The 72089-nt window shown below is 35.7% G+C and overlaps 1 protein-coding gene across 1 annotated transcript; it reads left to right on the plus strand.

Moving 5' to 3' along the window:
• Positions 1–30953: 30953 nt before the first annotated feature.
• On the plus strand, positions 30954–39381 carry LOC135079125 (odorant receptor 2a-like). Its single transcript, XM_063973720.1, has 6 exons — positions 30954–31407; positions 31883–32186; positions 38135–38231; positions 38790–38900; positions 39032–39205; positions 39328–39381. The coding sequence occupies exons 1-6, from the start codon at positions 30954–30956 to the stop codon at positions 39379–39381; spliced, it is 1194 nt and encodes a 397-aa protein (XP_063829790.1).
• The last annotated feature ends 32708 nt before the right edge of the window (positions 39382–72089 follow it).

Consider the following 72089-nt stretch of genomic DNA (forward strand, 5'->3'; position numbering starts at 1 on the left):
CAAGTAAAGTAATTTAATTTTCGCTATTCAATCACACACTCACGATAGCAACCGAAATCGGCCGAATTGATCTGCCCCCTAGACAAGTGGCAAAATCTGACATTCTATTCGGACGGATTCGATTTTAGAAAAGTGTGACTAGTCTAGTCTACTAATAGACTAACTGATCGCGTTCGAAGCACCTGTGCGGCGCTAAACTCGTCACGACATGCAACGAGACAATGGGCCAACTAACTATCCGGCCGCCGGATATCCGGCTATCCGGCCTAGCAGCTGGCCGGATATCCGGTATCCGGTATCCGGCCAAACAACTATCCGTTTCATCTCTACCTTATAGTTTCGATATGTCTGTCTGTCTGTCTGTCCGAGGTTTTGCTTGGAAACTATTGGCATAGTATACAGGGTGTCCCGTAATGTAACGTCAAGCCGGAACTGTTATGCTGGTTATCAGAAAAATATAAAAAAAAATCTATGTTGCATTTTGTCAAAATAATAGGCATTTAAAAAAAAACAAAAAATTCTACTCCCGGTGACAGTCTTTTTACTCGTGTTGCCACAAATCTTCACTTTTTCCAAAATTTTTTTTGTTATGTAGCCCTGAATAATCCTTCTCTAAATTGTTATCAAAATTACAAAACTAGCTGCACCAACTTGGATGAAAAAAATACATTATTCCCAAAAAAAATATCAAAATAAAAATTTTGCCTAGTTTAAACTGACTGTACTGAAAAAAAATTGTACTACGCGAGTGTGGCAAGTGACGTCATAATTTGGCGCATTTAGTAAGGATTCCAAAATGGTATAACACTTTGTAAAATCTTGCTGTAATTGTCGACAATTTTTGTTTATTGGAAATAATCCCGTTTTTAACTTTATCTACCTTGGTTAAAAATATTATTCTAATGTGCCCAAAATTCAAGTTTCTGGCTTAAGTGAGGTGGAGAAGCCATTTTAAAAGGTATGAGCGGGACGGAGAGGGCCATCTTACCAAGCAGGGATGTTATGGATATCCGTAACCGTAACCGAAACTATCGTATATCCGAAATAAAAAAATATCCATAACCGTAACCGAAACTGATTCAAAAGTTACGGATAGTTTCGGATAAAGGCGGAGTCTAAGGGTACAATTCCAAACTGCAAAACTCTATGAAATCTGCAGTATACACGCCGCAGCTGCAATGCCGCGCTGCCGATTTCATAGTTTTGCAGTTTGCGGTCTGCGGCCCGTCTTGGAATTGTACCTTAAATCTTAATATTTGTTACCAACTTGTCTGGCATTCGCTGGCACCATCTAATATGCCAGCCTGTTTTACCTTTAACATACATAGGTGTCGTCTTAGTTGGTACATAAAGTAGCTATGTGGGTCACGCTCACGCAGCATCTTGCTATTTGTATTATACCTACATTTTTAAAATTCTAATAATTCCGTAACCGAAATTATCCGAAACTTTCGGATAATCTGAAATGATTTCATATCCGTGACCGTAACCGAAACCGGTATAACATTATTCTAATATCCGTAACCGTATCCATAATCGAAACTTCATATCCTTATTATCCCTGTTACCAAGTACAAGTGCAGAGCAGTAGTAAAGGCGCGCGCGCACGGGAGACTTTTGTCACAGTCAACTACTAATTACTGTCATGGTGACAAAAGTTTCTGTGACTGACTGTACGGTAGTCAGTCACAGAAACTTGAATTTTGGGCACATTAGAATAATAATTTTTAACCAAGGTAGATAAAGTTAAAAACGGGACTATTTCCAAAAAACCAAAAATTGTCGACAATTACAGCAAAAATTTACCAAGTGTTATACCATTTAAATGCGCCTTAATCCTTACTAAATGCGCCAAATTATGACGTCACACTCGCGTAGTACATTTTTTTTCAGTACAGTCAGTTTAAACTAGGCAAAATTTTTATTTTGAATTTTTTTGGGAATAATGTATTTTTTTCATCCAAGCTGGAGCAGCTGGTTTTGTAATTTTGATAACAATTTAGAGAAGCATTATTCAGGGTTACATAACAAAAAAAAAATTTGGAAAAAGTGAAGATTTGTGGCAACACGAGTAAAAGGACCGTCACCTGGAGTAGAATTTTCAGCTTTTTTTTAAATGCCTATTATTTTGAAAATATGCCACATAGATTTTTTTTTATATTTTTCTGATAACCAGCACAACTTGCCTCAACACCCAGTTCCGGCTTGACGTTACATTACGGGACACCCTGTATATTAATCACGCCGACAAAACGGTAGAATAAAATTTAGAAAAAAAAAAATTATTGTTGCTCCCCTACATGTAAAGTGGGGATGATTTTTTTTTCATCTTCTACACCATCGTGTGGGGTATCGTTGGATAGCTCTTTTAAAATGGCTTAGGGGTTACTAAGACTATTTTTCGATTTAAAAGGATGATTTATGTACGTAATAGTTACAATGCTTACTATGCCATAATTTCAGCCTAAACTTGAAGCATCTACATAATGTGTGTATGAAACTAATCTCAGTTTTGTTTGTCAGACATTATGACAGAGCTAATTAGCTTTATCAGCAGTAATTAATTTACGAAGAAATATCAGCTGTTTATTTTATTACAGAATTACGATATTATCGCGGATAATATTGGAAAATAAAACATGGATAAACTGCATCGAGTTCCTGGTTCAAGTTGGGATTATGCAAAATAGTTTCCAATGTAAATTGAGCGTCTGCTAACCTTGGGCATGCTGCTTTACGAGCCTGGGCTATGTTAACTACCTATGTATTTTTAAACGGTATTTTAACTAGCAAACAAGTATGAATACCTACTGCTGTTGCACTTTTATTCAAAAATAGCTGAGCTATTTTATTTAAAAACTCAATTTTGGATTGCTTGTAGTAGGTATACAATAGTACAACTACTATGGTGAACTCAATATCTGTGAAGTTAACTCTAATCGGTTTTATTAAAAACCCAGTGCCAAAGTCAAAAGAGGCAACATTTAGATACAAAAAGTTAGGACGAGAAAGCCTTCTGATTCTTTTTCAGACACGCTACGTAACAATTCAAAATCAAAAAGCAAAAAGTATCTTAACAACCTAAAGGCTGGGTTGCACCATCTTTTTTGTCTTTAACAAACGTCAAAAATCTGTCAAACTCCATGCAAAAAACATCGGATAGCGTTACAGTTACCGTTAAAGTTAGATGGTGCAACTAAGCCAAAACAAAACGCAATAAACTTAGAAGTGTTGAGGCTGAGGTAACCCAATGTCAGTGGGCGGGCAGCATCATTACTCTTTGTCGAAGTTCGCTCGCCAGCCGCAGGCTCAATCTCCGGCGCTGAAGACTTAGATTACCTAGGCTCCGAAGCTGTTTAACATCTAATAAAGACTTTTTACCGCAGTCACGTATTTAATTAAACTGATGACGCAACTTTGTATAAATGGGCTTTAATACTTGTGTTTCGTGCCAATATACTTTTCTTAAAAGGTTTTGATTTTGTTACATTAGGTTACAGCTATTGCTCCTTCTTTCTTCCCTCCTTACTTTCAACTGCATCTTCGTTATTATAGTCAATTTGTTTCTGGCTAATTAGAGAGAGTCATGCTCTTGCAGTAGAGTCTAAATGACTTGATGATGATTATGATTACCACAAAAGGCGTTGCAGTCATACATACGTAGAACGCGCGTTAGTACACCGTGTATTATTTTTTATGCACTTTCACATAATTTCATTTCCATTCTAATCGAGTTTGACATCTGTATAATACTGGGTGGCGCAAAAGTACTGGCACTAAAGAAAATACTTTTTTTTTTTTATATGACATTTTCTATCATTTTTTTGTTGAAAATTGTGTAGTGAACAAATGTAAAATACACTGAAAATAAACATGGACCGTTTTACTCCCCAAGAACGTGGAATAATTGTGTCAATGTTCTTACGGACGCTTTTCCAGGCCGAGTTATCTCTCGTTTTGGCGATTTGCCTTGGCCTGCAAGATCACCCGATCTGACCAGTCCAGACTTCTTTCTTTGGGGTTTTTTGAAATCTCGGGTGTATGTGAACAAGCCACAGACTCTCGCAGCTCTAAAAGAAAACATTCGTCAAGAAATAACGAACATATCGCAGGAAGTGTTACGGCAAGTTATGCAAAATGTCATAAATAGGGCTCAAATGTGTATCAACTCTGGAGGTCACCATTTAAAAGACATCATCTTTAAATCCTAATGGTACGAAATTTAATGGCACAAATATACATATAAAGGACTCTTTCTCAGAGATAAAATAAACACATGTGTTGCTCTGTAAAATAAAAGATTTATTTAATATTAATACATTTCCCATTGAAATAAACTAAATTCCTTATTCATTGGCTATAACACAAACCTGTAAAATAAAAGAAACGACATTTAAAGTTTATTAATATCTCTTAAAATATCTTCATAATTTCCACAATGACTTTTCACTATGACATTTTTTGACAGACATTTTAAGTCATAGACAAATCATAGACCTTAAAGTAAAAAGTATTTACTTTACATCTCCCCCCTTTGAAAAAGAAATTTACAGAAGTAAATTTTCTTTAATATCAGTTCTCTTTAATGTTCTGTCTCTTCACTTTCTGTCTCTTCTTCTCCTTGTATTGTGGATACTGGTACAAGTTTTGTAAGGAGAAGGAGTTCCGCAGGGGTCCATTCTGGGTCCATTCTTGTTTCTTATATACATTAATGATCTACCATATTTTGTTAAGGACTCTTGCGAAATCGTGTTATTTGCTGATGACACGTCTTTGATTTTTAATATCGACAGAAGTAAAAATAACTTTGACGATGTAAATAATGCACTAACAAGAGTTTTAAGTTGGTTCACTACAAATAATTTACAACTCAATGCAAAGAAAACAAAATGTATAAAATTCTCTTTGCCTAACGTAAAAACAGTTAGTACTCAAATAGAACTTAATAATAATGCAATCGATCTGGTAGACTCTACTGTATTTCTGGGAATTACCCTGGATTCAAAACTCCAGTGGGGCCCCCATATAGAAACTCTGGCGGGAAAGCTCAGCTCAGCGGCTTTTGCAATAAAAAGGATACGGTCATTAACCGATGTTTCAACAGCTCGCTTAGTCTACTTTAGCTACTTTCATAGCCTAATGTCATATGGAATCATGCTATGGGGCAAAGCTGCAGATTTTGAAACAATATTTATTTTGCAAAAACGTGCGATAAGATACTTGTATAAAATGAAAGCAAGAGCATCCCTTAGAGAATTGTTTAAAGAAATTGGCATTCTCACGGCCGCTTCACAATACATCTTAAACTGTATTCTATTTATTCAAAAAAATATTACTGAATTCAAAAAGAAAAGTGATATTCACCAAATTAACACTAGAAATAAAAATAAATTGGCTATACCCGCTTTTAGACTTAATAAAGTGTTTGCCTCTTTTATGGGACAAGGTATCCATTTTTATAACAAAGTCCCTGATAAATATAAAGAGCTACCGTATAATAAATTTAAAGATATAGTTAAAGATCACATGCTTAAAAAAGCCTATTATACAACTCGAGATTTTCTTAATGATAAGTCATCCTGGGAGTAGGATTATGGTCCTCTCATGCTCGCACTAAAAATAATTAAAATGAAAAGTAATGTATAAACTCATAATAATTTCTCAAATGTTATAGTGTCATGCTTCTCAATCTGGACTGTTACTTAGCTTTATTATTAGTTTTTTATTTTAAAGAGATAACTTGGAATTGTCATTCTCACTAAAATGTCTCTGGGGTGGTGGCGTAGTGAGGCGGGTCGTTACATTCCCTCTAATATGGTCGAGTGAAGCGATGGCTGGTTCACTCGTCATGTCTGTGAACAGGCGCTGCTTTCGGGGACTGGTCAATCCAAGTTATTCAAATTTATGTATGCGAGTCATTTCTACTAGTATCTTAATATGTAAGTCTAGATATTAGCACGTCACTACCTTGTTTAATATACCACGCAATCTTGTATACCCATTCTTATAAGATACACCATACAAGAATGCATGGTAAATTCAGTGAACTGCTCCTGAATCGAATGTACCTACTTCTACTATTTCTATTTATTTATATTAACCGGCAGACAGTGGTGACTGAGTTTGTTGCGGCGCTTCTTCTCAGCACTTGCCAAATGTTGGTCTCGAAGCGCTGGTAGGGTAAAAAGATTATGAGACATGTAGAGGCTCCTTAAGAGCAAAATGACGATTTGTAAGAACTATTTATTAGTCCAAACAAATAAAGAAATTTTGACTTTGACTTTGACTTTAAAGTGCCAATTTTTATCCGAGTAGGGAAAACTCTAAAAACTAAATTGTTGGCTTGAAAAATCTGGGAAAATTCATGATATTAGTGCTTTTTATAAACTTTCAAGGAAAACTATAGTGGTTAAGATAGTTAGTTCAAGAGTAATAGTCGTTTTACTCATGTATGTATTATACAATTTCATACCTAATAAAACTTCCTTAGAAGAAAATATTAAAAGTGACTTTAGATGAAGTAATTGCTTACTTCTGAAATATATTGTGGTAGTAACGAAGGACAACTACGGAACCCTACACTGCGCGTGGCACGACACGCACTTGGCCATTTTTTTTTATTATGAAAAAGATTTCCCTAGCAGGTTTCTCTAGCCAGTTGGACTCTATTTTTGACAAAAAAGCAACATTCTTACAAAAATACCTGATGGAATAATTTGGCATAGCTGGGCATTAACTCGTTAATCCGTTAATCGTTAATTAACGAAGTTAACATTTCTATTAACGGATTAACTTTTAAGTTAACTTTAAAAAATGTTAACGGACTCGTTAACTTCCGTTAAATTATCCTAAGTCCGTTAATCGTTAATCCAATACCTACTATTTACCAAAAAGATACAGCAGGCACGCTGAAAAACACTAGAAAAACGCGTTCTGACAAGTACTTTCGGGCTTCCAGAACTTCCAGAACCCAAAACAACAGTTTTTGTAACCAGAAAGAAACAATATAATGCTATTTTTTTTTTTTATTTACAAGCTTATACAGGGTGGAATTTTTTAATGCCACCTGGAGGGAAAGTACTCTTAATACTGCAGATAGAAAATTTTACTGAAAGAAAACATTCCTTTATTTTTGAAAAGATTTCCTTTTATTTAATTTATCAAGTTTGTTAGACAGATTTCATCCTTAGGCCTCAGCCTCGAACTTAGCGGGCAGATCTTATGCGTAAAATCAAATAGACCGGTTCTCGAAAACAGCGGCGCGGCAGCGGGGCGGCAGCGGGCAACGAGCGGGCAGCGGCGAGGGAGCGGGCAACGAGCGGGCAGCGCACTCCTTCTTTTGCCCACAGTAAATCGAGCGTTAGGAATAAATTTGAATCGAAATAAAATTGTCGCCGTTGTTCAGACATTTCGTTTGCGAATAAAAACAAATATCTCGACAACACAACCCCGAACACAACACTTCGCCGCTAAAGCGCCGCGCGAGCTGCCCGCTTGTTTCGAGAACGGGTCTGCGTTGCCCGCCCCGCTCCCGCGCCGCCGCCGCCGCCGCCCCGCTGCCCGCTAAGTTCGAGGCTGAGGCCTTATACTTGACCCTAACGATCGATGAAATAAAAATACAGGGTGTAATTTTTAACAGATTTTAGTTGGTTCGATTCCCGGGTGTGGCAAATATTTTTTGGAAACGTTTATTCCCGATGTCCCCCACTATTTGTCCACCGCTGGTGGACATCGAGAAAAAAAGTTGCATTGTCCACCAGTGGGGGACAGCGCTACTGAAATCTTCCCGTTGGGCTCTATGTGGGATAAATCTTGCAACTGAATCTCCTCAATCGATTGAGCTGCAATTTGGTATACTTATGTAAGTACGATGAAAATGCAATGTTGTGGTACCATTGAGTCTATTGATGGATTCAGGAGGCGGCCATAGGAACTCCTAAATGAAACGGCGGAATCGCATCGAATTTGGGTTTGTTGGATTTGTCTTTTCGAGCACATTGGTGCTAAATTGTATTGTAATTGAACCAAGGCTCTGAGATTGAGATACTATAGACTAAGAGCTGGTGAACGCCAGACCAACGTCATTTTATAAAAACTGAAAGTTTGTCAGCGTATGCTCCCAATATAGGTTAGTAGAATGTTGGCGGATTATGAAGTTTGGGTCATCGTGGCTTTGGCAGCTATCCTAAAAAAACTGTCTGGCAAGGAGTTGGAACTGTCAAAACTGTCTGGCTAAAAAGTGGAAAAAATTCCATGCGCGATACAAGTTTTCTAAATTATTTGAACCTTGCATACAATAATTTTTTCGTTTTATTAAAATGTGTTAACGGATTAACGATTAACGTTAACTTGCGTTAAATCTTGCTAAATGTAACGTTTTAACGTTTAACGAAGTTAATTTTTTTATTAACGGTTTAACGATTAACGAAGTTAACTATTTGATTAACGGTGCCCAGCTATGTAATTTGGTGAATCTATCTTTACATCTAATTCTGATTCCTAAATTTAACTTGACAGCATTGTTGTATTACCTCCATAGAGTACTTATTATTATTCTGTGGTAATAGTGAATTTGTGTCAAATATCTTCTATGACAGACAGGTGAAACCGAGGCGAAATTCGGAAATATTCACTCCGCGTCGAAATTGAATACCGATGCGTCAGATTTACTAGTATACCATAGACAACTTAACCTTTGTACGCAACAAGAGCCAAAAATAAGCGCTTGTAAGAGTAATGACCAAAAGTTATAGACAAACAGAGCTCCAAATGGGATGAAACTCTGTCTATTAATGTTTATCACGTTTTCAGGTCTATTTCTCTAATACATTTTTATGGGTTGTCCATTATATTTTTCAATATAGAGACGTGAAATTTCATGTATACGTAGACAAGACATAAGGAATGTTTCAGAATAGTTTAAATACCATCATTGTACTTAATGCTGCCAATTTTTCGTGTGACAGGCGCACACGAGTAAATTATTTTACTTACCTACTACCTACTATCTATTATCATGTTATCTGTGCTATCATATAAAAAGAATAGAATAGAATATTGCTTACAATAAAAAGTAGGATTATTTATAAAGATACAAAGACATGTCAATCGCGGAAATCTATTTCAGGTTAAGTCCATACATGTCCGCGAAGGCTGTTGGAAAACGCACCTGTTGTATATTTGTCAAAACGGCTGTTTGACGTCTAAAGGACTTAGTTGTCTGTGTTGTATTTAAATATACAAATACAAGTGAATCGGGGAAGTCTATTTCAGATGAAGTCCATGCATGTCCGCGAAGGCTGTTGGAAAACGTAGCACCTGTTGTATACGTATTTGTCAAAAGAGCTGTTTGACGTCTAAAGGGCTTAGTTGTCTGTGTTGTATACCTACGAGTTCTGTTCGCGACAAATTGAATGATATATTATATGGTTACTTCGGATTTTGGAGACGTGTTTGGCGTTATGAGGCGAGCTTGGATTTGATACAATTTAACACGTTTGACTGACGGCAACGCTAAGTTGTCCATTATGTTAATGAATATGGTTATGAACATGAAACAACATATAAAATTGAGAAAAAAAGGTTGAACAGAAGAAATGTGAAGAACACAGGCATTACGTTCTACACTTTCGTCTTATTGATGGTTCATAATGTTTTACAAAATTGAAATTATTTCAAAAGGTTAATCAGTATTCGGCTCAAATTTTACCATCCTCATGCTCTAAAATGAGGCTTAAGTATACATATAATTAATAATAATTATTGTCATAAAGAATGTTAAATGCAATAAAGTATTACATTAGTATGATAAAACATTTATTGGATACTATCTAAGTCACACTGCAAAGTTTACTCGAAAAATTGGTACTGTCCATAGTTTCATAAAGATATTTTTTATCCTTTTGATAAGAAATTTTTGATACGACTTTGTACAGTGGCCTCAGCTTAGCTCCTGATGTATCGCGTTCCTAAGTAAGAATTCATCTGTTTTATCGGCCATCAGCGAGGTACCGGGAGCCTTCCACGAACGTTGAAAGTGTTATTTACTCGGGTAAATATTGGTTTATGTTTACTTTGAATTCCCTGAATGTTGTTCAGAGACTTATTGAAGTATGATCTGAGGCCTATTTGCCATTAAAGTTAAATCGGCAACAAGTTTATTTCCCCAGTTGCGGCTTAGATAAAACACTTGGAAATAAGTTAACTACTTACCTAAAGGTCATACTTTCAATAAAAGGTTTACTTCGAGGGCAAACATTGATACTTGTTGAGATTGGCAATCTGTGTGACTGTTGAACTTCCTTTTATCTACAGTTTATCAATCACTTAAGCACTCAGTTCCAATGACAATAAAACTGTTAAATTAGGCACTCAATTATTACCCAACTAATTACAACAGTAACTTAAATCCATTAAAACACGCTTTAAAATTCACCCGATATAGAAAGTACAACTCGAGAATAAGTTTCCAAAAACGAGAGAACTTAAGTGGCAATCCCAATTCTTCGTTTCAAACTAAATAATCAAATAAGAAACTACGAAATCAAAAGCAATTATTCGGATTGTCTTATAACAGAATTCACAAAAACCATTTCAGAGTGGAGTTTCGAAACAAATTAATTCAATTTTGCTGCGCACACTAACGTAATATCAGTTTGTCGGGAAAAAGACTCGCACACCTTGCCTCGTGGCCTCGTGTAGAGATTTGAACAGCTCTCGAATTGTAGACAATATATATTTTAGAGGCAAAATGCGGGAGTTTATTACATTGCATGTTTGCACACTCAGCGGCAAAGTTGGGGAACGCGACTGACCTTTTAATAACAACTTTACCAGCATTGCAATCGTGCCCCTAAAGACAATTTTATTTTAAAAGTGGAACTGCTGGTTTGGAAAAATAATTTATTTAAATTAATAAAGCTTCATTGTTTATTTGACGAAGAAATAAGTATAGCTTTTTTAATAAACGCAAAATACAACAGACTGAAACGACTTAACAGGGACTTGTCTCCTTACCATAGCTTTTAATCAAATTTAATTTGATTCACGAAAAAGCTTTATAGGGATAAAGTTTTGTAAATCGCATGTGCAATCGCACTTTGATCATAAAATTACGCTTTATTCCTTATTAATAGCATCAAAATATTGAATTCCCAATTTTATTGTCGTTTCAATTGATTACAGAATGCTTGAATGATTTCAGACGTAATTACACCCCACGCTTCGGTAAGACTCAGACTCGTCTTTAAATAAAGGCTTTTATAGCGACAATACGCCTTAACGTCAATAAAGTCATATTTACACACACAAAGAGATGGTAGAGGTGTAGGCGGAGGCGATGAGGGACCGAAAAAACCGCTATGAATAAATTACCCTCTCCTAAAAAGGAATAAGGCTATCTAATTTAAAAGTCACCCTTTTTCCTTTAACGCACTCATTCTCAATCAGTCTTCAGAAAAGGACGGGTAGGCGTCAGACCATTCCGTGATTGAGTGTTCTACGGGAATAACAGGAATGCGCGTTTCGTACAATTATTATCAATATACAGTGTGATTTTTTCTAGTGCTTGTGGTTAACTGAAACCAAAAGTAAATAAAAATACGAAAATACTGAAAGAAATTTCGGAGTCGATGTTGGTGAGAGCTAAAACTACGTCTTCAAAATAACAAATTAATTAGAAACCAAACCAAAAAAGTCGCTACATTGTTAGTCACTATTAATAGAGTGAACTACTTATCTAGGATAAGCTTTGGTACTTTTTGCCTTTTAAGTAATCGAAAAGCGTGGGTTCCACACTATTTATTTTTATTTTGATCTAATTATTAAATAAACCTAAGACTTCAACTGGCTGCTATATTATGTCAATTTATTTAAAAATATGTGCATATTATTCAATTTGATGTTACTTCAAAGTCTGAAGCTTGCTTACAGGTTGTAGATAAACTAAGGTTTCAACATCTTACATTTTAGACTAAAATAACAAACAATATACACGTTATAACCATTACGTTTAAAATTTTTAGGCTGAGTTGCACCACCTAACTTTAACGGTAACCGATGTTTTATGCATGGAGTTTTACATATTTTTGACGTTTGTCAAAGTTAAAGTAAGATGGTGCAACCCAGCCTTAGTTTTGGCTTTCAGACTTTCAACTGTACGATGACGCGGACGTGGTGGAAACAATAGGTTGCAAAAAAAGAACTTTCGCGTTGTACAGACAGCAAACTAGGTTCTAGCGTGCGTTTTTATTCATAAACCGTCGTTCAAAAAAGAATTCTAAATATGAAAATGTGCGCGTCGCAAAAAGTTTAACATTACGAAACAAAAGAACTTACGAAAAAGAATCCTCGTCGCGCCGTGACAGTGGCGCAACGGTAATTAGGTCAAGCGCGAGCCTCGCTACGGCTCTCGCCGCGCCTGCCCTCTTAATGAACTGCTCTAACGAAACAAGCTTTTTTTAGCGCTTCCCTATGTACAACTGCCCAAAAGTACGGCTCAACAATGCGAAGTGGATACTGGCTATTATTTGTTTGCCCCAATACCAGTTTTTACTAGAAAGAACAGTCAGAAAAAAAATGCATATTTAAAATTATCGCGTAATCAGGTCGCCCACCTGTTGTCCTATTTGTCATTACTACGAAAGTATCTTAGGCTGAGTTGCACCATCTTATTTTAACTTTGACAAACGTCAAAAATCTGTCAAACTCCATACAAAAAGCACCGGTTTAAACTTTAATTACCATCAGTGCGCTCGAGCGCCCGGTAATCTGGTAAAATCTACTAGTAATTGAGCATAAGATCACTTTCTAAATTCCTCCAAGATGTAGCTATGGTGTAAACTTACACTTTATCAATTTCAGCTGAAACTGAAACTTACTGAATAGGGTTAAGGTGAGTAGAGCATTTACTTATAACAAAACAACGAGCCGCTCTATGACATGTGATATTGTATCATCTGTCACGAATCAATTGTTATACATTTAAACTATATTGTACTATTTGTAATAATGCTAAATTACATTGAAATGATGTCTAAGGCTGAGTTGCCCCATCTTATTTTAACTTTATCAAACGTCAAAAATCTGTTAAACTTCATACAACATGCACCGGTTATTGTTGTAGTTACGGTTAAATTATGATGGTGCCACTCAACCTAAGTATACTCAACTTTACACAAATGTGTCGAGTAAGTTTGATTACAAGAATCTATTCACGATAGCGTGGCAAATGCCTTGTCAAAGCAATTCTGAAATCAAAATTCCTCACTTCCATTGCCTGAAGAAAACCTCCTTTCATTCGAACAGAACTTGAAATTAATAGAGTGTGAGCGCAATTTGTCTGTCATCGTGCCCCTCTCGGTGACTCGCCTTCCCTTTGCAATTTTGATCGAGGTTCATTCCCCGTTTGGAAGCTATCCTCACGTAAGAATCAAACCGACGTCACTCAAGCACCGGTTCGTAAACAATTTTGAAGAACTAAGTTAAAATAAAATAATATGAAGTGACTTTTGGTATAAGGGATTTAACATGTTTCACTACAAACATTAATGTGAGGAATTCATAATAACTTGGAAAAATTTAAATTTAAAAAGTATGTATATTTATTGTATTATTCTTAATCTCTTAATTGCTAATAATCTCTAAATACTTACCTACCTAATGTTAATTATTTTTGTTTAGATTTAAATATGAACTTACTATTTCATCATGCGTAGGCAGGCCTCCTACTAGGTGGACCGACGATCTGGTAAAGTTCGCGGGAAGAGCCTGAATGCGGGCAGCGCAGGAATGTTCATTGTGGAAAACCTTGGGGGAGGCCTTTGTCCAGCAGTGGACGTCATTTGGCTGAAACGAACGAACGAACTTATTTCATCCGTCAGACTATTAAAATGACCTTAATTATCCTCAGCTTTTGTCTATGGAAAAATTAGTGCGACAAAGTTAACTAACATGAGTAGTCGAGCTCGTGATGTGGTTGTGTTAAATACGAAAAAAAACGACGGATTGGTAGAAAGCCCATTTATCTTACAAAAATTATTGACCTTAGTCCCCGGAAGACGTTCGTATGTTATTTCTTATTCCGATAACTCGGAACTACCGCGGGAAGTTTAGCTAGCTACGCCGGAGGACTTAAGCAACTGTTAAATAAAATACTGCACGTCATAAAGTATATCGCGGCTGTAAATTCTGGTGCAGTAACGCCTACCTACAAAGTTGTTAGGTTACCTATCAAATATTTTAAGAAATCTTAGTATTTACAACACAATAACAAACAAAACTTGAAAAAATCGACTTCCTAAGGTACGACTTGTATCCTGCACCCTAGTATGGTTTAAATTCTTTAGTTTTTTTTATTTTTTTCAAATAATAATATGTGCTAAAAATAGTACTCGTACTTATTTATTATAATTTGTTTCTTTACTTAAAGAAAAATTTGAAAATATCACCAATTTATGATAAAATAGCGGCTGAGTCCTTAATTATAATGGAAGCCAGTAACTCTATTTCCAATAACAATAAATTAACAGATTATTATATGATACAAATCCCATCTAATAATAACATTTTATTAATAGATCGATCAAAGTTATAAAGATGATGAAGATCGTAGAGATTAAACACAAAGATCTTTGAAAAAGAGGTTCTTATTGTAGGACATTAACTTTAGTATAAGTATGACCTTGAAGGCTTGTTATAGTTTGGCTAGTTTAAATGGAATTAATTAAAGCCAATTTCTTAGAGCGGAGGAAATCCATCTTAAGAAATACGTAGAATCTTAAGAATACTTTTAGGTGCGTATTCTGGAATAATTAGTATACTTTAGTTCTTCTAAAATAGACTCAGCTTTTAACAATAGGTATTTATTTAACTTCTCGTTGTTTTGGGTAATTTGTTAAACACTTGTTATTTCATATCGAGTCATTTTATGTTACTAAGCTAACCAATTAATTAAAAAAGAACGAATGTTCGTTCAATGAAGGAGACACATTTGACGACAAACGAAAATGTAAATTATGTTTTGCATGGTTAGACGAAATTAGCTAATTTACTCAGGAAATATGATCCTATCTGATTTACCTCACGTTTGAAATTGTATCTAAGCTTTTCTCCCTAATCCCAACGTGTTTTATGCTGACGACGGGGAAGTTGAAAAATACTAAGACAATCTTTAATGACGCACTGGAGTGTACCCCACTAGGGTTAAAACTAGCAGTCCACATTGTCGTTCACATTTTACAAACTACTATAGCCTCTAAGAAAGGGCGCGTTAAGTTCAAAGTCAAATGCACAGCCTCTCCCCTTCTAATTTGCTATAATATCAAGAGCTTCCCAGACACGCATTGAGCATGTCTGTCACTACCTGTCTATCATTTGTAAAAGGGATTGAAACAGATGAGTCTTGTGAAATATTAACGTCAGATTTTTTCTCACGTTTCTGTTATGTTTTGATAAACGTATAAAGGAAAAAGTAGGTAATACATTTACGAGTAACAAAAACTAACAAATAAACCTCATATCTGGGGGCACGGCAGTGCCCCCACCAAGTCGAGCAAAAAAGCGGCACGGCCCACAGTGTGTTATGGGACTGTATAAACGGACATCCTTATTGATTTGATGAAACGTATAGAGCTCAGTTATACAACATGATAGTAAAACTCCCGTTTGAAAATTCCACGTAGTTTTCGCGGTATAAAAATTCAAAGTTACCTATTTTTTTACTTCAAAATTATGCAAAAATATTCTCACTCGTTAACTAATAACATTTAATTCAGAATTGTTATAATACTTCATAGAGCTCTTAAAACTACACGTAATAAGCGTATTAAGTGCTTCGTAAACGCATTCAGTTAATTACGAAAAATGATTTTAGTGATTTTGGATTTTATTTTTTTTATCAATTATACCTTAATATATGCAAACATTTTTAATTGTAAGATATAGTCTGATATTTAATCTAATTGTATTAATAAAATCAGCTTTAAACTCCGTGATATATTTGAGAAAAAACATAAAACGTCTTAATAAAATTTTTACGAGTCTAGGGTCGACAATTTTGGAAGGAATAATTCATGTCTAAAAAGTTTCAAATCCCGCCTGTTATGTGCATAGTGTTGAAGGTTCTAAAAAGTCACATTCACATTGTTTTTAACCGACTTCAAAAAAAGGAGGAGGTTCTCAAGTCGAGTCTTTTTTCTTTTTTAACACTCTTATATTAACTTAAGTTGTATGTAAGTAACTAACTAAAAAAGTATGTAAACAAATCTAGGAAGTCGAATTTATCCTACCTTTAATAATTTTCTCATCGATTTGAAACCTATGTAAATCGAATGTCAATACAATAATTTGGTACAATCGAGCTGATGATATTTAAACATCCAAAAGAAATATTGCTATTAAAAAGTGATGGGAAATTTACAATTCTATATGGCGCATCTTTTCAATTTGATTTTCCTCAAATATATCACGGAATTTAAAGCTGATTTTTTTTATACAATTTGATTAAATATCAGACTATATCTTGCAATTAAAAATGTTTGCATATATTAAGGTATAATTGAGAAAAAAAATAAAAACAAAAATCACTAAAATCATTTTTCCTAATTAACTGAATGCGTTTACGAAGCACTTAATACGCTTATCACGTGTAGATTTAAGAGCTCTATGAAGTATTATAACAATTCTGAATTAAATGTTATTAGTTAACGAGTGAGAATATTTTTGCATAATTTTGAAGTAAAAAAATAGGTAACTTTGAATTTTTATACCGCGAAAACTACTTGGAATTTTCAAACGGGAGTTTTACTATTATGTTTGTATAACTGAGCTCTATACGGTTCATCAAATAAATGAGAATGTCCGATTATACAGTCTCATAACATACTGTGCGGCCGTACCATCCTTTTCTCGAAGCAATTCAGGCCATTTTCGACTGCCTGTAACTTCGTTGTGGATAAAACTAGAAGGCTGAATTTTCATTAGCTATGCAGGCATTGTAAAGACACGGTATATTTAAAATTTCATTCAATTTGAACCAGTTTAGGAAATATAACGGGTCAAAGTTACAAAGTGCATGAAAACACGTGTAAATTAAATTATTTAGTGCGATGGCCAAGTCAATATATTTATGTAAAACGTTAAAGATTTCCTGGCCTGGACTTGGTATTACATGGATCTCACAACTTTTTACCGTAGAACAACTGAGTTGCGAGACTTGGTTTTTTTGACAAGTATTGTTTTTGATGGGATAAAATACGACCGGGAAAGGCGTCAATATACGCCACGGCTACAACAGACGAGTAAATAAAAGGAAAAGGTCAAACAAAGCTTTTAAACCCGAATCTTTAGCTCATACAATTCAAAGCATATCAGTGACCCAACACGTATCGTATCGGACCCAATTCCAAAAATATTTGTAAAAGGTGCCGAGGAAGACATCACTGTCCTATTGCGTTAGAATTTCTCATTGTAGGGAATTTGTTGTAATAATACGTACTTCTGGGATCAGATGCTAAAACTTTTTCCCTGGGCGTGAGATAACGTCCGGGTCTGTCGAAAAACACTTCGAGTACGTGACCTCACACTTTAATCCTCCGGGAACTCCATTGATATATCGTGAGGGGAGACTGCCCCAAGACCTGCCCCACCTAACTATTCTTGCAATTCGTGTAAATCTTACCTCTTGTGAGAATTAACGTTCATTATAGGTGTTCGGAAAGTAAAGGTTCGGCTCGGTTCACTGTTCAGGTCGAACTAATATAAACTTCGCGATTAATAAACTTTGTAATTGATTGTAGTGTTCTGAGGCCAATTCTGTGACATTATAGCTCTCTGATTTACTTTATAGTTCGAGATAGTTAGAATTATTTAGGTAATAATACCTCTTACGAATTCCAATGTGATTAAATCTTACAAAATATATACTTACTTACTTACTAATATTATAAATGCGAAAGTAACTGTCTATCTGTTTGTCTGTCTTGCTTTTACGCCTAAACCACTCAACCGATTTTGATTAAATTTGGCATAGAGACAGTTCGAGTCCCGGGAATAGACATTGGATAGTTTTTATCCCAGTTTTTAAACAGGGACGCGCGCGATAAAGTTTTTCTGTGACAGACAAAATTAAACGCGGGCGAAACCGCGGGCGGAAAGCTAGTACTTTAAATAATTTAGGAGTCTTTTTAGTTTACTTTCAAGCTCTAAGTTGAATTAAAGTTTTTTGTTACGATTACTTCTGTTACTTTTGAATAAAACTTCATCTCATTAAAATTACAAGTAGGTAATATTGGTTTGCTATTTTACCTACATTATTATTTAAAACATTTAAAATAAATACACATTTTAAAAAAGAACTACAAATACAGCTAATTTTCTCAGATAATTCCTCCCTTATAAAGGTTTTCTCTTTAGTCGCTTAGAAAACCTCAAAAAAGATAGACGAGCGGAGCTATGCCAACAAACTTATTTCACTACAATAGAATAAGACTGGCACTAGGGTTGTCACGGATTAAAAGCTTCTTATATCTTTCATCATCTTTGTAGATCTTATTGATTGACCCTTCATATTTACCCCTGTCCATCCACTCATTTATCTAAACAAACTCCGCAGCATTTACCGGACCATGATAGTCGTTTTCGGGCATTATTTACCCACGTGGGTATGTAGTATCGACAAGGCCGAATTAAACCAGTTTCCACGATGTACCCCGTGATTTATAGTACCACGATGAATAGGCATTCAGCTGGGATGTGTAGGGAGTCGGTGCTAAATATCTATCTTATTGAAATCCCAGCGGCACGTCACTTGCCTTAGAGTGCTTTGTTTGTTCTGTGAGGTGCAAACAACCGCTTGTTTTAACGGTAACATGGTTCCCATTAGATTCCCATGTTTGGTGATTGGTGAGTGGAATGTATGGTATGAAACAAAATGGGTTAACGTAATAGGTTACTGGTTAGTGTAATACATACAGGTGCATAATTGTGTAAATTATGCATATCATATTATTATTGCAATAACGGCTACAACCATGATAATATGTATATTGTGAACAGCAACATGTTCAGAAATAACTTGATTTAACAGTTGGACAATAGAACTGTCCTAACCAACCCAAATTGTCTGAAACCCTAACTGAAAACCAACTCAAAGTTACTTAAAAACTTGGCAGAAACATTTTTACGCATAAAAAATGTTTCGCATTTAATTGCCAGTCTGCACGAGCTCGCGGATCACCCAAACATTTTTGCTGGGCCGGCCCCCAGGCGAACTTTTTTAACAATTTCAAACTCTAAGCAAGTATGAAACGGCGGTCTCCGGTCTAATCCCCATAAAGGCGTTAAAGCTGTTTACAGTCTCTCCTCGAACAGTTTTGTAATCCCGGCGGCTGCTCGCCCTCTCCTGAATACGAATCGGGTAAAGGGTGAAGGTGTATTATTGGTCAGGCAGATTTCCGTCTACGTGATCAGGTACTCTAATACAGTGGCCGGATTGCCAGTGTTTTCCCTGTTACTACCGGACTACGTTTTATTTGAGGTCCTTAGCCTATTGAGTAAAGGTGCCTTCCCTTAAATAGATTATAGGATATTCATTGGCGAGTAAATAGCTTGATAGGATACTGGCCCAGATAATTGGCGTTATGAGCATGATCCGGATGTTTGTATCGGGTTGAGTAAATAAAAAGCTAATTAAGTTGAGGAAAGCCTTGAGACAAAAGTAATACCCAAACTAATTCTCTCTCATGTCACCAATAGGGCGTTGAGATTTAATCTTTTACTTGTCATGGCTCAGACCAGTTCGGAGTCGATCGATATGTCTCAAGTAGATGTTTTATCACAATAGGAAGACCCAGAAAGTAATTTGTTTTAAGCCAAAGGCTTCATAACCTAGACAGCTCAACAATCAAATACCCGATATTATACCTATTAATGAAGAAAGTGATATTTAATACAAGTTATTTATTGTTGTATTTAGTTACCGCTAAAAATTTCAAGAGATTTAGCACAATTATTTCAACCGACGTCTAAAGTACCTACTATTAACAAAAAATACCTAAAGATATTTTTTGATTGTGTATACCTAGTATTTTACTTGAGACACAGAACCTAACAGTTGTGTAAACAGAACCCAGTTAATTACTATTGAATAATAATGATTATTCATTGCTAAATTTAGCAACAATCAAAATGGCATCAGATACTGAAATTGTACACAAGCATGAAATTAACTTCGTTGTGCTACAACAACACTCTCTTAACATTAATGAGTGTCTAATTAATTAACTCTGAATAATATGACAGCCGACGCAAGTTTCCTTTCTGGAAAAACGTAATGAGTTGCTAAGTTAAATTAATCATTGTAAGGTGCTGAAAGGCACCAAAATATATAATTAATATAAGCTGTATGTTTTCCTAATAAAGAAAACTAAAATAAAATAAAATAAATGAAATCTTACAGGTGCTCAAGTATTTCAACGAACGCTTAAGAGCGTTGTAGCAAAAAGTTGGCGTTCGAATTTTAGGTTTTTATTGCTCGACGTCGCGTAGTGAGTGCGCAAACTGCATTTATCTTTACAATTTCAACGCTGCGTCGACTAAACGATCTTAATCCGTAGTTGTATCGTACCTAAGTCAGTACGTCATACATAATAATAGAGAAATAATGTATAATTTACCTATTTGATTTTTTCTCAGATCAGACTTTTAGCAAAATCAAGTTACGTAATTAATGTATTTTTTACACAAGTAAATCCCGCGACAAGTTTTTAATCTTTAAATTGAGTAAAGTAATAAGTTGATGGGTTTGAAAGAATTTATGTTTTATTTTATTCTTTTTAGAGCATCAAAAGCTTGTTTATGAAAAATATTTACTATTTAAAATTTACTTTTGACTTTTTAGTTTTTATGATGCGGGATGGAAAAATTAAAATGTATTCTGATTTTGTGACGTTTCCGCACGTAAATATGGATAGGTTAAATAAATAGAATGAAATGTATGAAAACGAGCATGCCATTTTTTAAACGTTATCTATAATATCTGTGTCCATCAGATCCCATTAGGTAGGTACACATACGTTCTGTAATACAAACCCATCAAAAACAATACTTGTCAAAAAACCAAGTCTCGCTACTCAGTTGTTCTCGGTCATTCTCACGATTAGGCGTTCTCAGCCTAATTACCATATCATTTTTGAAATTTGGCTTAATTGGCTTAAACGCATTTAAATATGAAACACATGAAAAGTACGAATTTAACAATCGTTAAGGCGTCAAATTATTCCAAGCGGTTTTCGCGTAAATGAGACCCAAAAATTTTATGGTCACGGTAATTAGATAAGGCTAATATTTAATCTAACGGTAATTGAAAAAATATGGAAAATAGCAAGAAAACAATATGTTGCATTGATAAATTTGTATATAAATATATAGCGTCATAAAAAACGCTGTAGGTACACTTAATAACCCTTTGAAAAAAGGAAAACACTCATATCTATTATTTATTGTATCAAGATATTTTCAGTATACTGCAATAATCGAGGCTATAACAGGAACACTTAGTTTCGGCCAGAAGGGGCTACGTGTCACATTTGATCAGAATCTTAATCATCATTTATTTGATTTCAATGTGGTACAAACGATTTAACGTACAGATAATGGATCAGGAGATCTCACAAATTTGATTTTTCGGATATGCATAATTATATCGAAAAATTAATTAATGATTTAAGTGATTTTTCCTCTTTTTAATCTATCTGCGATCAGCCATCACCCATTATCAGATTAAATTGAATTTATAATAATGACAGTTCCAGCTCAGCATATCCCATGATTTGTCACCTCGATTCTTTTACAATAAGTTTTCAGATTGATGCTATTCGCTTTCTCCTGAGCCTAAATGCAGAATTCTTAGAATTTAGAAGGGATGCAGCAAATAGATTTCATGAAGGTCTAGTCTTTGGTTGCAAGCTTTACAGGATTTTCCACACTCTCTTTGACGTTTGGTATCACTTCAGTGGACTTTGTAAACCAAGGTGCACAGCTCAAGATTTTTAAAACTTTATTTTGAAAACGTTAAAGTATTTCTACATTTGCGAGGCTAAGTCGATGCCATATGTCTAGATGGGTTTTAGGATGCATTTGTATATAGTTTGTTCTCCAAGCTTCTTCTGTCCAGTACCCATTGCATATCACGAAGTTTTTTCTATACATAACAAAGCATGTAGGATGCAGTTTAGGATGGTACAAAGTGCCTATACACTCTTGCCTTGAAAAGTCCCATTGTCTGCTGATTATTTGTTCTCTTTTGTTCTTAATGTGATCACGCCAGGTAAGTGTTACTGTTGGACAATCTCATCTTCTTAGGGCAAAGTAGGGATTGCAATTGCTGGATCCAGCATACAGCAATCCAGCTGGATCCAGCGCCTTTTTAAACATGCTGGATCCAGCATACAGTGCTGGATCCAGCAATGCGGATCCGCAAACATATAAATTTCTATTGCTTAGTTTCGAATTGCCGCCATTTTCAAAACGGCGCGGTGACTTTGCCGTTCTGTTGTAGTGTGCGCTGAACGGCGCCTCTCCGAAGTTACTGGTACGTTTGTGTGCTTGAAAAATCCAAAAAAGTATGAAGAAGCAGTAAAAAAATCTGTCTATTTTCCTTTGTCAAAAACATGGAGTTAGAAGAGAATGGTCTAAATGATGACGCAGAACTCGTGAAAATGACTTTAGAGCAAAAACTTGAGATGCAACTTAAAAGAGAGAAGGAGAACTTTAATAAACAAAAGCCAAAGCCAAGTGGTCAATTAGATTACGAAAAGGTCTTGAAAAGAAATGAGCGTTTATGGACCGAAGGAGTGCGTGGTGAACACTTATCTATGGCGTATGATTATTTAATGACCCTAAAACCGACCAGTGTATAGGCCGAAAGGGCATTCTGAGCAGCCGGCTACATTTACTTCCAGAGGATTCAAAAAAGAAATGGTCAGTCTCATGTCGTCAGATTTTAAACTGTCTAATTATCGCAGAAGATTATTTTGGATTCGTAACTTCTATTGATACAAAAGATAGATTGCAGATTAAATTACGGTCCTTTTCGTAGTTACTTTTAAAATAATTTGTAAGACTATTTCCTACTGATTAGCCGTATTTCATAGATTATCGTAAGAAGTAAAATGTGCAAGCTAAATGTGTTGCTAAGCGCATAAGTCAACAACGCCTGGATCAATTTTTTTAAAGAGAAAAATTCGAATAATTTCCGGGAAAACCCTAAAAACAGCCCTTTTTTCACGCGGGCGAAGCCGTGGGCGGAAAACTAGTTACATAATAAAAAAACTCTTAAAAATGTCGTCTTTTTATTTGCGTTCCACATTTTGCTGGATCCGCGCTGGATCCAGCTGGATTCAGGTCAATCCAGCAAGAATCCAGCTGGATTGAAAACGCCGCTGGATTGCAATCCCTAGGGCAAAGGTATTATGGATAGATTTTAATGGTATTATATTAGAATTAATTAATTATTTAAGATGTTAATATCAATTATACTAATAGTAAAAATAAATATCTGGTACGAGACATGTTTCATGCAGGGATGACATCTCCTGGCCATCAGAAAGCCCCGATTTCACTCCAGGTAACTTCTTTTTGTGGGGTCACCTTAGGGGTTAAAATATACTCTTAAATCCAACAACCATGCAGCAACTGAAGCTGAACATTCGTCATGAAATCGAATCTATTTCGAAGTTACTCTAACGAAAGTTTCTTAAAATTTTGACTGTCAGATTGGAAGAAAAGTCCGTACAGTTGTTATGCGAAAGTCTAGGTATAGCCTGACCAGGAACATAAAAACCCTGGCACAGAGGCGCTTCAATTGCATTTGATAGTGCAACACTGAGTACAGTCGTACATGTGTTAAATTAATAGGCTAAATTTATGTATCAGGATTCAGGATTACGGGCTAATTTGATATTTTCATAAATTAACGAAAAATATTATTAAAGATAACCTGGTTTAAATAAATTAAATGAAACCATCAATCGAGCTAGTAGGATTTATTTTATTATTCATCAATAATCAAATTCAGAACATGAATATTCAACTGCAATGTCTGCTCATGAACGCTTCAAACTCGGTACTTCTTTCCCAATTCCATAAAATTCAAAACTTAGAAAGTGACAAAAAACTTTAAAATAGGTAGTTGAAACAGACTACAGCTAATTTTCATAGTGGACTGTACCATACGATAAACATGTCAGTCAATTTGACAACCTTTGTCGGAAACATTATTCAATGAAAATATTGTCCGAACCCTTAGTATTTCTCTTCGACAAATACATTAACACATCGTGAACCACTTTTCTTTCACGACTATAAAAATATTTTAGCAATTTAATTCACAAAATCAATTGCACAAATTTAAAATAAAGTTTGTTTACACTTTGACAACAATAGACTGACATGCAAGGTGACATGTCAATGAAGTTTTCAGTTACTGTTGCCATTAAAAGAAATTAGTACCATTAGTTTTCCGCAACATGGCGAGGGTTTTTATGTTCCTGGTCAGGCTATATATTTAATATTTTATCATCATACTTATTCAATCGTGAATGCAATTTGTAGGTAATAATTTCATACAACGGTGATTATAAATATACGGTAATTAGTACATGGAAATTATAAAACGATAGTTTTTCTTCAAAATTTTCAAAATCTTCAGTGTATGCAAATACTGTCTTACTACAACGTATGAAGGCCAAAGTACTGAATCTATTTAAATTAACAACGTGGATCTACCTTCAAAAATCGAGTATAAAAATAAGGACATGGTAAATAGAAAAATTGAAAACCAAAGATATGGTAATTATACTCTTACGCAATTCATCGACGGTACGCCAACGCAATAGACGTCTACTTGCTAACAGGTCTTAGAACTAATTAAGGGCTCGCGCCGCGCGCGTAAATGATGTGTCAAATATTATTATTTAGGCTTGTGTGCCCAAAAACAGAAAACGTCACGGGAATTAGGACTTTCGCTCGGACAAGCAGTTTTTTAATTCTAATTATTTACAGAATGATTCTATTGAATAGATATTTTGCTATGCGTAAGACAATCTTTTGTACTCTTCAAAATGTTGAATGGAGTAAACCAAATCTATACGACATAAAAATTACAGCCAAGTTTTAACATTAAGTCGGTGTGCGGACGCGTAACGGTAATTAGAGAACAGAGGTTCATGAAATTAATTAAGTCACATATACTTAAAATAGAGGCCTATGATTTTATGCACAACTGGATAGGGTTGTTAAGTAACATATAAAAATACTTGCATGTCTCTAATTTGTCATTTTTAACGATTTAACAGCCCGGACACGCAAAAACTAGCTCATCTGAGAATGGCCGTTCTACGGTAAAAAGTTGTGAGATCCATGTAATACCAAGTCCAGTCCAGGAAATCTTTAACGTTTTACATAAATATATTGACTTGGCCATCGCATGAAAACACGTGTAAATTAAATTATTTAGTGCGAAACGAAACGAAATTTCAGCTCAATGGGAAAACGGGAAGTAAGTAAATTTTAAGTTGCAAGATTTTACGACTCCAGATGTGAAAGAAAATAAAAGCTTGTAGATAGCTTTACGAAGAAAAGAAAGATTTATGAAGAAAATAAAAAGTACTGTCTACGATACATTTGTTAGGCCGTGTTGCACCGTCTTACTTTAACATTGACATCAAAATTTTTGATGTCAAAAATCTGTCTAACATAAAACACCGGTTATTGTCAGTTAGGGTCAAAGTTAGGTGGTGCATCTCAGCCTTAGTGTACTTTAATTAAAATACAAATAAGGATGACGAAAATAATCGATAAGTGATCTCACTCGAATATTTCTTATAGTAGGTATACAAGATGTCGAACAAATGGTTACTTACTGAAAAAGTGCTTCATGAGACCTAGCAAACGGCATCAATAATATGTTTAGGGTAGTATTTAAACGAGCGACTGTAAATTTATGTTGTAAGTGTCAAAAATAATTAATGTGGGCTAAAGAATTACTAAGTGAGCGACTGAGTGCGAGTGACGAAAAATCAAAAGAACAGCAACTTACAAAAAAAAATTGAGTTCCTTAAAATACAAAATGAGAAGCTTCATAATATTTGAGCGACCTAATATTTGATTGAGTGTCAACGTTAGGTCCTGCATTTTTTTCAATATTTGGTAAATGCTTTTTTTATACTGAGCGGTATTTTTAACTTTAATGAAGTGTTTCGAATGCAAAAACTACTTTGAAAAATACTATTATGAGCAGCGTATTATGAGCCCACATTTAAATAAAAAATGATCTTATGAAATAAATATTTGACGGAACACTATTCTGGTAGCGAAAAAAATAAATCATTAAAATTTAACACGTTGAGTGCGAAACCAGGTCTATAGACCTTGTGTACGTCTCGCTTACCGTGCGGCTAAGAAAATTATAATCTTCCTTGTCGTGCGAAAGGCATAACTTCAATTGGGTCCGGTGTAGGAAAATGATGAATATATATCTATGTTGTATTCATAAAATAGAATCCAATGATGTACCTACCTTAATACCAGGTTTTTAGACCTGGTACCGCACGGAAGTAATAAAATGTCTTCACAATGCGAAACCAGGTCGAAGCACCTTGTACCCTGTGCACCTGGTACCGCACCCCACGCTAGCTTCGTGCAGCCAGTGTTGCCTCGCATTCGTAAGAAACGTACATGTCGACATGGCGTCAAGAGAAACAAACAAAATCAAAACTACAAATTGATTATAATTTAATTTGCTACACGATTTATTGCTAATTTAAGTAATGTTTTTCGTGACAAACATTTGAAGTTTTAACTAAATGTTATTAAATAATATGTTTTCTTTAAATATAGCTTATTTAAGTATTTATGCACGTATGTCTTATTTGTAAAATATTTAGACTAAATTATTAAAACATCTTTGTTTGTTACTTTTTAAAATTTTTATTAAAACTTAATTTAAACTATCGATATTTGTATTTCACATCCCTAGAATACCCACCAGACTTCCCTACTTCAGTGCGGCACAGGGTGCATAAGCCTTGTATTTTAAATATAGCTATAATTTTTATACTAAACAAGTTATTCACGAACGCCTTCAGGTGTATGTCAATAAATGCATTATTATTAATATTCAAAGAAAAAAAACACAATATCTATTAACATGAAGCCAAAAATAAAATTAATATATCTTAAATATTACAAGGTCTTTAAGCCTTGTGCCGCCACAATGTAAGTTTTAATACCAGGTTTACCGACCTTGTACCGAAGGAATGGAAAGTATTAGAAAGTTACTGCCGCAGCAAAGGTGTTAAGGGTAGGTAATCAAATGAAACAATGTATTACGAAAAATGAAATAAATTTGTATTTTCTTAAATCGAATCAACAAAAACAAAACAAAATAAAATAAGTCGCTTCTGTCAACCCAAAAAAAAAGTAATCTTATTAATAAGGTTCATTGATTGGTACCTATGAGGATTGAGGAGCTCTACCTACTCATCGTCACTGTATGATAAGTGCTGGCTTGGACTTAGCGGGTCGGCCTCGTTTTCTTTTTTGTCCAATAGGTATCAGTTTTGCTTCCAGTGGCGGTGTTGTTAGTTTGAGCCGAATTGCTAGACCCAAAACGTGTTTGCATACATATTTTGTTAAAAATTCGGGACAGTCGCCCCGTCCCCATTCGAATTCGCGCGCTGTAACAATCTGTAGTTTTCATTAATAAAGCGTATCAAAATAAAAAACATGAGACCTCAAATATAATATCAGTAACCAATAATCATTAATAAAGCAGCTCACAAAACTTTGCTTAGAATTAACTTTTTTGTAGTTCGTTCAGTAAAACCTCAATTAGAAAAATCTAATGTATCTTCATATTAAAGTTGCCCTCTCTGTATTTCTAGTCGCTCACTTAGTAATTTAGTCGCCCGGATAGTATTTTTATGTCTGAAATGTAATAATCAAAACCCACATTTTGTAAGTTCGTTCTGGATTTTATTATTGATCAATATTCGTCGTTAGTTTGGTTAATTTTTCGCTTACTCAAATTCATACCGCTCAAGGTATTAAAACAGTATGCCATCATCAGTCGCAAAGTTTTTTTTTAGTCGCTCGTTTTATAATTCCCCATATGTTTAAAAGAACGAACTGAATCTATTCAAAAAATCTATATTTCCAGCTTTCATACATTTAATACAGTTACAAACAAACACGAAATCAATGGTTTCTGAGAATTCTGAGTGCCTTAATGCCGTCCCCTTTATCTGTTTATTAAGTATTTATTAATTAGTATCTCTTGATGATATTGTAGCAAGTAAAACCTAAAATCATGTTTTCCGTAAATAATTTAAATAAGAATGCAATTTACGAGTTTGTTGTTTGATTACATTATTCAATTAAAAATTTAAATTAAAAAATTTAACACTTCTAATATGGTAGGTATGGCTGGCGGCATTAGTATGAAATTCGTAAACATTGAATTTTCGCATAGATCCAGTTGTAATGTTTTTAGAATTCATATTGTATTTTATACGATTATTGGTTACTTTTAAATAGTTATTGCAACAATTTTAGTATTTGTATTGTATTTTAGAAGAACCCAAAAACCCATTATTAAATTAAAATACTTTATTTGATTACTTCCTAGGCATTTGGCAGACATTAGAATGATTTTAGAATTTATTTTGTATTAAATCCAATTATTTCATATTTATTATTTAATTTAATTATTTTAGATTTTTATTGTATACATTTTAGTATTTTAAAAATTTAGAAAACAGCTAATTATGAAATAAGTATTGCATTTGTCTAGTTCCGGAGCATGCCGTCGATAAGTCGTTTTGAACCGGTCGACTTTCACTGATGGAAGGGGAAGTTACCTTATCGCTGGCATGCCGCTGGACAGGGAGTGCGATTTGAGCGTTCGAAGCGAGAGGTACTATTAGGTTGACGTCATAATGTCGGAATTGTGTAAATCAGTGGTGCTGAAATACAAGTTACAAGAGTGTTCCATTTCACAGTTTATTCTTTAACCTATTTATTGTTATTGTTTTAAAGAGCTCGTGGAGCTTACAGGAACAGTAAACAGTTTTTCGATATCTTGTATAATTAAGAATCAAGTGAAATCACTTATCGTTTCCACCCTGTACCTATACTTTTAAAAATAAACTCATTTTATATATTCATTTGTATAAGTATCTACAATACAAATACCTAACCAACTTAGTTGACGTTTTATAAAACTATTTGTCTAAGTGTCATCGAGTGACCGCTGGTGGATTTGCCATTTACCTGACCTATCCCTTTATTACTAAACGTTTAATATCAGATGAATAGTTACGCACCAATTTCTTTTATTCAGTCGTCAGTAATTGGACTTTCGGAAAAACATGACGAAGCGTTGTGTGACCATACAGACGCTATTCAACTTTTATTAGTAAGGAAGAGTATATTTTATGTTAGTAGAAACTCAATAGCATAGACTAATGTTTTGACACCCTGTTAAAGTCATTTATTAGTCATTTATTTTTTCCTGACCAAACAGATACCATAATAATAATATCTTTTGTCTATTCTACCCATATTCTGTAAGTAAAATAATAAAAAGTTTGAAAAGAAAGAAATTACAAGTCCGATTTACCTAAACAAATAAATTAAAAATACTTGCGGATCAAAAGTACTCAATCATACTACAATTTACGAAAAAATCACGCGTGACGCATATACGTCAGTGGGCAGTCAACTGACATAGACCCGGCGTCTACGAGTGCCAAAGCACGACTGATTTATGCCATTTGATGCACCCGATTTTATAGTATTTTCAAATTAATTTTTCATTTAAAGATTGAAGATAGATATTTTTTCTTTTTCACACATTAATAGTACTATCTTTCTTCTTAAGTATAAAGTAGTTTATGTTGCCAAATGACTTTTAGATTATGAGATGTGACCTGTTTTCTTGCAGTAATTTTCTCGAATTTTGACTATCTTAGACATGATAAAAATGCATTTTAATGAATTAAACATCAAAATGTTCTCAATACACTTCCTTCTTCAGGGTATGCTTATTCTAATGAATACATTCTATCTTCTTACTTAGAAATAAATTTGTTGTAATATTAGTTCAAAGTTGTGCCTTCGCGAGTTACCTGGAAATCGGGCTTTCGAAATTCGCTGTTTTCGTAGGCAAAAATCCAATTTGAACGAGATTTTGTCAATAGACATTCCGTAAAAACGTATGATAATTACGATGATATAAGTCAAAAGAAGCTATAACAATAAATTATATGACTAAAATCATTTCGAAATCTGCCAAATTCTCGATTTCTGCATGAAAAATGTGACAACGCTCTTAATAAAAAATGTGCCCAAAGAAACTGATCGTTTCTTGACCCGAATGTTGTTGTTCAATACTTTTCGGGATTGGTAAGATATTAATTTCATTTATTTGGAGAAATAATTAATTAATTAACGTTCAATCTCAGGTATCTACTTACTAAACACCGCTTGTGCCTAGTAGCGTATTTGCATTAGATAACGGAAAACATCATGTTACATGAACAATTAATAAAAACAATTTACCGTCACCCGAGTGCAGCCAAATGTAAGAACTAGTTTTCATTATGTCCTTTGGAATATTAATAGTGGAGGTATCAAGTTATAATTTCGACAGACTTCAGAAAACAGTTTTCTCCGTATGAAACTTTTTTCACGGCTGCGGAAAGTTCAACCACTAATTAGCGCATGAAAGTATTACCTCTAACCGCTAATTAAGTCTTCGAGTTTAATAACTTTCAACTATTACACAGAAAATATTTCACTTTATTTGTACCTCGTCTTGGAACAGCCGCAAATACCTTCAGCTTAAAGCGCTCAAAACTAGTCCATTGTGAGCTATTGAATAAGTTAGTACTGAAATGTCGCCAAAGACAAAAGATCTGCTTAGAATTTTCTGTAAATATGTATATTACGCTGGCGCCGGCAACTGTTGGTACGAGAATATATACCCAGAGACCATCCTCTACAGAATGTACACAATAATATCATTCTCTATTTACACTATAATGATATTCCTCGAGAACCTGGCGGCCCTTTTTGGCGATTTACCTGAAGTGGAAAAGAATTCGGCGGCCATGTTTTTCGCTATTCACAACATCGTGCTCACCAAAATGTATCTGTTGCTATACCACAAGAAGTCGATAAGGAAATTGAATTATGAAATGGCCGTGGTGGGGGAGGAATTGGAGGAGGAAGGCAATATGCGGAAGCAGTATTTGAAGACGAGGATTGGTATTATTCTGTATGTGATAACGGTGTATTTGTCGCTGATCGCGTACGGCGTGGAAAGTGCCAGACGGGTGATCGTGGAAGGTGGGTGTCAGCAAAGCAAAATAAGGTTGAAAGTGGCTAGGATTCGGCACAAAGCTGCAAAGCACAAAGCGAACTGCGCTTTGGAAACCGCCAGATGTAGTTTATTAATTTGTGCTTACCAGAAATAACAATTTTATAAATTATGTTTTAACTGGTGCTGCTAGCTACAAGTTAGAGCTTCTAATGTATTTTATAATTAAAAAGTATATATAGATATCCATAGAGATCACTTCGATCATTTACCGTAGTTTTAATTAGGTAAATCAGAATTATGTTTTTAAATAAATAACTTCTTTTATTTAACCACAACGAGGAAGCTCTTGGCCTGTATCTCACCTGATAGTAAGTGATGATCAGGCCGATGGTGAAAGCTAGCTCCACCCGGAATCCTCAACCACAGAGGACTCAAACTTGAAAAAATCGAACTGCCAAGGCGGAATTAATTATGTTTTTATTATGTTTTATTTTGTCTTAGGTGCGCCATTTTACACCGTGGTCACATACTTGCCATTATACGAAGACAACTCCACAACCGCGTCATTTTTCCGGATTTTCTTCTACGTCACATGGCTCTACATGATGCTGCCAATGATGTCAGCTGACTGCATGCCAATAACGCACCTTATTGTTATGACGCATAAGTTCATAACCCTGTGCCGGCACTTCGAAAGGATAAGGGAAGATTTTGACAAGAACATAGTAACAAACAAGAAACAAGCCCTTGCAATACTCAAGCAAGGATGTCTGCAAGGCATTGCCATGCACCAAAAACTGATGTAGTAAGCTCATTTTTTACTTTATCAAATTTATCTCTCAAAAGAAAAGGGATAAGTTCGTGCTTATTCATCCGAAGGTCGTTCCGTCAGGTCGATTTGATCCTACAAGGCATTATACTTCATGCTTCGTTCTCGAGATTAGCATATTAGACACTTGTAGTAACGTGTAGCACTCACCATTCCACAACACTATTTGAGAATTTTTATTTCACACTTTTTTTTTTTTTTTTTGTCGGGTAACTCGATTTTTCACCTTCCCAATAACTTCATTCCGCCATTTTCATCATTCGTGTTCCAGTGCTTCGCCGTTCCACACGCGCTCGTAATAAAAAGTGAAAGTTAAAAGTGAAAGTTATACACGTCACCACTAGTATTAGTTCATTTGTTTATTACGGAAAAATATGCCGAAACGTAAAAGTAATAACGATTGTGATCGCATACAACGGAAAATAAGGAAGTTGGAGAAAAAATTAGCGCGCAAAAGGCGCCGCCGACGTCATAGCCGTTCCGATGAGGAGTTATCGTCATCTTCTTCATCACGTCGATCGTCGTTAAATAAACAAGGTACTTACACTACTATTATTCACGTCGAAACAAGTATGATAGACCTTTGAATTATGCAGTAATATACGTAATTCTTATAATTATTATCGTAATACAATATTATGATATTTTATATTTTGACTTACCCAATTTACCTACATATAAAAATAATTTATTATTAATGTAGATTTACATTAAATGCCTGAAATATTAGTACTGCGGGCAGTACAGTGGGACTGTCTCTTTACTTTTAACAGGTTATTTTCTTATAAGTACATAATATTATGAAATATCAGTTTGCGGACAGTACTTGCTATGCCCTGGGACTGTCTCTTACTGCGAAATAGTAATTGTTAAATATATTAATTGTGGTTTGCGGACAGTACATGTTATAAATAACTAGGGACTGTCTCTTGCCGTGAATTCTACCTACTTAGCTTTACGTGCTCTGCGGACAGTACGTGTTACTTTAACTGGGGACTGTCTCTCAGCACAGTGGCTTAGAAGTGGTATGTCTTTTCAGACTACGACTACATCAGGTTGACTGATGATGAGGATGCGTATGTAGATCTACCCGCGCCACAGTCGGAAACCGATGGAAGGCCACTAGAATCTGGTGATGAGAACAAAACTGAAATGATTTCGTCAATACCCTCTGCCGTAACAGTTCCATCGAATAATGTCGTTCCATCGACTTCGACGACTACGGAACCTTCCACGTCAGCCGAACCAGTGGCAGTTGCAGTCGAAGACTCCTCCAACTTAGACAACGATCTATTGGACATACTGGGGATTGATCCCACCACTGATAAGAAATACGGTAAAGATTTACACAAAGATCTTTCCGTTAGATTACAACATTGGACCACTGTTGGTCTTGACAAGGACCTTAAAAAGGAGTTAAAAGAAAGATATTTAACGCCCGGAAATTGCAAATTGATTGATCCACCAATTTTGAATGCAGAAATGAAAGCTGCTATTTCTGACATCAATGTTAAGCGTGATAAGGCTATTGAAGCTAAACAGAAGGTACTTACCTCTGCTATAGTCTGTCTAGGAGAAGCTATTACGCTTCTTTTACCATCTAAAGACAAGGATACCAATCTTATAAAGTTGCTGATGGACGCAATTCGAATAATTTGTGAATGCCAACATAGTGACAGTGCCACGAGAAGAAATTTTGTTATGGGTGGTCTTAAAAAAGAAATCAAAGAGCAGCTGCAAAACACCAATATAGACAAGTTCCTTTTTGGCGAAAATTTAGCCGAAACTTTGAAGTCAGCAAAAACAATTTGCAAAAATGGTACAGATTTAAAACCACCTGCACCTAAGAACCCTATTAAGAAACCAACGACCTCTAATTCCACTAGGAATTTAAACTGGCAGAATCCGGGTCCGAGCCGCAGGCCAACGGGTCCACCAAGGATGAGGCAGCCTGCTTCGACCTCGACACACAGTCGGCCCAACAGCTCATCAAAGCCGTCGCAGCATCATCAGCAGCGACCGGGCTACAATCGTCGCTAGACTCGGTAAAAACCGCAGGTAGACTAAGCGCATTTTACGATCAGTGGCAAATGGTTACAAAAGATCCAGTCGTTCTTTCATATATTAATGGCTACGAAATCCCTTTTTCGAGGCCTCCAGTTCAAGCTTTCCAACCTATTAATAGGAAATATTCCGAGTCGGAAAGAATTCTTTTTATTGAGGCCATTGATAAGTTATTAATAACAGGAGCAATATCGAAGTGCTGTGCCCATCAGGACCAGTATTTATCAAATATTTTTTTAATACCCAAGCCAAATGGCACAATGCGATTTATTTTGAATCTGAAGTCTTTAAATAAATTTATTGATACGAATCATTTCAAATTGGAGGACTTGAGGACTGTTTTAAAACTTGTGTCAATAGATAGTTATTTATGTAAAATCGACATAAAGGACGCGTACTTTTTAATTAAAATACATGAGGATTATCGCAAGTACCTCAGGTTCCAATTTGAAGATTCCTTATTTGAATTTAATGTTCTTCCATTCGGATTGAACACCGCTCCATATGTATTTACGAAGGTCATGAAACCGGTTGTAAAATTGTTGAGAACCGCTGGACATATGTCAACCATTTACTTAGACGATTTGTGTTTAATAGGACATGACTTTTGGACATGTCTTGAAAATTTGCAAGAAACTAAAAGTCTGCTCACAGCTTTGGGCTTTATCATCAATGATGAAAAAAGTAGCCAAGAACCATCACAGACTTGCACATTTTTAGGATATGTTATAGATACAAAAAAATTCCAGGTCACCTTGCCAAAAGAAAAAGTTTTAAAAATTGAATCGGAATTAACAAAATTTTCAAAGATTAAATGCTGTAAAATTAGAACCTTTGCCAGTTTTGTAGGACTATTGACATCAGCTTGCCCAGCTGTAGAATATGGGTGGCTTTATACGAAACTTTTTGAAAGATGTAAATATCTTAACCTAAAAAATACACTTAATTATGATAAAATTATGTCCATACCAAGGACATTAGATTCGGATATTGACTGGTGGAAAGGTTCTATCCACCATGCGAGTTGCAAAATTAAGGTTGACAAGTATGACCTGGAAATTTTTTCGGATGCCTCAACAACGGGGTGGGGAATAGCATGTGGTAATCAGAGAGCTAGCGGTCTTTGGAGTTTAGAAGAAAGAAGGCAGCACATAAATTTCTTAGAAATCATGGCCGCTTTTATTGGCCTAAAAATATTTGCCAAACATCTTTCCAACTGTCAAATCCTCCTTCGCATTGATAATACCACTGCTATTTCCTACATTAACCGTATGGGAGGTATCCAGTTTCCACACTTGACAGAAGTTACAAAACAACTCTGGCAGTGGTGCGAGTCCCATAGTTTGTTTGTGTTTGCTTCATACATTCGCTCATCGGAAAATGTAATCGCCGATGCAGAGTCAAGGCGAATCCATCCCGACATTGAGTGGCAACTTGCAGACTATGCATATAATGAAATAGTTCATAAATTAGGCACCCCAAATATAGATTTATTTGCAAGTCGAGCTAACAAAAAATGTGCCATCTATGCCTCTTGGCATAGAGACCCGGATGCGTACGCCATAAATGCGTTTACAATTTCGTGGTCAAGTTATTATTTTTATGCGTTTCCTCCCTTTACAATGATCTTAAAATCCTTAAGAAAGATCATTTCTGACAAAGCCGGGGGTATAATGGTTGTACCGCAATGGCCTGCGCAACCGTGGTATCCACTTTTTAAACAACTTTTAGTGTCAGAACTTATAGTATTCAAAGCGGCAGAGAATTTAATTATATCAAATGATTGCAGTCGCCGCCGCCCCATGCACACAACGATTACCCTGGTGGCAGGAGTCTTGTCCGGGAGGCGATGATAAGAAGAGGAATCCCACTTGAATCATTGGACATTATATTAAATTCTCTGTCAGAAAACTCGTATAAACAATACGAAGGGTGCTATAAAAAGTGGTTCACTTATTGTAATGAGAATAAGTTGAACATTTATGAAGTATCGATTCCGGATATAATTAAATTTTTCACTGTCGTGTACAATGAGGGAGCTCAATACGGTACATTAAATTCATATAGGTCAGCTTTGGCATTAATAATGCAAAATAACATTTCTGATAATCAGTGCATTAAAAGATTTTTCAAAGGGGTTTTCCGCTCTAGGCCATCAAAACCTAAATATAACGAAACTTGGGATACATCTCTGGTATTAAATTATCTTGGTAAATGGTACCCTAACGAAGGACTGAATAGTTCACAAATTTCAAAAAAGCTTATTACTCTTTTAGCCCTTGTCACTGCACATAGAGTGCAAACATTTTCTAAAATTAAAATTAGTAACATACATGTAAATGAACAGGAAATCAAAATCAAAATCCCAGATTTGATAAAGACATCCAAGCCGGGATCAGCTCAACCGTTACTGGTCTTACCATTTTTTAATGAACGACCAGAGATTTGTCCCGCAAAAAGTTTGCTTTCTTATATTGAATTAACTAATTGTTATAGAGAGAATCATGATTATCTTTTTTTAAGTCTTCATAGACCTCATAATCCCGTTGGTACACAAACTCTATCTAGATGGATTAAGGACGTCTTATCCTTAAGTGGAATTGATACTTCTACGTTCACTGCGCATAGCACCCGACACGCAGCGACATCAGCGGCAAAAAGGCTTGGAATTAATATTGATCAAATCAGAAAATCTGCGGGTTGGAGCCCTAGCTCCCATACTTTTGCCAAGTTTTATAATAGGCCAATTGTTAATAATATGTCAGATAATTGTATGGCCAGAACTATATTGAATGATTCAACAAATAAGTAAACTAATTGTTTTTTGTTTTCTAAAGTTTCAACATAAATAATGATTATATATAGCCTTTCATTTACATATTTTACGACTATGTCTCTAAATATCTACAAGTGTCTAATATGCTAATCTCGAGAACGAAGCATGAAGTATAATTAGAGATTAAACGAACTTACCTGTAAGTGAAGTTCTATCCTAATTATACGAAGGCTTCGTTCGAAGAGATTAGCAACCCTCCCACCCAATCGCTGTCTCTCTTACCCTTTAAAGTCGTAAAATATAAACGGCATAACTCTAAACTGAATGATGAAAATGGCGGAATGAAGTTATTGGGAAGGTGAAAAATCGAGTTACCCGACAAAAAAAAAAAAAAAGTGTGAAATAAAAATTCTCAAATAGTGTTGTGGAATGGTGAGTGCTACACGTTACTACAAGTGTTTAATATGCTAATCTCTTCGAACGAAGCCTTCGTATAATTAGGATAGAACTTCACTTACAGGTAAGTTCGTTTAATCTCTAATTGTCATGTCTCTCAAAAAGGGCGACGTCCAAAGCAAAAAAAATGCCCCAGACATTTATGTATACTCACATACGAGTACATACGGCCTACACAGGTAGCTAACCTTCGTGTGTGAGTTAGCAAAGTCAGTGTGTTTGCACAACGAAAGCAAACAGCCCACTACAAAACTTTTGCAAATAAAATCTGCTCGCAAACTCTATCCATTCATAATCAACTTAAATTATTTCCAATTCTACCACAACTTTTAATAAGTATCTGTACATTGAAAATGATAGTTATAATAACTTTACAATAACGCTAATTTTATTTGGTTTGTTCGAGTCAATTAATCTAGTTGGAAATCGTGAGTAAAGATTTGACTAAGCAGCGAGATAACTGTTTGCTTTCCTTGGACCGTACTTGTGCTAATACTCAGTTCTCTGACAGGGGTAAATGACCACTATTATCATGACAGAAGGTGGGACGAGCTACTTAACTAATTAGCTGCCGCCAATCTTAAGTTACCCAACTCAAATAACACATTTTAACATGTTTATCACCCAGTTTGGCGGACGAAATACATCGTATTTTCGGAATAATAATGTCACTCCAAGTTTGCGAAAGTTCTGCTGTCGCGGTCTTGCTTTTGCTACGTTTAGCTGTAAGTATTTTCAACTTTGCTAATATGCCGCTCTTATCTTGTAAGTAGGTAAGTGAAAATGCAGCTTTAAATGAAAACAGCTCGCACTGTTCCTTGACAAACTTTGACACGTGACTGAGACACTCAAGCTTCCGCACGTTTTTACGGAATTTTTGGGTCGACTGCATTTTTTAATAAAAGTTAAAACTGTAATTCACTCATGCAGTTGTTTTAATTAGCGTCAGAGCGTGGGATATACCAATTACCTGCACAGCTTAGTTAGCACAATTAGTAATTGCTATACCATTTCTATTCACCGATATCCTACGTAATAGTTAGCTGCAAATAATAATATTTCACTTCCCTTTAAGCCTAGGCGCAGACCATCGATTTTTCGTCGGCCGATAGTTTAGTCGGGTAGTTAATCAGTATGGGACCTTATGGAAGTGCGCACATTACACCAATTTGGTATCGGCCGATTCTTCATACAAATTAAAATCGGGCCCAACTATCGGCTAACTAAAAGTCGGCGGTCGGCGCCTATCCTTAATGTACAAGAAGAAATGTAATTGATTTCAGCTATCACCACATCTTGACTTGACTAATGCGTTTATGACTTACACCTTCGTTGGATCATTATTTTTACTTTTGGCTCTTAACCTCTGGAATGCTGGAGAAATTACTTACCAGGTACCTAATTTTACGATAAATTTACTTTATAATCATTCCAGGAGAAGAATACTATTATTTTGGCAAATATTGAACAAGGCGTCGTACCACTGCGTCGTGATATTATGAAAGGTATTTTTTGATCTTCGCAGGCATCTCTTTTATCCAACGCCATTTTCAACTGTGGCTGGCATCTCAGTGCAATCGAGAAGGAGTCCCACCGCGACTTGAGGCGGCTGGTGCTCATAGCCTGTGCGCAGGCGCAGAAGCCGCTCATCTTGAAGGCCTTCGGGATACAGGATCTGTCTTACGAAACTTTTGTTTCTGTGAGTATGAACATAATTCAGTTTCAGTCAATCAGTCAAGCTCATTAGATAATGTTCCTGTACCTATCAAACTATAATTACTAACTATGAAGTATGTTATTTAGATTTCTCTTTATTTTCAGGTATCAAGAATGACTTATTCGGTGTTTGCTGTGTTTTATCAAAGAGGTGAATAAATCTACAAAAAAACTTGCTGAAATACCACAAGTTTCAATGAATGTTTAATATAAGTATTAGTTAAAAGTTTAATTGAATATTACAAGAAATAAAAACCAGAAGCACATGAAAAAGTCTTATATATCTGAGTTTATCATTGTACCAACATAAGAGAAATTCTTCAGCTTCACTTGATAGAACTGATAGCTTTGTGTACAATCTTCGCTCAATCCTCAAAACGATTGTACACACGCACTTCACACACACAATATCGCTCCCGTACCTCTGTGTAAGCGTCTGAAAATTGCCGTTCGTCTCACAGAGAGTTCCATTCCCTTGGAACTATCCGATAAATCCCTTACGCTTCCTTTATTTTAAATGACGCCCTAAATTATGTCGATGAAAGGAAACTCTACCGGCATTTACGACATAATAACATTGTATACAACTAGTTGAAAGCCTCACCAAAGGACTAGGTGGAACTTATGTCGCTTAATCATTCTAAATTTAAGGTTAATTGAAATGCTCTCTAAGAACATGATACATTAACGCGAAGGGAATCCTAAACTTGGATCTTACGAAATAGGAGAGGCTGAAGATTGTATAATTTAATTAGGACTCAGACAGTATAAGATATATCTAGTATAATCGAGTTGGTGTATTATACATTATTAAGCTAGTGTATTCGACCCTTCGACTTTCACTGTAGCGCTCAATAAGTCCTACGTTCATGAAAATAGAGCCGCTTTTAGAAAAATAGGAGAAGGGAATTAAATCTGCGGGATTCAATATCGTTTTTATTAACAAAGTTTGGGAGCACCTGCCGACGGTGCTATCACCCACTTCTTGATGATCCCACTCGAAACTTTCCATTTCCATTTTAATTTCTAATGGTCCGGACTTTACCCAATAAACCTTCGGGTATTATTGCCGGTTGCGACCCACTAAACCTACCAAATTAGCACTCACTTTGTGCGCTTTCATTATTTTTGTTAATGAAAATGTTAAGAAATGCGGTCGTTCTTTTAATTCCAGTATTTTTGGGAATGTACTGTTAATGAATTACTGTAGGTATTATCTCGTCTTATTTTTTCACAAAATTGTTTGTTAGGTACTATTTTTAGACAATACGATAATAAACTTCTCATAACAATGTTTCTTTCCTCTTTTAGTAGGTAAGTAGGTACAAAATAAACTCTCAAATTTCAGTTTCTCGTTCATAAAATAAACATTTCACATCCAACGCAAAAAAACAAAATTATTCAGTCATTATGGCAACGGTTTCAAAAATACTCTCCCTAATGGTTTCCTGCTATCAAATACGATCACTATTATAGAGATAGCTGAAGTAAATTCAGAGGAAAATTATATTAAGATTAAACATCGTCTCGTTATGCTATTTATAACAACTCTATTAAAATAGCTCTCAGTTAAATGAACAATAGGTTATTTTTCGTCCTTATTTTATAACAAAAATCGTTTACCATCGGTTATTGAAATTCTAGGAAGTGAATATCTTTCATCCCCAACTGTAGGCCAACGTCACTGAATAATTTCAGATTGTGCTCATTTTAATAACCCGGCGTTCCGTACTGTAACACGAAAGTCCTTAGTTAGCCTAACAAGCCTACGAAGACGCCATAAATTTGGGAAGACAACAGAAATTTAATATCGGCGGTAAAGATGTAATTTTACGTTAAAGTTCTGCAATAGATAGCTAACTTCGGCTCATTGGAACTGCCGTTTCAGATAGAGGAGTTATTGAGTGCTACTTTTCCCCTAATAAATCAATACGCTTTGAGTGAACTGCAAGTACCAATAAGTTAGCTTACCGTCTAAATTTACATTATAACTTCGGGATATTGTAAAAGGCTTTGGTTAAAGTACACATTGCACGGCAAATAGGCCAATTATTCTGGCTTTTCTCATACAAATAGAGAGAAAGTTATTAAAAGTAGACCCGTTAAAACTTCGAATAATGGCGAAGTGAAACTTCTGATTGGAATTAGAAGAAAGTCTTCGAGGCATTTCTACATGCTGATTGAACGAGGGTCTTACTTCTATACTATTATTAACTTTACTGTAATAGAGTAGTCTACACTAATCTACATAGTTTAAAGAGGAAATATTTTATTATTTGTTTAGGTCAAATAGGCTCCGATGCTAAGGTAGGTGATTTCAACAATTCTTTTACCGTTGGAATCCTACACCATTTCTCTCATTTCTCTTTTCTCTCAGACGGTACGAAGATCACCATTCACCAGATCAACTAGTAGTGTCTTATAAAACTGATGATCCCATACTCTTAACCGCATAATTATTTTGAGTAGTTACGATATTTGTTTTATAAAGAGCAAATAAGTAATTATATTAACAGAGCCATAAAGCACAACGCGGTAATTATTTTAATAAGATTCGCTCGCTCTGCGTAATAATTATGTCTAGAATTGCTTTTCAGAATACATTTATGAATAAGTTTTTATTCAGTCGTCATTATCATATCAAATTAAAATAAACCTAATTGTATGAAATTCATTAGTAATTGGATACAGTTGTTCTCTACTTAGTTACGAGTAGGTATTCCAATAATATGAAATTGTAATTACTCAAAACTCACAGTTCAGCATTCCAAACTAAGTCAAAAGTTTGTTTTTAATTCTTCACTGAATTGTTGATGAGACCTTTTAGACTGGAAACAGCGTTATATTATTTTACAACCTCAAGTCTGGATGAACCTTGAAACTTGTTCGGACGCATGAAAAATAAAGTATTTTTTACGCGTTTCAGAAACTTTCAAGAACTATCAGTTAAGTACCAGTAGCCTGGAATTTGTAGGCTGTGGAAAGAAAATTGTTGGATTATAGCACCGTCTTCATATTATGTATAGTATTTCGTAGATTAAAGGCACCTACATTGTGTATAATTTTAGGTTAGTACTCGATATACTTACATTGTAAGCATTAAAACGGTAGGTACAGTACGGTACCATTTTATTTCCCGTCAGGAAATGCATGAAATTGCATACCCGCTGGCCCGGGGGAACCAGTGGGTTATGTGAGGCTCTACCTGCCAAATGGGCAGGGAATACTCACTAAAATCTGACGGTGTCCTCCCGAAGTCTTTGGGACGGAGCTGCGAGTTATTGTCCGAGCTAGACGGCCTAGACATTCTTTCGCGGCTCCGCCCCAGACTGTGGCTCGCTATGTTTGAGCAAGCAACGACTGGCTTCAGGAGAGTAGTTCCTCCCCTGTTCTTCGCTATCAGTGCGCGTAAACACATGCGCGCGCCGCCGCCACGGGTCCTCCTTTAGCGGCCACCAAACACCCCCGTGTCTAGTGGCCGAGAACCCTTAAGAAGGGGCATGGAGATGGTAGTGTTTCCTGCGGTGTCCTGGACGTCGGCGACGGTTCGGTGGAGCATCAGGCGAGGCCTCTCGCTCCCTCCCCGCCGCTTCTTTCTGCGAAATGACCTCCTCGCAGAAGTGTAACACCGCATGCCATGCATCTGGGCTCTCTAGCATACGAGGCAGGATGGCCCGTACGATATAGGTACCAAGCATCGCAATCTCCATTTACAAATCTAACGACCAGTAAACGTGTTCAAAAGCCCTATTATCTGCATTAGAGCTGCTAAACTAACAGTTAACCCTCCTTTCTAAAAACTATCTTCTTTTACGGTTCGTAGGGGTTTTAAGGTCCCAATAACACAGAAAGTGCGTACACCCATTAGCGATTTGGCGATCGCTTCATGCTCAGTGTGGTCATCCTTTCGCATTTAATTTTATGTTCAGATATAAAATTTTAGGTACGAATTTAGTAGAAAGGTCGAGGCAACCTTTAGACGCTCCGCTAGATGAAAACAAACAGTGTAAGATAACAGATAAAATTATAATATTTTAGGGTTATAAAATTTACTATTATTGCTATGATTATGCCTAATTAATGAAAAGATAACGAGGTATATTTCGTAAATTTGCTCTTCTAAGTTTCGACTGTAGGTATCTTGGAAACCGCCAGAGATATATCCTCTATGAATACATAATCCATTGGCCGTCGAGTTATGAAATGAGGACCGTCTCTTGGTTATCGGAGTCTACGGCCTCATCAAAATGGAGCGACGACAGACGCAAGGTGACTGGTTGCAGAGACAAGAGAAATAGCTAAGAATTAGAAGATCAGATCCCTCTACGCCGGATCTTGATCTAATCCAAAGAGTGCATTGGAGGATCTATACTGGTGCAAGGTATAATTATTATGGTAGAAGTAAGTACATAACTATATCATACCTATTGCATTTATTACAGTCTTTTAAGATTAGTTTTACTAAATCCTCCTCAGTAGAGGATTTATTTAGTTAAATAAGGTTTATTTAGTAAAATAAAACTTTTTAACACACATTCACATTAATATCGCTTATCACTTACGAACACGTTGCGTAAGTTATTAAATATATATAATTAGCCCAGTTGGGTTCATTACATCGAATTTATTTGTGAGATACGAGTAATAGTAATATGCTCGCTCTAATTGATTACTACTCATAAATCATATTAGCAGACGCGACGAATATCAAGATTCATATAATTAATTAGTTTTACCTCAGACTATATTCGAATGGCGTGAGTTGTGTGCGAAACGTAGGTACGGGCGACGGCACATTAAGCTATACCCTACGGAATCTTAAACAGTTGTAATAAAGACGAGTTTGCAACAAAAATTATAACCTGATGTGCTGTCGATTGTACACCTTGTACGGAATCCGAGTTCCGAGATTCGATTGATAACATCAAAAGATATTACAAAAAGTATAGATCTTTTCAATAGAGAGAGAGAAAATAGAATGAAAAGAGTCCTTTTGAAGATTATAATTAAATTAGTCAAGCTACCTATTATGATATTTATGCTCTTCCTAGTCAATTTAATGTATACCTACTTTTTGACATCATTTGAAGTTTAACCGGCTGTAAAACGAATTGAAAATTTACCACCGTTACTAATAATGTTAACTGAATTGCATAAATCATATCGTTGATCGGTGGGTATAAGATAAACATAATTTCAGCTTTTAACCACTGAAGGCCTATGTGTATTGGGAACCCATTACACGGGTACGGTATAGGAAAGACCCAACTCGTTCATTTTTAAGGCCCACCAGTTAATACTTGCTTGTGAAATCTGACGTCACATTAGCACAGTTTATGGGAGGTTTAACGAGGAGCACCTACAGCTCGTTAACCTTCCTATCATTGGGGAATAAATTTCCCGTGACGTCACGCAAGCGCCCACCTTTTCCCGATTAAACAGATTTATTCCCAAATCGGCCTAATTTCAACTAACTACAGCTCAATTTACAACGACACCCGAAATGTAAAGTATAGCAGTTCAAATTAAATGGTAACGTCCAAACTGTTTAGATTGGACTATTTCGTTTTGCATATTCATCATTAACGGTGTAATGGAGTACAAAAGGTTGCTTTTTTTCTAAAATATTCATAACTTCAAAACGAAGTTCGATCTATTGCTTTTAAACGATTAGCATTTAAGTGTGCGCCTAATTAAAACTATTCGCAAAGCAAACCAAAGTAGGACTTACCTACTTTTGTCATTCTAATCTGGGGGCACGGCAGTGCCCCCACCAAGTCGAGCAAAAAAGCGGCACGGCCGTACCATCCTTTTCTCGAAGCAATTCAGGCCATTTTCGACCGCCTGTAACTTCGTTGTGGATAAAACTACAAGGCTGAATTTTCATTAGCTATGCAGGCATTGTAAAGACACGGTATATTTAAAATTTCATTCAATTTGAACCAGTAGTTTAAGAATTATAACGGGTCAAAGTTACTTAATTTTGTCACTCACTGACTCACTGACTCACTGACTCACTGACTGACTCACCGATCATCAAAATTCTAAGGCACTTCTAGCAGACCTAGAAGCTTCAAATTTGGAATATAAGTAGTGTTTGGTGTATGAATCAAGGAAAAACTAAAATATTTGGGGGCACGGTAGTGCAACCGCCAAGTCGAGTGAAATTTTTCAATTTCGGTCCAGTTTTCTAGATACATAACTGCTGTCTACAAAATACAAAAAGAAGTGAGATTTGGGGGCACGGTAGTGCAACCGCCAAGTCGAGTAAATTTTTTAAATTTCGGTCCAGTTTTCTAGATACATAACTGCTGTCTACAAAATACAAAAAGAAATGAGATCCCATCAAAAACAATACTTGTCAAAAAAACCAAGTCTCGCAACTCAGTTGTTCTACGGTAAAAAGTTGTGAGATCCATGTAATACCAAGTCCAGGCCAGGAAATCTTTAACGTTTTACATAAATACATATATTGACTTGGCCATCGCATGAAAACACGTGTAAATTAAATTATTTAGTGCGATGGCCAAGTCAATATATGTATTTATGTAAAACGTTAAAGATTTCCTGGCCTGGACTTGGTATTACATGGATCTCACAACTTTTTACCGTAGAACAACTGAGTTGCGAGACTTGGTTTTTTTGACAAGTATTGTTTTTGATGGGTTACACTGTTTTAGAAAACTGTCTGTTTTGTCTCTTTACATAAAAGCTATTTCACACAAAGACACAATAAATTAAACGATATCGTCGCTCGTTCTTTATGTTAATGAATCCGAGGGTTGGCTTCTAGTATAAATCCACAAAATAAATGACAAGCCAGTCAAATGTGGACGTAAAACAAGAAAATCAAATAAATTTCTCATCGGAAGCAGAAAAAGTACGTAATCTATATGACAAATACGAAGGACTATTCCCTGGGATCGTGAGATATGGATGTCATTAATTTAAAACAAAGTATACGGTCCAAGATAGATCCCAAATGGATAAGCGTGCATTGATGAACGTTTGTTTGATGGATAGAGGACATTTTGGAATTGTTTTTATATCCTCACTTAGTATAATTTCAGTCCCTCATCCCGCAGTGTTTGCCTATCGTTAATCTCATAAAATAATAAAGGGATTTTGATACGGTTAACGTTGAATTGGTGGACCAATTTACGCAAAAGGTTTATGAAGGTTAGTTTCGTTTATACCTGCGCAAAACCAGAGTAGCTAATTAAGTAAATGACATTTACACTAAAATATATATTGTTAACTAAGTCTTTTTGATTATAGTACGAGTAGATTTTAAGTTCATACAATAACATAGAAATAGCCAACCATATAAGTACTTATTCAATGATCAAGTATTAATTAGTTTACTTTGTTTTTAGTGGACTTCTGTTTGAGATCAAGTTAAAAAAAAATTAATAACGCTCAGACTGTAAACCAGATTCTAACTCATGAAAATTGTAATATCAAGCCAAAAAGAAGGTCTAAATGTGTAACTAGTTTATCTCTAACTAGCTTTCCGCCCGCGGCTTCGCCCGCGTGGAATTTTGTCTGTCACAGAAAAACTTTATCGCGCGCGTCCCTGTTTCAAAAACCGGGATAAAAACTATCCTATGTTCTTTCCCGGGACTCAAACTATCTCTATGCCAAATTTCATCAAAATCGGTTGCGAGATTTAAGCGGGAAAGCGTAACAGACAGACAGACAGACAGACAGACGGACAGACAGACAGACAGACAGACAGAGTTACTTTCGCATTTATAATATTAGTTGGGATAGGTTTGTTTCTTCTCACAAAAGAATCAAGTCGCGTTTTGTTATGCTCCTCCAAGTTTCTGAACCAAACTCATCATTGCTTTAACCGCCGTTGTTTCTTTACTTGTTTAAAGAAAATTGGAGTGGTCCCTGGACAGTCGTTGTATTATTAGGTTTCATCTATTCAACTGAATCCTTGCAAGAGAAGTCCACAGTTTCTAAAACCAATCTTGGACCATTCGTGGCTGATCATACTAAAAGGATTGATTCTAATGCTCAAATACTTATAATAATTTATCCAAACAAATATAACCCTTTCATACCAATTGTCATCATCAGTTAGTACGTTTGTTTGTTAATTTGGTTATTATTCCTGTATGAAAGTTGTTGATCACCCGCCAATGGGTCACCTGTATATTTATACAAGTTTGTTGAAGTTTGTATATCCCGAATTGATTTAAATAGCTCGTGTTTGAGAATACTTTATCAACAGAATTGTAGCTCGATTGTTCCGCTATTTGTAGAGACCAGGTTCCAATTATGTTGACCGTCTATTACTTGATTTGTGGTATTGTTAACAATTCCGTGCAAATTCGAAGACGATCGAGACTAATGTAAATTCACTTTGGCCTATTGGCAAGCGTGAAGTTTAGTTCATAGACTATAAAAGTATTTTGGGGTAAAAGCCCGTTCAATCATATTCTTTGATAACAATTAAAAGCCAATTATGAATGCTAGCGTATAATTTATGTATAGGTAACTCATCCTTATTCCATTTCAGGCTTTTAGGTTATATTAATCTTGTAAATAAATTACCGTAAAATTGTGAATCCCGTCAGATTATAATCTGACGTAGTTAGATTACAATCTAACCTAACCATTCAAGTTGGCATATGCATTCTATGTGCTTACCATGAGTTTTACCTTGATCACACGTACCGAGCAAACGGGCGAGACAGTGCTCTGGGCCGAGTATTCGCCGAGTGCTCGGCCAAACGCTCGAGTATGTGACTCGCTCACCCAACTGTCTCGACCGAGTAAACATTTTACTGTCTCGCCCGTTTACTCGGTGCGTGTGATCAAGGCTTTTACGTTAGGTGTGCTCGCTAGCGAGTACGTCAAAATATCTATGAAGATTTTATTTCTTGAAGGGCGCTTCACAATATGTCATACATCCAAAGTAAGAAGGCATTTTGTGATTTCATCAATTTTACTCGTATCTACATACCTATTAGGTAAATGAAACTTTAATTGTCACTTATTCGCTATTACAATCTGATTGTAATTCTACGTAATCTATTGTTTCCATTCATTGTATTGACACTGTCATCCTCAAAGCGTGAAATTTCGCAGCAATCGAATGTCAAGGGGAGGCTCGCAAGCCAAATCAAATTTTCCGCGCAGAGCCGTCAGTAACATGTCACAAGGTGGGAACTCGAAATGAAGTTTTCTACTCAAGTTATTTCACTAGGTGTCACTTATGGGGGACGAATTGCGTTGTAATATACTTTAGTAGGTTATTAATAGAAGATTAAAATAAACAAATAAGAAAATGAAAATTATGACTGCAGAAATAATGTGAATTTAAATATTATTGGTGATTAATGAATATACTCACGTCCGAAATACCGCAGTGTCTCAAGTCGAAAGTATTTGACCAATGTGTGTTGCCAGTGATGGTATACGGATCTGAGACGTGGTCGCTTACTATGGGCCTCATAAGAAGGCTCAAGGTCACCTAAAGGGCGATGGAGCGGGCTATGCTCGGAGTTTCTCTGCGTGATCGAATCAGAAATGAGGAGATCCGCAGGAGAACCAAAGTAACCGACATAGCTCGCAGAATTGCTAAAATCAAGTGGCAGTGGGCGGGGCACATAGCTCGTAGAGGCGATGGCCGTTGGGGCAGGAAAGTTCTCGAGTGGCGACCACGGGCTGGAAGACGTAGCGTGGGCAGGCCTCCTACTAGGTGGACCGACGATCTGGTAAAGGTCGCGGGAAGAGCCTGGATGCGGGCAGCGCAGGACCGTTCATTGTGGAAAACCTTGGGGGAGGCCTTTGTCCAGCAGTGGACGTCATTTGGCTGAAAAAAGAAAAAATAAAAGATTAAGGAATAATAAATAAGTTCTACAATAATAGCTCATAACTACTTCAAATATGTGTTGTCTTAATTTTAATATTATTTACTATACAAGAATAACGTACTGGTGAAAAGCTACACGGCAACAATAATTTAAATTGCTACGATGCTACGACGCTACGGAGCTACGATAGTGGAAATTAGGCTGCAAGAATAATTAATTAAAATAATATGTTCCTAATACTACAGAAAATATAATCCTTCTTTTATGTATGTTAATTGATTAATATTATTAACTGTATTAAAAAAAACTTTGTACTTAATGGATGATGGTAAATAAAATATTATTTACCAATACCATACAGTAAAAACAACGTAAATTTCATTACCGACCCCAAGGCACAACATTATATCTGAGTAAATGTAAACGAAATGAACTCGGTCGTTGTTTATTGCGGATTTCGGAGGTTATAGCTGAAATACTCAATAATACATAAACCGAATAAGTCGAGCTTCGTTTTCGTTTAATAATGAGGGTCCAATATACTAGCAAATGTGACTGGGTTGAAGCCAGGACGGTAGCGATGTTCCGTGTCCCGAATGTCATCGTTTTTGTTTTATCGATTCTTTTTTATCCTCAGTTGAGATGTCTGGAGAGTTTTTTTCTATTTCCTTTTTTTAAAATATAGCTGCAACTTTATTTAGCGAGAAATAAAATCTCGGGATAAGATTTATCATTTAAATCCCCTGTAATATTATTTTTATTACTAAATTGATTGTGACGATTTGATAAAGTTATAATGATCTGTACAGCACATTCCAAGTTTTAACAGTTTGTGGAAGCACTTGAAGCAAGTTTGATTTGATTAATGAAATTCGAGTTATTACGTTATTACGTTACGACCCAACCTACCGAATAATGTTTGTATTATCTCTTCTGTAACTGGACAAGATATGTTTCTATATGAGAACATCCTACTTAGTTATGTCCATTTTTTTTTCGTGGATAATGTAAACGTAATATACTCAACATCAAATAAACCGCACCTTCCGCGACGCGAACTTTAACGATTTTCTTCGGACACAATCATGGTGCCCCAACAATATTGGTGTTATTTGAAAGCCCAATAAATATCCTTAAAGAAAAACACATTTAATTTCTTAATAAATTATTAGCATATACCATAAATGTGACTTGAAAAAATACCTCACTTTGGGCCCACCTATGGGATCAATTAGACCAAGTTTTATGGTTATAAAACCAAATAATGATTTCACGTGTCCTCTTTAACAGATGGATAGCAATTAAACCCAACTTAACAGTTTTATAGCCATAAAAGTTGTCTCTAGCGTAACTACCTATTTTTTGAAGAAGTGACTCTGGATCCTTCTAAAGACACATTTTTGGGGTAAAAACCTTTCCTTTAATGAAATAAAGGTTAGAACTAGGCTTTTAAATGGTACCAATATTGGTGGGAAGTGGGGATGCATACGTTTGAAAATGCTTGTCGCGGGAGGTGCGATTTATTTGACGTCGAGTGTATATACAAGAGAATGCGGACATATGCTAGGGTAGGTTTAGTACCTACCTTCAATATAAATTATGCATCATCATCACAATGTGGCCAGACAGTTTGGGGAGTTTTAAAAACTCGAAACACTACACAATACATCACAGTAATAGCATTAATATCGACGTGGGTTGCCCATAAAATATTTCCACCAATAAAAAATTCACAGAGATACATTTTTGATCGATTAATATCAATGAATCGATTAAAAATCGACATGGCGCATCACCACACGCGTTCTCGGGCGGATCGCGCGGCAAATTCACCGCTCGCAACGACTTGGCCCCCTGCCAATTGGTCACTGGAAACTACACCCAAATTATTGATTATAACGGACAACTCTGATGTACATATGTGGCTTAAGGGATTAGAGTGACTTAGCCATTTTGGGATAAATGGACTCCGGTAATTTATTAGTGTGAACGTTTTAACGGATGTAGAGCGATGAACTGTGTAAGTGGATAGAGCGAAGGATATCGATGGGCACTGTGATTGGTTTACTATTATTACCAATTCAATTATTTTATTATACTCGTAAATTATAATTTACAGTACATTCACAGATTTACATATTATCAGGAAAAAATCATGAAAAATACAGATGTCGGTTAGGTAACTTATCTTGAAAAGAGATCAAGTGTCAATTTTTTACAAATAAATTTAAAGAAAAATATAAAAAATTAACAAACTACGAGTATAATATTTCCTTCTATAAAAAACCCTAAGGGAAAATATTTCATTCATCATTTCGTTACGGGACACGACTACAAGCACTGGCGTAAATAATTAATTTATTATTTGTAACTCAATGGAAACTAAAAGCGAACTTTGTTAACTAACTAAATAATGAAATCAGATATACCAAATTTATAAACGGAACGAACACTCCAACCTCCAACATAATATTTAGTTTGTGGAGCTAAATAATTTTGTAAATGTTGTTAGTAATTTTGTTTTGATTAAACTAATAAACCTATTGAATTTAGTGTGAAGAATATAATTTATATTAACGGGTGCCTTTTTTACGACATTGTATTTTGTAAATAAATACATATGAATTCCAATAACGCCATAGTAAAGTCTTCAAAATAATCACAGGTTACACAAAGGTGTTATACTCGTAGCTCTATATAAAATGATTGTCTCATGCCCGTTTTCACCATTCATCCCTGATTTTTAAGTGACCCGTATGTAAACAAAATTCCTGTTATGTGTTATCATAGGGATCAATTAAAAATTAGGGATTGATGGTGAAAACGATCAGACGACCAAACTCAGGCGATGAAATGACGCTTAAAACTCGAGCCTAAATAATTTTAAATATTACAACGTTCATCGGCTTAAATCTATTCTTGTTACGTTTCGTAACATGACCCTAAGTCGGGACGACAGCACCGTGCCAATATTGCCCTGAACTAAAAAAGTAAGAAGTTTTTTTACACAAATAACTATGTTTTCGAGCTGATAACATAAAAATAAGCATTATTACGATAGCTGCGATAGCACTTACCGCGCCGCTTACAGTAATGGTATGAACGGGGCATGTGCCAAGGAACCGAGCTCTTGTAAGGCGTTCTTAGCGTAGGCAAAATGCTCTGATAATAACTGTTTTGCTAATTACATCAGTGCTTCAACTTAAATAGATCATTGTTTCCTAATTTTGTTAAAATCTTAATATTTTTATAAGATTAGAATAAAAGCATGTGTAATTTAGAATGTTCATATGTTAGCAAATGCTTAAACAGTGAACTCAGATCGTATCACCAACTCGGTACGATTGGGCAGTCATTTACTGAAAAAGTTTGTTATAGTATAACATTGCATTTGGTTAGGAATATTAGTATGTACCTATTGATTGTCTATACCACAGTTAAATATAGTTGTTACCAATTGACTGATAATAGGCATCTAGAGACTTGTGCATGTAGTCACGAGTTAATCAACAACACAACAGTCTACATTTACATTTTCATTCACACTTAAGACAATTATACATAGGTATAAGACCCCAGTCACAATGCTTAGCCTGTTCTGTTGCTTGTATAATCCGAATCGTAAGCCACATCTCCTGTCTCTGATTTCTAAATACCCAAATATTCATGTGCGCTTTGATAGCAGACAGTTTGTCGACAACATATCAAGTTATGCACTGTGAAATCTGTTGTTATAATAGGGGCGACTTTACAACAAAAATATTTATTTATTTATACACCGTGAAATTTTAGTGGTTGTTTTATATAAAAAATTAGCCTGTACGGAGCGTGTGCGATTCAGTTTATGCTGTAGGTATTATGGTATTACTTAGTGCGATAGCTTCTTTTACTTTAAATATTGATTTCGTGAGGCAGGCAGTATCCAAATACGTCACATTTTTGTAAAAACGAAGACTATTTTTTCATACGCTTTCGAGTTGATGATATTTTTTTGATTAGTTGAGAACATTTTTTTTTTTTCAAAAATAACCACTAATATTTCACGGTGTATATTATGTAACCTAATATGATGTTGTCAGTACACTGATGCTTAATAATAAAATGGCTGAAATCTAGATAGTAGTTGTTCCAGTTTCAAATTCGACAAGCGTGTATTTAGCTAACACTACAGTTCAGAACAGTGCACCGAATGGGCAGAACTAATTGAATGTAGCAGGAGAAACCAGCCTATATTTTCGTGGCGGCGACCAATATTGCATACTAGAAAGCTTTGGCTTCATTTAAAGCTGACCTATATATTATTTATAGAAATACTTTTAAATTAAGTATTCTTTCGAAGTAAACCGATTGGGACATACTCTAAGGCATAACTTTCGTAGCAGTCTGTAAATTTCAGGCTGAGTTGCACCACCTAACTTTAACAGTAACTATGAAGATAACCGTTGCTTTTTGTATGGAGTTTGACAGATTTTTGACTTTTGTCAAAGTTAAAGTAAGATGGTGCAACCGAGCCTAACTATTCAGCACATCAATCAAAAGACTGGGACACCTTGAGGCAATGTAATAGGTTTTATAAATAAAAGAATGAGAGTACTACGAGTATAATTTCAAAACTGTATAAGTACATGAAGTTTTTGTACGTATGTAAAGTAAGTAAACAGTAGAAAATGAGCACCCTCGTATGATTAATGAAAGCATAGGTATTATATTAAATCTTCGAGATGGGCATTCAGTGCGTATTCTCATGTTCAATTCCCAGAATCATTAAACTATTAAGCATAACTATTAAGACGTCTTCAAAGCCCAAATTGAATTGATTAGTTTTGTAGCAATCGTCTGTTTAATGCAAATTGCACAGTCAGCATTTCATTTCAGTTTAATCGTTACTTAGGAAAACACTTTACATTTGAACAAACTGGAATGATATGAGGTAGAGTACTTACTATCAGAGGTCTTCGGTTTGCAGGCTTAAATAATTTTATTTATTTGACTCAATTCCCCCAAAACAATTAGCATATTAAAACAAATAGACTAAGTATCTATGCAGATAAAATTTAAATGGACTTCCTCGTGCCCAACTCATTTATAGACAAGAGTTTAAATTGACTAATTACACAAATTAAACAAAAACAAACTGCGAAGATAAACCAACAGCCACGAATAAAATAAAAATAAACAATGCGGCGGTAAAAGCTGTCTAAATTGGATACTAGTTGGAAATACTCTGCGTTTCCTGCGCCATGAAAAATAAAAAAGGCGAGAACAAAAATTCACTTTGAAGTGAAAGTCAGCAAGGCGAGTTGATTACCTACTTTTAAGGCATTTGGAAAGACCCTCGTCACTCCTTTGCCGGTTTGTTGTATATTTACAGATGCAAATGATCGTGCGCCGCTTGGAGCCAAGAATTACGTGTTCCAGCACGTGAAAACAAATGCTGTTCGACATTAATAACACTGGAATTTAATTATTGAAGAAACTATGCGCTGCTCTTGTTATCTCAGAAGATACATGGTAAGTTTTTATAGTGATAATTTTTTTATTTATTCTATCGTGTGGACTTTTGGAATCCAGACATAATTTGTTTTTCCGGACATTTTACATGATCTACAAACATGGTGTCTTATTTTGTCATCAACTGAATGTTTTTCTCAACCCAAGATCACTGGATTAAATATCTTTCATGAAAACATGACTATACATCTACATAAATCGCAATATCAACACAAAGGTAAGATATCCTATAAAATAGTCACAACATTATTTTACTAGCGATAGCGTGACCTCACTACACTTGTAAACAGGAATTCGAAAGTTCTGCTGAAAATAATCAGACTTTTTCACTCTAGCCATTCTATACAAAACGGAGGCATTGTTTATTCCCAGAATACATTTTACGCAAGAAATAGATACTTAGCTTGATTTGAACTCCGTTAACTCAAAATTGAATTAGCCGATTTATTGCGTCTGACATTTGATTTGGACTACGTGCGTACAAATCACTCTTCCCTTGATGACAAGTCGCCCTTATCCCTTTGACACAAAGCTGGGAATCGGTCGCAAGAGCACTTGTCAGGCAGGTCAAGAATTTATTATCATCCATCGCCATAAAGACTGAAATTACCCCATCCTAACCGTTTAAATGTGTTTTACATTCCACAACAATCTTCTCGCCAATTTCAACGAGCGAATTTCCTCGCCAGATCCACTTCACTCCAAGTTCTGGGAACTTTTCCATTAGGACTTTGGGCACAACTTCCCACTTAAAATTCTTACTTAATCGCGAACAAAATATTCCTTTCCTCGGACTCGGGCGTATATTATTTAATTATGCAGAAAATATTAACTTCTTTCCCTAATCCCTCTTTGTTATTAATTCACTTTGTCAGGTGAACAGCTGAATGACAGTGAATAAAATCAATTTGGAGTCACTTAGGTACAGAATATTGTTATTAAGTGCTAAGTAACCTACTTAATTTTAATAATAGCCTACAACTGAAAATAAAACTATTTTAGAACGATCTAAATTCAATGAATAAAAACGTTTTTCGACTATAAAAGAGAAAAATATTTTAACTTTGGAAATAATGTTTTAAGTGATACAAAGGTAATAGGAATATTTTTAGAATCAAATAATGGAACAATGTTCAAAGTTTGACTTTTCGGTATTCGTTTATTTCGGTCTCAGCCCTGAAAATAACTGTAAGTATATTTTTATTCATCTCATGATGTTTACATATACCTACATAAGTAGTTACTCATGTAGATAATACATACTTAAATCTATAATGCAAACATCACGAGATTATCAGTCCTCCAGTGGTACAGTAATCTAGACTGTACTGCGTATATTCTGTAGTCTAATTCCAATAACTAGCGAAACCTCGTTTAGGTGATTAATTATAATAGTTACATAATTAATATAATCCATTTTAAGTAATTTAGTACGCAACAAGGCCAGGAAACGCACAGGGGACTGGAGTGATTACTCCGATGTTAATTACGTAGACAATTTATGCCGATCCTATATCATGATTTTGACGCCATTGTAATACACGTTACACATAATTAACCTATTTAACATTAATACGTCGGGAGAGTCATGGTGGAACTTGGTTCATGAGGAGACATATTCACCTGTTAGAATACGGAGAAACCGGTGCGGAAAAACTTATAAGAAATAAACAAGCACATGAAAAATATTTTTTTTTGTAAGGGCTGCATGAAAACACAACACCATCAGGAATATGAACTTATCATTTTCCTTAAAACTTTTTATAATACTTAAAAAAGTAGGTACAAATTGTAGAAACTTGAACCTGTCCTAGATATTGATTTCAAAGTTGCTGACACAGGTTCTAGCCGTAAAAATGTCGAAGTCGTATTATTTACAGTGGATATTTCTGTTATTCTGAAAAGCGTACAAAACGGGATCGTGTAAATGGGCCTTCGCCGTGTAAACACAAGCAAAATAAACAACTCAGCAGCGTGTGAACGATCCGTAAACACTGGCAGCGAGAATTCAAACCTACTTGGAGTGAACGTGAAAAATAAAGTGTAAATTTACAAATCTCACAATTTCTTTTTATCTGTTGCTCAGCTACTCGTGACCTAGCACCCCGCGGTGCGACGCCCGGCTGCCATATATCAACCGGTCCGCTTTTAATCTCGCAAGCCCTATTTATTCACATTTATTCCAAAGATATTCTCCCACCGGAATTTCCCCCTTGGAATTGGTAACATTTCCCGCGTTTAGCTGATTTGTACAGCTCGTTATTGTGGTTTATTTTGAAAAGAACAATAGAGTCTAAAATATTTGCAGTGACAAAAGACGGTGCAAACACAATTATTTTAATAGACACTGAATCACAGTCTGCGACTAAATCTTGGCAAAATCCTGTTGCGGTTTTGTGAATTCCTTTAAAAAGATTCTTCTTCGCGTTCACTAGATCTGAAACAAAAAGCACGAATGTTTTACCAGCTCTTTTCAAAATATTAATCATGATTCATAACGTTCGCTTTATTTTTTTGGCAATCATTGTTAGTTTAAATATTTCGAGGTCTCACGTAACCCAATGTACCTAATCTATTGAAAACACACTATACATCTACACCTTTTGTTCGAAAAAAATCACGTGACAGTTGAAAACATGCACGCCAAAGAGAATAATTTAAAAAGTTTCAATATAGTTGCTGGGATTGAAACTCAATTTTCGTTCGCCGGCATCCATACAGGACGGAGCGCGTTCGTGACCGTTTTTATAATTTATTCTCATAACATCGCAGGGTTACGATTCGTCAAGCGGAGCCAACAATGGTAGAAGCGGAGCCGATTTTTCCAACACGAGCCCGAACAAAGCGGAGATTTATCACAACGAAGCAACAACGGAAAGTTTCGAGCAAACGTCGCGAACAACTGTTACGATACCTCTATGCGTCGGTTTTAACACAGTGCAAACCCTCTGAATTTTTGAAGCGCCATCTATGTACGGAGATGTTCGGGCGATCGTCCAGAAGTAGGTAACATGATATTTTTGCTATTCCAAGCGCGCATAACTTAGGTGCGCGAAAATATCGCGTTCATTCTTAACGTTAACTGGATGATTTTCCGCTTCGAAAATATGCAACGATAATTTCTTTCAAATAAATATTCGAATAACATACGATCCGGAAAAACCGGCATCTCAGTTTTGAAAAACAAAATGCAAAAGAACATAAATCTTAAACTCTATCGAGTACTTTACCTTTTCGTAGGTCTTGACACAAAAAGCTTATCGCTCTTATCTTACAAACGGCGTATCTTCAACCTTCAGTGGATAACCGGCATATGCGGATATACCACGATACTTAATAGGGCTGTTGGGAGTTGTTTCATTTTATAATACTTCGCAGTACTTTTTACTGTCGGTTATGTACAAGTAAAGCGGTTTCTTGTTGCCGCAGACTTTCTGTAAACTGTCTCATAGGACTTTGAAACAAATAACTCTGAAAGTTAACTCTTACGATATTGTACGCCATCATAAAAATGAATACACGACCACATGAGTAAAAACTGCAACCATTCCGATATAGAGAAAATGTGATAATGTATTGAAAATGTAAAACAGAAAATTCCGATTTGAATATGCACTCCGGCATTTCTAGCTCTACTTTACACTTGATGACGAATGCGCACATACAAATGTGCATTTTTCAAACCACCTTTATCCCTATTCCACATCACTCACGTTCAACGACTTGGCTGTATTCTAAACTGTATTGTTCAGAACATAATGGTCAATTTTCCACTTAGAATCTTTTGTGTTATAAAAGTGCGGACGCATACATAACAACGACCTCGTTTGTATGTCAAGTGCTACGCCCACTAAAAAAATATGCGTGGTAGTTTTATCCCGTATATTACCGGCACAATGTTTAATACTACATCGTACGTGTCACGCCTTATGCCCTTTTTTCTTCGGAAAAAGAGATCACTGAGTCACGATCAATGGGTACCTCTAGATTTAGTAAGGTACTGATATTTTTATACAATAAATTCAAATATTTCTGTAATTTGCAAAGTTAAAGATAAAAAATCGAAGATCAAAAATGTGTGAAATTGAAAGCATTTAACCTATTATCTTCTAATTTATCATGAATTGGACCCTAGAATATGCAAATAAATCTAATTTCAACTTTAACTACATTCCTACATAACTCGTCCCAAACATGTGTGATTCTAAGCAAATTTTCCAGGTCAAAGTTTCGGTAAAGACATCTCTAGCTCGAAAAGTATTTTGAATTTGTAGAATAGGTATCCGATCGGGATTCAGCGGCACAAAGCTCCCGCTTCATCCCGTAACGCCGTTTATGCGCCTGGAATGGAATTCCGTATCTACCTTTACTTAGCTGGTACATGAATTTACTTGCCAATCGGCTATTGATGTACGTACGGTCAGCAGGCAAGGCATTTTAGGGTACAGACACCATAGTCGATTGATGTGAATATGTAGGTTGCCATATGCCTAACAATGTTTGTAAATAAGTTGTAGAAAGATAGAATGCGGACTTTTTGACATAAATTGAAAAGATTTCGAACTTTGTGTGCCAAATATTGCTAGCATTAGATTACAAGAAGTTCGCTGCTCGTTGCTCAGCCTCCTGCGTCTCGAATAGGCCAATCAGTCGCCTGTTATTCGATATAAACATAGTCAAGTAATTATTATAAAATTTTGTATACAATTAAGTGACGAATTTCGGAAATATCGACGGACCAAAAATCTTAGAAATTAACCATTGCCATGAAAAAATCTTGATAGGAAGGTAAATCTTGTTGGACCTACCTACTTGATTCTGAAAATATTATATCAAAGCCTTTTCTGATAATCATCGCCCCCAAATATTTAAGCAGGGATAGCTTCCGTACAATTTAAGGGGAACTATCAACAAAGCGATCGCGAGTATTAGTAGAAGAGTAGGAAAACATAAAATCCCCATTAAGATGGGTGCTTCCGCAGATATGTGGGGAGCGAATGATGGGTGTATGTACGTGGAACCCACAATTTTTCCACGCAATTAATTTTCACGAAGCATTTGATAATACTCGTGTGTGCCGACTTGTATTTATATTCATGATAAGGCAGTTTTCCTTGTTGCTCTGGCTTGAGATTTATTTCAATGTTAATCCCTTTAATGCTCTCATACCAGCTCAGCTCCAGCAATTATAATTTGATCTAAATATTATAATAATTAATCGGATTTAAAGTTTGCTTAAATGATAGATTTAAAACAAACTTGATTAACTAGTGTTTTTGGAATTTATCATTAAGAATTCAATAATTTTTAATAAAACAGGGGGATATGGATATTGTGTAAGAACTAGTGTTAGGATAATTTATAAAATTGCTTGTATTTAATCCTACTAATATTATAAATGCGAAAGTTTAGATGTCTGGATGTTTGTTACTCTTTCACGCAAAAACTGCTGAACGGATTTTGATGCTACAGTATTATTGTTTATAACCCAGAATAACATATAGGCTAAAATTTATGACGATCTGTGACAAACGAAATTTCACGCGGGTGAAGCCGCGGGAAAAAGCTAGTAATAAATAATTTCAACAACATTAATAATTAATTGAATTTTCTATAAGTATTGAATATCGACTAACATCAGATTAGGCAACTTGTTTCGTCGATTTATTGTAATTCGAGCACACCGGACAGTCAGTCGCTATCCAACCACTGCCGACAAACATGGTTATTCATTAAAAAAATATCCTTTCAGAGCTCATCAGAAATACCGCAGTTTACTGATTTTACGGCATAATATAATAATTCAAATGCAATAAAATTTAGGAATATGTTGAAATCCGGTAAGTGAGGAATTTCAAGCGAGGATCCTCTGCGAGGGCATAGCTTGGCACTTCGCCAGTCCCGCCATCCTTAGTCACGACTGAAGTAAGACATCTTAAAGTAACTCGAGCAAAGTTGCAATCACAAGCTAGTCTCAATAAAGTGGGCTGAAGTTGTCTGGCTCGTTAATGAAGATTGATGAGACTGTAAGACATTCTGCGATGCCACAGAAGATGTTTCTTGTACGTTGGCGCCGTCACAAATATTACTGCCGTGATATTTTTTCCGGGTTGAGAAACCACGTCCGTATCATTAGGCGAACCAACCAACCATGTACCTGAACTGACGTCTGAGTTTCGGTCTCACGACTCTCGTTGCGATACGACGCGATGGTTCGTGTAAGAAAAGAAGAACGACTGATGAACTTCACAAATTAAGGCATGAATGGTTGGCAGGTCTACTCGTAGCTATTCTATGGCTACTGTATTAAGCATAGCTATTGCATCAACAGACGTTAACATATTTCCAGATAAACATAACCATATGTAGGTATATAGTTTTGATGGCGTACGTTGGGTTGGTCATTACTTTTACGTGAAAGCTCTATGCACAGCACGACCAAAAGAGCATAGTCAGTAGGAATGGAACGGAACTTGATTGCAAAATCATAGTCTCCCAACGCATGGGCGTATTGGGCGTATCTATGCGATGATCAAAGAGAACATCACTACGTGTTGAGTACCTTTAGCTTTGCAATAAACAGCCTATACGGTTGTCATGTATTTCCAATATAAGGCTCGGTTTTTACCAAGGCAGAGTGGAGCGGAGCAGAGCGTTCACGGCCCCACACTTTTCCGCTCTGCACCACTTTGGTGGAAATCGGGCCTTAGAGAAGGAAGGCCTTTATAACATGTACGTAAAGATAACTTAAGTTTAAACTTGACAACAGAATAAATATATGAAAGGAGCTACATAAATATTTAATGAGCTCCCTTAGACTGAGTTAGTAAGTAGGCAAGAACTGTATGAACTGTAAAAACTCTGCAAAAACATCATTTTAATTAGGTAAAGAAATATTTAAATAAATTACCTACATATTTAAAAAGTATTGCAGTAAAACGCTCGTGGCAAACCATTTAAGTAACACTGAAAGCCGCAATCATCTCAAGCTATAGCTCATAAAGTGGTTCGAACTGCAAAGTTGTCTGGCTCATTAATGAAGATTGATGACGCTCTTTGTAACGGCACACCCTCTCCGCTGTGTCTTTCGTCTGCTTTAAATAACAAAAAGAAAGAAATTCCATGTTCTTTGTAAACAAATGAATAAAAATGATTTCTTATTGAGTGTAACCCGAATAATAGATTATCCATTTTCAGATGAAGGGAACGGTTTGACGGAGTGTCACGTTGAAGAAAATATTGTGGGTAATGTAGACGTTCGTTCACAATAAACGTATTATCTACGAGTATTCCATTTCGGGAAAATAATGTTGCAGTAACTACCTGGCGACCGAGTTCGCTCTAAAAAGAAGAAAATATTTTTCTTCTTAGAAATGAGCAAGATGGATTTTTTGCCTCTTTGAAAATTGCTCTTGTAGAAAAATTGAATTGTACCTATATTACATTAGCTGTTTTCGAGAATATACATAATTATATTTCTTCTCCTTCATACATAGGTACAAATCAATTAAGTTTCATATACTTATTTAAAATAAACATTGCTCTTTTTAGATTTATTCCGTCTTTTATAAAGACCTAGTAGAGCTCTGTAAATAGTTCACTTTATTTTTCAACAAATAAGTGCGCAGTTTACTTACAAGTAGTTCTTATTTGTTCAGAAAAAGGCAAAGGCTCCAGGCCATGGAAAATCGTCGCTCACGCGTCCCGTCCTAGGAAGCCGTTTGCTTGATTGTTTCCTTACTTTCCCATGTAAACATATAAAATACAGATACTTACACAGATACATTTTTCTGTATGTAAATGTATTATATCTACTAGATTCTTAGTCTAGATCAGCCAATCAGAGGCCTAATCATATCACATGGTTTTCTGATATATGTATGAACTCTATCTAACAAAAAGATTTACCTACTAGTGATTACTGCCACATATGTATATCTTTCTAAATATTGTCAAACCAGATAAGTTCTCAAAAGGCTATCGGTGAAACAGACCCCTAAACCCGTTTTGCAATATGTCATTTATTTATTTTCTTTTATAATTTTCAATCATCCAAATGCCGTGCACATATTCAGGGCAACCGTAATTCAGAATTGATTTAACAAAGTACTGTTATTATGTTAATATTATAACGCAACCTAAACACGGCAGATGAGTATTATTTAATTCACGCCTCAATCAACTTTTTTCGGGCTACAATAACTTTGTCCCTCCCACACGTAGGCGCCTAACCCTTTAAAAAGGTGACACACAAAGTGGTCCCTATCAACCCCCGGGGATTGATAACGACCAACAAGGTTAGAGAAAAAACTAAAGGTCCACGAGATAAAAACTATGATATAAAAAAAATCTAATTAATCTTTTGCACCGACCGTGGTCACATGCTAAATCAATATAAAACAAAGCGATCCACGGGACAAAGAGTTTGAGAATACCTGCTCTTGAATAGCAACCAACCAACCTTATTGTAGCTGAAGCAAATATTTAACCGTTTAACCGTTCCTACAGAAGTGTTAAAATAAAATGCTTAGAACCAGCATCTCTGTATCAAGACTTTTTATCGGACTCGGCCGTCCAATTAAAAGTGATTTCGTACGACTCTTGTAATTCGTTCCCAACAAAGCTTTTGACACACAAAACTGTAATAGGTACGGTTGTAGGTGATTCCTAACAAGTTTCGGGTGCTTACGTAAAATTTAATTGCACTCTACTTTAGAGAGTTTTCTACATTTTATAAATTGCTTTGATTAAAAACATTTTGTTATTATTTTTCAAAGACAAAGGAACTAAACTAGTAAACTGACGAGTCTAAGAGACCTATTCAGACTTCAGAAGCTGTAATAAGTGTCCTATATTATTCAACCGAAAAACGATTTTCCCGGTCAGATTGATTCACGCGTGAAACGTCCTAACCGTACTAGGAACGAGGCCATTACCACTTTATGTACGTACTTTACCTGGGAATTAAATCCAGGACCTTCATAAGGTTATTCTATTCATTAAATCACAGAGGCGTTGCCGACTGAAAACTAATAACACATTACTGTGTAACAAACACTATAATAGATTTGAACAAGTTTACATTGAAAGATTAAATTGTAATTCCGTAATGAGGTATGCCTCGCAAGGGAGTAAATCAGCGCCTAATGTATCACTATATTCATTTAATATGTACGACGTATGATAGATATTTCTCATTAGGGTGCCGTTACATGAATTATTAATTTATTTATCTGAATAGGTACAAGTGTAAACCAAACTGTAAGAAGTAAGTAGTTTTCGGTACATGAAAATAACTACCAAGTCCATAGTAAAAAATGTTCCCGAAGAATAAAATCCGTTCAGTTAACGTCTACTAGTCTATGTCTTAATATAAATAAGGTAAATCATCTTATTTTCGTCCATTTTCCATTCATTTATGTTCCAACCATTCATTTCATTCCTATAATAATATACTAAACATGCAAGTTTTCTTTAGGCCATGTTCGTCCATAATGTAACCTCTTGATATAAGTTTCGTGTCAACCAATACGCCTAATAGGCAAAGTTTATTACTAGATTGCTGAAACCGTTAACGTGACGACATATTAGTCGCGCCTATTCGATGTCATAAGATCTTATACCATGAACTCGGATAATATGATATCGTAACGCACGGTAATGTAGACTTTAACATTCTTATCATAAGCATCATAAACTTTTGTCTTTGTAAATATTATTTACATTTAAGACTACCAAAGTGTGCCGTCTTCTTCTATCGTGTGCTTTGTAATGAGGTGAAATGCACCCATTTTGAGGCGCACCTAAACAATTCTTATGAATCTGTGTTCTAGGATTGTAAATACTAAAATTTACTTTACTTGCTCATATTTTTATTCCTAATTATGTTCGCTATACTAAATCCATAAGCGTTTGGCCGCTCATTAAAACTGAACGACACTCACTACAACCCAACCAACAACAACAACCCAATTACTACAGAATTAATTAAATAATGCTTAATTAATTATACAATTATTATAATATATTATCTACTAACATTTGACATTTTAATTTAACCTTATTATTTTTAAAAAATCTACAGATCAGTCATCATTACCACGGCATTTTTTTTTTGTAAAATCGCATCTATTACAACAAATGAAGAGGTCACAGTGGTGAGCTTGAAGTTCTGTAACTTAAAGTCTGCAGAATGGAAAAGAAAGCATACATGCTCACATCTTGATTCATGGTTTTGATAAATTGTAACAACTTCACGAGGTAGAAAATATTTCATGGCGAAAAGAAAATTAACCAATACAAGAGAAAATATTAACTTATTTTTAGAATTTTGGGTAACCTACATAAAGTAATTACGTTATAACCATAGTAATCTATAAATAGAAGGGTTCTCGTTTTACCTACATCTTAAAAATTATATTAATAAAATAATTGAACGTACCTAACGCCCAACAGATTGCAGGAAAATTTCTAAAAATATTAATTATACGGTTTATTTACGGGAATTTTGGCTATAACCGGTTGTATCCATTCCACATCGTAAGATCGTCAAGGACACTCTTAATATTATTATTTTTCGTAAAATATTCACGACAAAAATTTTATTTCAGTGGATTTGATCCTTGAGTGTTTCCGATAGCTCTCTATGTACTATCAAATGGACTGTCCATCGGACAGGCGTTTTCTATACTATTCAAACTGTTGTTGTTTCAGCCAAATGACATCCACTGCTGGACAAAGACCTCCCCCAAGTATTTCCACAACGACCGGTCCTGCGCCGCTCGCATCCAGGCACCTCCCGCAACCTTCACCAGATCGTCGGTCCACTTAGTGGGGGGACCTGCCGACACTACGTCTTCCAGCCCGTGGTCGCCACTCGAGAACTTTTCGAGCGAACTGCGAGCTATGTGCCCCTCCCACTGCCACTTGATTTTAGCAATTCTGCGGGCTATGTCGGTCACTTTGGTTCTCCTGTGGATCTCCTCATTTATCGGATCTCCTCCTCCAACTATTCAAACTGAAATAAATTAAATCAGTAAGTCATTAGACTCTCGTCAGAGAGAACTAGTTTAAGGTATTGGTTAACTTTTTAAGTGGTCGTTTAAGTCGTTACGTGATGTAAGGTGACGTTTGCAGAACGTCTGAATATGAATGAACAATTTTTTTCATAACGATCACGAAACCTTTTAAAAGATAAATCGTTCAATATAAAATCAAAAATTTAATTCTGTTGCTGGAGTATTTTATGATATACTAGCGGCCGCCCGCGACTTCGTACGCGTGGATCCCGTTTTACCCCCTTCATCTATCTTACGCGGTTTAGATTTTTTCATACAAAAGTTTTTTCCCGCTAACTCCCGTTCCCTTGGGAATTTCGGGATTTACTTGTTGTAACTAAGCTTTAAGTTTACTAAGGTACCTACATGCCAAATTTCAAGCGTCTAACTTAAGCGGTTTAGATTTTTCATACAAAAGGATTTTCCCGCTAATTCCTGTTCCCGTGGAAATTCCTAAGTATACTATAACCTGCCCAGGAGTATGAAGAATAATTGTACCAAGTTTCGTTAAAATCCGTCGAGTAGTTTTTGTTTCTATAAGGAACATACAGACGGACAGACAGACAGACAGACAGACAGACAAAAATTTTACTGATTGCATTTTTGGCATCAGTATCGATCACTAATCACCCCCTGATAGTTATTTTGAAAAAATATTTCATGTACAGAATTGACCTCTCTACAGATTTATTATAAGTATAGATTTTATAAATTCTGATTTTTAAGCAATAAAGATTTTACAAAAATTTCCATTTGTAATATCTCACCTGAAAATATTTTACGCAGAATCGTATGCCATTAAAAACTAACTACCTAAGTACATTCTTATAATAGTCATAATTAATTTTCTGTAAATAATAGTATGCTTATAAAACTCTTTGAAACGTCTCTTATAAAGCACTTAAATTCTACACGTCCCAAGAACATTGTTTATTTAAAACCTATTATCCATATTTAGGTTCTTTTTCCTCAGCCCGGCTCATGGCACTGTGCCCCCGGCTCTGTAAGGCGTTGTCGGTAGTGAAGTGTGGCACGAACGGCGCCTCCATCAATCTTCAGTAATTAGCCCGCGACGCTTCTCCTACACTAACGATCACCGCACCTAACTACATAAATTATCACCTATATACACGGAAATAGGGCCGTAATATCAACTCTGGCAACTTAGCGTGGAGTAACTTCGTGACAGCGATTGAGCGATAGTCATAACGGACATTTCTAACGTTACGTAAGAACTTATACTCCCATTTGCTCTGGTAGAGAGGCTAAGACGTAGGTTCTAGAGAGGTCTTGAAATGGCTTTGTATTTGTTTCCAGTCAAGTAAGAACTTCGCACCTTAAATCAATCTGTCCAATAAATAAGATGACTGTCGAAGAGCACGCTAAGCCGTTAATCCTATTGATCCAAGTCAGACGAGTACGGGTAAAAGAAATATTCGTATTTATAGTATTTCTACTTAGAGATCGTAAGAATTTTCGTTCACATTGTACCTTGAATAAATATGCATTATATGCCAAGCTACGGTATTTGACATCACCAATCAATTGACGTTACTTTTTAAAACTATCAAAACGAGACTCCCCCATAGATTCTGTATAGCAATACTAGCCTGTAACGTCACTAATATTTTGTCAAACTACTTTTTTTCAAATACAATGCAACCAAAAATCTTAATTTACAGGTAATTTAGAAGTAATTAAGTTTTTAAGATTGAAAAAAGTTGTGCTTTAGAATTATTGGGGAAAGGTGTCAAATACCCAATTATACGGGTGCAAGGCAACATCCACAATCATGTCGTGCAATTCATGAAAGAGCGGTCGGCCCTTTAATAGCATTTGTAGCGCGTCGATCTCTCGCAACTTGATCCACAAAGGTTCGATTCGATAGTGCACGCTTGTGGAGTGCTCAGTGAACTAGAACCGAACGCGCTAAGCAAGTTATTTTCAGGAGTATCTTTGTATACTTGTAGCTATGATAACTTAAATAAATAAGAAGGTTTTAGCTGCAATTCAGTATTTTACCATCTCCTGAACTGTAAGAAAGAACTGTAAAATGGCATTAATTCATTCATAGTAAATAAGATACACACACAACCCCTATCAAATAATATATAGTATTCATAGTTTTAGAATGGATTTACAGCGGATGGTTATTTTTGCAAGGAGAAAAACTAGCTTTTAATACTTTTGTTCACCGAAATTACTAAATTTTGAGCTAACCCATAGTTTGTTGAACAAGATTTCTTTCAAAACCTCTACAATTTATTCTGTGATCTTATGTGTTTGCTGTTTCTTTTTCAATAAACAAGTAAATAAATTCTAAGACGGTACAGTTGAAAAATACTACATTTCTTTTATTGTTTTGTCGTTTGGTAGCGGCACACACAACGTGATCCGCGAAAGTGGTCGCTCTTTTTCAACTTTGGAGACCAACGAGCTATTATATACACTACAGTTTGAGTGTATATCTGTTTGACAATAAATAGGACACACCTGTGTGTTTTGTACAAACATCCCAATAGTTAAATAGTAAATCATACCCAGAATGATTCAACAGGTAGGCAGGATTAGAAATTCTCTGATATTCATGCTAGGTCAGCAATAGACTTTATCGCGTATCCTTTGTCGTTTGGGCGCGACGATCGCTCGCAACTTGATCCACAAAGGCTCGATAGCTCGCTCTACTTTGCGGGGTGCTCGACGGACTAGAAAGTGTAGTTTGTACGTATCTATTTTCCAACAATACACGTAGCATTCAATGTGTCAAGCCGCGCCCTCAGAGACCCCTGCATACAATGGAATTTTTCATCTCATTGCAGGCTATTTTAAATAAGCCATATCAGATGCTTTAGGTACTGTTAGGTTACTAATGTTAACAACACATGTAGCATTCAATGTGTCAATAGCCGTACCCTCAGATACCAAGTCCTGCGTACAATAGAATTTTTCATCCCTTGCAATCTTAAAATGAAGAGAGTTGTAGAAGAGAGGAGACCGAGATCAGTTCGCCCATGACTATTAACAATGTCGTATGTGAAAAACAGCAACTTTACAGGAGAGCGTTTCAAAGTTTAAATTGCTCATATTTTTGTACTTATTTTAAGCAGGGTTATGAAAGTTTAGAATATTACTATGAAAGTTATTTATGTTTAGGACAATATTATGAGTACCCGGTATTTAATGTGTAAATATGAGAAAAGTCACTTGTGACCTTTTTAACGGAGTTATACTAATGCTGATTTGTCATATCTACCAGAACCGACATTGTTGCTTGAACGAAATTAGTGATTACTTGTCGGAAATGCCACTTACGTCCTTGTTTAATTATTTATTTATGATTAGATTATACGTATGTCGTATGTAAAAATTATTGAAAAAAACACAAAATATCTATAGAAATTATATACAGGATGTCCCAAAAAGTAGTGTCAAGTCGAAGCCCAGAGGTAGAGCATCACTAGGGCTACCCAAATCACCGTGACTTTTGATAGTTTTCGAGTTATGATTTTTTTTACAACATGCAGGATTTTAGTTTTCATTCGTGTTATGGATGTAAATACTTCTGAATTAGCTAGGCCTAGTATTCATCTAATAATAATTAAAATATCAGCCATGTTGAGCTTGACTATTTGAGCCACAGTGACCAAAAAAGTGCCTAAGCACAGAAATTTAAAAGAATCATAACTCGAAGACTATAAAAAATCGCGGAACATACATGGGGGTGATTTAGATAGCCCTAGTGATGCTCTACCTCTGGACTTCGGAGCTATTGAGTTGAGCATTATGTCACGTATAATGTTTCCAAAGATCACACTCCCACAAGATATGATGGGCAGACTGCTCATGACTGACTTCATCAGAAGAACACTCACAAAAAGGAGACGGAACTAGTTTGAATTCGTGAAACTTAAGTTTAAAGTTACCTTGCCCCTTAAGGAACTGCGACAAGCAATGGTCGATATCTAGTCATCGCCTAGATATACGTTCGCGTACATTCGGCAAGAATTTATATAATTGACGCCCTTTGACTGACGTATCCCATCTTTTTTGCCATTCAGTAACTAATTCCTCTTCAACGCCTTGTCGGGAATCAATAATCAGCTTATTTTAGAACGATCGCGTTATTGTAGAACTTGGAGGTTATATTTTCCCGTGATGCGAAGTACATAGACGCACGCTTTTGTACCTTTAAGTCGACCGGCAGTACACCAGCTAGGACTAGCAGGGCTTCCGTGCTCACAGTTCTGTAAGCTTTGCAAAGAAAAATCAGTGCAAGGCGTTGACTTTGGAGTAATTTCCGTCGAGCGGCTCCTAGAGTAGCTCTGTTGGCCCAAACTGGTGCACCATAACAAATGGAGCTTAGACACGTAGCCACGTATATTATTCGGAGCATTTCAAATGATAGACCCCACGTCGAGGTTGATATGTGACTTAGAGCATAAAAGTTTCTTTGGTGGTGGAAGTGGTGACGGTACCGATGTTTTAACGGCGCTAGTAGCATTTAGCTTCCTTTACTGATAATATCTCGTCATCGTCATTGAATACATCACTAAGTAATTCCTGCATTTGAATCAATTCCTCTTGAAACTCGCCGGTATAGGAGACTCTTGTGAACTAAAAATAACTATAAAAAACTATAAGTAATTTAAATTATGTAAGGCCCGAATTAACAAAGTATAGTTTATAAATAAAAGAAGGCATAAAAAGACATTTGCAAATTCATGCGTGCGAACAAAAATTATTTATAATAAACATGCTTATTTTATTTTACAGTCAGCCAGACAGTCAGTCAATCATCGTCATACAAGATACTAGCGACATTTTAGTATTTTACAAAACAACTAACAATGGCTAAGAAGTTATTACCGAAAGTTTAACCCATTTGTAGAACGTTATAATAATGTCGGATGTGGAGCTACCGACATTTAAATTATTTAAGAAACATTCAATAACGTCGAATATGGTACTTCTGACATTTATCCCATTCAAAGAAAAGCTTAACAACGTCGTATGTGGTACTACTGACATAAAGTGTTACAAAAATAAGATGAACAATGTCGGATATGGTACATCCTACAATTTTAAGTGATGTGTTAGGAAATGCTAATGCAAGTTGGTATTACATTCAAAATTATTTATATTTAATATAACTGCCGTAAAAAACAAATGACAACACGACGTCCGTTCATCCCGCTAACATAGCCAGAAGTGGGAGATCGCACGCGCTCACCCGCCTCCGCGCACCGCTAAATACGTCGGGAACAACTATCCGGCATTGTTTACGGACTATCTAGGCAATATCCGACATTTTTAATGTAGTTATCTCAAAAACTATGCATAAAATCATAATTTTTGTTTCACCTGATGATAGCTTGTATTATTTACGCACAAATTATGAAATAAAATGAAAATGGCAATTTTGCAGTTCCGACTATGTTAATAGTCATGGGCGAGTTGTAACAGAGGAGAATTGTGACATTGCCGATTTTTTGGAACTTATTGACTACTGTTGAACTCGTAACAGTGCGCGATTTTAGTTCAAGTCTTGAACTAACAAATGCGCGCTGTTGCGAGCTCATTTCCAAAAATCGACGATGTCACAACTCTTCTCTGTTACAACTCACCTTGGTCTCCCGTACTAACTAAGCATTGTAATATTGGGCTTGTTCTGTAGCTCTATCTCAGTTCAAAGTTCCTCAACTGTAAATTGAGGATATTGAGTTCAGTTACATTTACACTAAAACTTAAAATCAAACCTCCGTCCTATTTGAACTTTGTTTATTAGCTTGCTACCATGAAATCTAGAATGTATTTTGCTGACAGACTAATGGAAATGGTTGGGAATCGACTAGACTAGCATTGTCAAACCGTAACTATTGGTTCCTCTTACAGACTGTATTTTCAGAAGTTTACGCTCGGATGAGTTGAAACAAGCTAAGTAAGCTAAAGCGTTTTATTAACAGGTTTATAATTTAAATGCATTTAAGGTTAATAAACAGTATTCAAAACTCTTAAAATATCTAAAACATCCATCAACATCCAGGTTGATATAGGTACCTCACACAGTCTACACATCAAACCCGCCAACATAAGTCGTCGACATTTGACATGTTGTCAAAAGGAAGTCGTCGACATGATACTTTTGAACTAAAGCCACCGACACCATGTCGGCAGGCTAGGTGTGTCTTTAACATTCATGACTAAACATAATTATCTCGAAGGACCATTCGCTGACAAAAAAGCCTCTCTTTCTTCAGTTGGAAAAGTAAGGCTGAGTTGCACTGCCTAACTTTGACCGTAACTATAACGAGAACCGGCGTATTTTGTATGGAGTTTGACAGATTTTTGGTATTTGTTAAAGTTAAAGTAAGATTGTGCAACCCAGCCTAAGTAAGGAAGGACGTAAGGAATCATGCGTCATCAATTCGTATTAGTAGAATGTTTGTAGGCAAATGATCTTTCAGCACCC

This window comes from Ostrinia nubilalis, chromosome 16 (assembly GCF_963855985.1).
Source record: "Ostrinia nubilalis chromosome 16, ilOstNubi1.1, whole genome shotgun sequence".
NCBI classification, from domain to species: domain Eukaryota; kingdom Metazoa; phylum Arthropoda; class Insecta; order Lepidoptera; family Crambidae; genus Ostrinia; species Ostrinia nubilalis.

Coding starts and splice junctions, on each gene's coding strand:
- LOC135079125 (XM_063973720.1), top strand. CDS start 30,954: ATGTCGCCAAAGACAAAAGATCTGCTTAGAATTTTCTGTAAATATGTA. Junction 31,408..31,882: donor CAGACGGGTGATCGTGGAAG/GTGGGTGTCAGC, acceptor ATTTTGTCTTAG/GTGCGCCATTTTACACCGTG. Junction 32,187..38,134: donor ATGCACCAAAAACTGATGTA/GTAAGCTCATTT, acceptor TTTATCACCCAG/TTTGGCGGACGAAATACATC.